Source organism: Siphateles boraxobius, unplaced genomic scaffold (genome assembly GCF_051911475.1).
Source record: "Siphateles boraxobius isolate OS27281-9 unplaced genomic scaffold, OSU_SipBor_1 17, whole genome shotgun sequence".
Taxonomy (NCBI): Eukaryota; Metazoa; Chordata; class Actinopteri; order Cypriniformes; family Leuciscidae; genus Siphateles; species Siphateles boraxobius.
Genome location: NW_027508777.1, coordinates 2,932,074 through 3,004,162, shown reverse-complemented (window position 1 = coordinate 3,004,162; position 72,089 = coordinate 2,932,074). Strand labels below are relative to the sequence as shown.

Genomic DNA, 72,089 nt, shown 5'->3' with positions numbered 1-72,089 from the left:
AGCAGGCAATAAGTTGATAAATTCTGTTAAATTAAAATTTTAATTTACCGAATTATCCATTTTTATGACAGGGAACACATGGAACGAATCACCGCTCAACATTTTGATTGACAACCTACTAGTGACCGTGTTTACTCCTTTCTTTTCAACCCGATATGATTTTAAAAACGGCTGTTGTATTTGTACTTCTGACGAAGCGCTGTTAAATATAGGTGAAAAACTACGGCGCAAAAAGAATAAATAAAATGCTTTCTTGATAAGGCAAAATAACGCATGCACATTTTCTTAATATGATAATTAAAAACAAACAGACAGATAAAAATGCGGGACATTTTCTCAATATGCGAAGTGGGGGACAAGGGGTGAAAATGCTGTGCGGGACAACACAAAGCGTGACGGGTGGTCACCCTAGTCACACAACAGAAAGAATGTTGAATCTCACATACATTCAGCGTTAGGAAGGTTACTTTGGAATTGTAAATTGCTTACTGTTATACGTTACCCATTATAAATGGGGTTTGGATTATTTTATTTGGATTACTTTTTCAATGTAAATCAATTTCCTTTAAATTTGATTAGTAACTAATTAAATTACACATTTTACCTCAGTAATACAACTAAATACAATTACATTCACTTTGTAATTCAATAACATAATTTCATTACAGTTAACTCACTCCTCAACCCTGCATACATTTTGTTCTAATATATATATATATATATATATATATATATATATATATATATATATATATATATATATATTATATAAACAAATGTCTACCTACAATTTTTTTTTCTTCTAAAGATTTACTAAAGTAATTCTGGGAGTCATGTTCTATCATGTTCTGAGTCATGTTCTATCATGTTCCACAAAATTACAATTACAATAAATCAAACTTAATTATTTGTTCTGTGACTAGAGCTTTTAGCATTCATTGCTGGGGGAAAATATTGCCTGTTAATGTAATCTGTACAAGTAGTTCAAACTAATATCATTTATAGAATATGTAATGCAATCATATCTGACATATACTGTAAAGCTTCATTGTTAAACACTTCACTTAAAATATCTATATGAATTTCTTAAAATTTGTTTTGAATTGCAATTCTGCTTCCTTTAATTCAAATTTGAATTGTAATTCTAGATCCTGTTTTTGACATCAATTCAAATTCAAGAACTGATTTGGAATTTAGGAGTCATTCTCAATTCAATTCTGAATTGTGCACAAGCCTGCTCGATAGGCTGCTGCTGTTGCCGCAGGGCAGCCAATAGGCGCGCGAGCCGTCTTGCATATGTCTGCATGCTGCCGCACAGCGTTTTACATTAATTCAAAATTAAGGATGATTTTTGGCTTCAATATCTTGTGGAAAAGAGGTTTTCCCCATAGCGTAAGATATTATGCAGTACTCGTTCCCTCTCTAGAGAGAACCGAGGATACATTAGTAACCGAGTACGTTTTCCCGTAGCGTAAGCTAGCTTACGCAACACGAGAGTACTCGCGTAAGAGAACTAGATATTTTAAGCTTTCAAATGATATATAGTTTGTCAATATTACTTTAGGTTTTTACTAAGATATTATTGTTTTAAACATATAGTGGCAAACGTCCGACCTGTGGGACGGTGACACTCAAGGGGTTAAGTCATAAAATCAAACTTTTATGTAATTTATATATATATACAATGCTCATATTCATACACAGCATATATGTATATCTATGCATATTTTGATCACTGATGCCTGTTGAACACACACACACATAATATATATATATATGTGTTGAGCAGGACGAGGCCGAGGGCCGTGAGAGAACGGCCTTTGCGCAGGTGTCGCTCATCAGCAATCCCGCAACCGGCCACGCGCTGTTCTCTCACGGCCCTCGGCCTCGTCCTGCTCGCCACACATATATATATATATATATATATATATATATATATATATATATTATGTGTGTGTGTGTTCAACAGGCATCAGTGATCAAAATGAAAATTATTGGCCGAAGCCGAATAATAATGAAACGCCTGGCCGAAGGCCGAATACCGAACGCGGTGTTTCACATTTTTTCCATTTATTTTGCCATTTTTTTCACCATTGCATTTAATTAAATAGTAAAAATATGCTTTTTTACTATTTTTTGTCTTGCTTTTCAGAGAAAAAAATAAAATTGCAAAAATACAATTTATTTAACACTGAAATTTTGTTTAACATTCCAGCAGATATTATTTAAACAAAGCACAATATAGCTTAAAATAAATAAAATAGTAAAATAAATACTTATTATATATAAAATATTTTTATTTGGCCATCTTTGAAGCCCTCCTTCTTGAATAGCCTATGTTAGGCCTATGACTGCTGAAAGAATGTAACTAAAAAAGTGCATTGAAAAGTGCAAAAAAAAAAATGTGGATGAACCCACAACAAATGAATAACTGTCCTAGACATAAGCCTACTTTTGCGGTTTACATACACTTTATCGTGGGCGTTGACAGGTTTGCATGGATTGCCTTGGATCATTTGGTTTTCAATATAGCGTGCGCTCTCCGTGGCGATTAGCAGTTAAGGAGTTGCCATCAGAATGACTGAAATCTTTTCATACAGATTACATAAACAGAGAATATTTGTTTTCGTTTTGAATTAGATCATTTAAAAGTAGACAATTAAAGGATTATAAAGATATATTGCCTTTGCCTGTGTGACTAGTATTATCTGAGTTTTGTTTAAGTTTAGAGACGTGCTCCAGAAAAGAAGTTAACGGAGACAGAGGCAGAAAGCACACCCTGTTTATTTTCTTTATTTTACAAAAGCACAGTTTTGTTTCGATTGTAAGACACACGTAGACATTTAACAGTTTATTTTTCCATATTTCTTAAGTCTGCATTTAAGTGACCATAAATGACAGAGTATTTAAAGGATAGCTGGTATTTAACACCTTGAGTCTGTTTTGTAGTTTGTTTTGGATGAACTAGAGTGGTGAACACAGAAATTTTGAAAATGGGTCCTGTCTCGACTTTTTGATTATTTTAGAATCGCCTTTGACCGCTTCAGAGTGGCTGTCTATGGGCATGCACAAACATGTCCTTAAAACAATCCTTAACGTTCGTTTTCAAAACTGTGCAAATCACCGAGTGGTTAGTGGTGTTCGTTGATGTTCCAAAACAAGTAGCGTTTTATTTGGCTTTTTGTAAAATCGCATTGATTTCTTTTGGAGGAGTCATTGCTCGTTGATATTACTGCGCTAACGGAAAGTGAAAAGGGCTGTTTACATTTGGTTGTAGTCTTTTCGCTCGGTTCTACTACTCTAGACACTGTCTTCTCTACAGCGTCCTTGTACGGCAACCCAGCTAACTGAAGTCAATATTATCTGTCTGCAGTCCCGGAGGCTGCATTTTCAGGACCCCACTTCTAGGACCGCATTTCTAGGACCCTAGTTTTTTGTGACAGCGCCACCTACCGAGTCGGAGAACCGCAGTCCCAGGAACGCATTTCCAGGACCCTAGTTTTGGAGGACCGAAAAAAGTGCCACCAAGGCAGTATTTCCACCCAGTTTTAACTACATTCGAGTTTTTTTTCTCCAAGTTTTATTACACCCAAATGCTACTTTCTTTATTGCAATTAAACCAGGTTCCTAGGAATGTTGAGAAATTATTGGGTCTAAGTAGCATACTATAATAACTCAAGTAAAATAAACAAGGAATCATGTTATAGTCTTTTCAGTCACTAGATGGACCACATTTTCAAGTACAGAGGGAAGACAAGGATGACTCTGGGGGAAGATTTAAGATTGTGTATTTTACAAAATAATATATAACACCTGAACTTGAACACACAAAATATTTTACAAAATAATATATAACACCTGAACTTGAACACACAACATATTTTACAAAATAATATATAACAACTGAAATTGAACACACAAAATATTTTACAAAATAATATATAACAACTGAACTTGAGAACACACACAAAAACAAATTTGATCATTACGTGAACCACATAGACAAACTACAATGGATGGACAAACACATGGACAACATCATCACTGACTCCTAAGAGAGAGAAAGAGAAGTGAATTAAATAAGGAACGTTTAGTTGAACATGTTCTACTCTCTAATTTTAAATTTCATATTTAAAAGATCTTAGTTACCACAGAGTAATGATAATGATAAAAATAATGATATCAATCTTCATACCAATTAATGTTCATAATACAATTATTGCATACTGTTAAAAGAATTGGGAAAAAAAAATGATTTTGATGTTGTGGGAACAAAGGTTCTAGAAACACTCATGTCAATAAAGCCCCTCTGAACTGAGAATAAAAAATAATAGAGAGAGAGAAAATGGAAAAACAATGAGTAATTAACAAGCTTTCAGAACGAACATGCTACAGTTTATTGTGCTGTAAATAAGTCAACACAGGCTTATCATGCAACAGTTCCGTTAAATGAACGTGCTAACAATTCATTTTCCAGCATTAGAGGCTAATATATGATGGCTATGCATTCAAGACTGTTTAGCAAATCAGCAGCACATTAGCAACGTTACCTTTCCAATGAAATGCATCACAATTGTTTTTAAAGTTAAACAAATAAAAGTTGATTCGCATTTGATACTCACACTCTGAATGTCATCCATCTTCGCTGGTCCTCTAATTCGGTAGGTGGCGTTGTCACTAAAAACCTAGGGTCCTAGAAATGCGGTCCTAGAAGTGGGGTCCTGAAAATGCAGCCTCCGTTTTTGCAGGCAGATGTTACTCACTGAAGTCGTCAGTTAGTCGCCATTTGGTCAGCGCACCATTACTTTATGACAACGTTGTGAGGACGTCGTGGTAAGTTCCATTTTTTATAATCTTGGCTAACGTTCCAGAAACATCGTGGGCACGTCCTCAAAAGATGTTGCTAGTTTATCCCATGGAGAACTTTGTGAGGACGTCGTGGTAGTTCCATTTTCTTATAATCTTGGCTAACGTTCTAGAAACGTTGTGGGCACGTCCTCAAAAGACGTCGCTAGTTTATCCCATGGAAACGTTGTTAAGACGTGGTCAACTGGTCACCAGATAACTTAATAAAATCTTTGATGAATTAAGTACATTTCCCATAAATGGCATATCACTAGGATAATACTTGTAATGCAATTTTCTGGAAAGTTATCTGGAGACCAGGGGCCTCATGTATCAACACTGCGTACGCACAAAAACACGGCGTACGTCAGCTTTCACGTTCACGGCCAGATGTACTAACAGTGAAATTAACGCGAGAATGTGCGTTCCTCCACGCCGATCTCATGTCTGGCGTACGTACATTTCTCATAGTTTTTGTCCGTTGGCGACTCATAGAGGCAATAAAGTGAAGTGGCAAACATTACACTACGAATTGTTCTATCTCACCACCAGCTGTCAGATATTGCTTATAATTTGTAATTGATCAATTATTTGACATATTATTGTCACACAAGTCTTATTAAAATATTCTATTAATTATGCAATTAAGTAAGAACATATATAAAGCATGTGCAAATTGATACAACCCGTCTAGCAATGGCAGCGTTGGCTTTATTAGAGGACATTGCTATGGCAGAATCCGAAGAGAACGAGTTTTTAGGGACCACAATGATTTTCTGGCCCACGATGATGACTGGCTTATCAGCCGTTTCAGATTTCCACGGCCTATACTCTTGGAACTCTGCGCTGAGTTGGGTCCGAATTTGGAAAGAGAGACAGTGAGGAGCCACGCATTGCCCGTTCCTTTACAGGTGCTTACTACACTTGGTTTCCTGGCAACTGGTTCTTTCCAAAGAGAACTGGCAGACCGCTCAGGAATAAGCCAGTCGTGTTTGAGCCGTGCAATGCCAGCTGTATGGGACGGGATCATCCGCTTGTCTACCAGGTATATAACGTTCCCATACGATGCAGGTGACCAGCCAAACATTAAAGCGCAATTTGCTGCGATAGCCGGTTTTCCTAATGTAATCGGAGCGATCGACTGCACACATATTGCTATAAAGGCGCCATCTGAAGAAGATTTTGTATATGTGAATCGGAAACATTTTCATTCAATAAATGTGCAGATTATATGTGATGCACAAATGCGCCAAACAAATATTGTGGCAAGGTGGCCTGGGGCAACCCATGATTCATATATCCTTACAAATAGCATGGTTGGGATGAGACTCCAAGCTGGCAGGGTGCGCGATGGGTGGCTACTTGGTAAGTTATGCATTTAAATGTATGGTTCTATCTAAAAGTTTAATTTTTGTGTGTTATTATTCAACTGCCCATCAGGAGACAGTGGTTATCCACTAAAGACGTGGCTGTTAACCCCCCTCACCAACCCACAAACTGACCGAGAGCGCAGATACAATGATGCCCATTCTCGCACTCGGTCAGTTGTGGAGCGGGCGATTGGGCAGCTGAAATGTCGGTGGCGTTATACCGCCCTGACAAGGTTTGCCACATCATACTGGCCTGTGGAGTGCTGCACAATGTCGCGCACAGGCATGGCATACCCCTTGGTGAGGTGGCAGCACTGCCACATGACTCTGACCCAGGACCAGTATATGTGCAGCACAATCAACAAGCCATTCAGGCCCGTCAACGTGTAATTGCGACAATATAAATGGTACTCAGACACAAAGTTCATTTTTTCACCAATTCCTTTAATGAATGCCTTATTTCTGTGAGTGCGTCAGTGACATTTTTCAGGTGACTGTTAATTTCTCCAATGGCCCTAACAATTTGCTGTTGTGACTCCAGAACAGCATGCGTCAAGACGCGGCCAGATGGACGGGCTTCAGCACTGGGGGGAGCATTAGAGACACCGGAGACGCTGGACTGAATGGGCTCTGGCTGCTCGGGTGGTGGAGACTCTGGTGGTGCGGACTCTGAGTGCGTGCCAGTGGACGTTCCTGCTGTTGTTCCTGCGGTTCCTAAGTCCAAATAAACACAGCCACATGTTAACAGTAATTTGAATCGGTTCCTTATTAATGGGTACACGCATTTGCAATAAAAGCAGTGGATACGAAAAATCTCTGGTGTACTTTTTGCTACATTGCATGCATTTTAAAATTAAAATGGTGGCTGGTAGGCTATATGTATCAAAGTTAAGGAAATACATTTCACATTAGTTACCTTGCTGGCAGTCCTGCAGTATATCCGAGTCTCCCACATCAACGGATACGATTCCAGAGATTAACGTGTCTCCTACAATAGAGGCAACTCTCTGATCAAAGGGTGAAAGTTCATCGGCCCCTGTACCACCGCCTGTTCTGCCCACACTGTGGCGGTGCGCAGCAGTTCTCCGCTTAACTTCCACCTTTATGTCAGACCATTTCTTCTTCAGTTCATTTACAGTGCGACTCTCAGATCCCACCGCGTTGACGGCATCAGACAAACTCTCCCGCTCTTTTTTCTTTCTTTTGTTATTCATTCCAGAGGACAAAGTTCCAAATAAAATATTTTTTCTTGTTTCTACCTCTAATAGTAGGACCTCTAATTCATTTTCAGTGAAATTTCGTTTCTTGCTTGCTTTAGCCATGTTCTTGCAGGTTTCTTTTTCCAAATTGGACTAATTACCATATTTAAATGATTTAATGGAGGGAGGAGACTGGGTGGGGCGTTGTGCTCGTGCATGTGCGCTCAATTTTACGTTAATTGGGATGTACAAAGAGAATATGCGTGGGAACCTTCTTACGCAGAGATTCATACATCTGTTTTTTTTTGTGCGTACGCACATTTACAGCTTTGTCCGTACGCAATGTTTTAGTATGAATTCAACGCAAGTCTTTGTACATGAGGCCCCAGTTGAGCACGTCGCTACAACGTTCTCCATGGGATAAAATAGCGACGTCTTTTGAGAACGTGCCCACAACTTTTCTGGAACGTTAGCCAAGACAGAAAAAAAGAAACTTTACCACGATATGTCCTCACAACGTTGTATATGTAGAGAGAGGCGGTTGTTATGGTGCGTTCACACTGGACGCGAATAGAGCGTCTAGCCTGAGTGATTTCAATGTTTAAAGGTATTGTAGGTAGAAATCCCCAAAAATACTTTTTCCAATTTTTTTCAAACTGTCTTTATATATCAATGCATAATTAAAATGTAAGTACTCTGGAAAATAAATTATAAAAATCGAGTGTCTGTAGTTCTCTCAGGACTGTAATAAACACAGCTCATTATTCCATTCGGGACGAAAGAAATGATTGGCTGGGGGGACTGTCACTCTCCCTCGCTACCATGGATACCACCTCTGCTGATACAGGAGGAGCCCAAATGCGCGCACCCGTTTGAAGAGGCACGGAAGCTAGTAATAACAATTATGGCAGAGAAAGAACAGTCAAAATTCTCAGTAACGTTACCTGCATATACTGTAGAGGCAGCGAAGTCAGACAAGTTAAAAAAAGGAAGACAGTATTTGAAAAGGCTATGAACAAAAAGTCTTTGGATAAATAAAGAAATCATACGAGAGTCAATATCGGCGTGGCTTTCCAGCGTCGGCGACTACTGAGGGATCTCAAGGGGCTGAAAAGTGACTCCATGATGGCTTTATTTCTGCTGGACAGGTAATCTTGCTGTTTTCATTTTGAGGGCATTTATTTTTTCATGAAGCATGTATCATTAGCACACGTAGCTACCTAATATAGCTACGTAGCATAACTAACGGTACTGGCTTAGCTATGACAGTGTAACTTTGGTGTCGACTGGTATAACGTTACTGTTAGTGAGCCAGGGTTGAGACGTTAAATAAGCAATAGGCCTATCTGCAGTTGAAAGCTGTTTTGTTTAATTTCGCCAAATCTAACTTTAGGTTAAAAAGTTTAGGGGATCTATTTTTATACCTAGCTTTACCCTCTGCCTAAACTTTGTTCCTATTTTCACCGTGAACTGTACCTGCTCCGTTTTTTCACGTTTGGTTTGTTGTTATATGCTCTACATATGTTTACCTATGTCTTTATGTTGTATCTGTATGTGCTATACAATATATGTTGTGTGTGTGTGTTATATTATCTTGGGTCTGCAATGCATTTGTGAGAAGGTGTTTGAGTGTATGTTACTCAGTTTATCTGTAAACAATCTTATGTTATGAATCTTAAAAATTCACCTTCATCGCAGTTTAACTGATAGTAATGGCAAACGTGTATCAATGAAGCTATTTATAGCTTCGCCTTATATTGAGTTTGATTCCGTTACGAGCTAGTCAAAAATTTTAAACTTTACCAGTATCGATATGCGAGCTGGATAGTGAGTACTTACAGCCATGTTAATTGTTTATATTCATACTGATAAAGTTAGTTATTTTATTACTTGTGATTCTGACATGATGTCACTACATCTGGTACAGCGGGTAAACGCGTCCGACTCTTCCAGCTGAGCGAACGGCCGGGATCGCGCGTTCATTTGTTTTGGGGGCGTGGCTTTGGAAGGAGCCGAGAAGGGAGGGGGTGGGAGTTAATGAAATAATGAGCTGTGTTTATTGCAGTCCTGAGAGGACTACAGACACTCGATTTTTATAATTTCTTTTCCAGAGTACTTACATTTTAATTATGCATTGATATATAAAGACAGTTTAAACAAATTTGGACAAAAAGTATTTTTGTGGATTTCTACCTACAATACCTTTAAGTCAATACAAAGACGCGTTACGCACATAAAAAATTCCTGCGGCGCGAATGAGGCGTAGAGCGCGACGCGGTAGACGCGAATTTGTATGGCAAGCCAAAGTGTTCACAAACACCTGGCCAGGCGTTCGATTGCACATTGACACGTCAAAAGCGTGCGTTCGACAGCCAAACGCGCGTCAAAAGCGTGCGTTTTTATGGAACGCCAAAAGGGTCAAATTTCGCCACTAACCAAACGCCTTTCATTCTTAAAACGCCGCTTTTTACGGCGTTTAAGACGAAAAGACGCCGCAAAGTACGGCGTTCTGTGATAAAAAAACGCCGCAAATTACGCCGTTTACAAAGCAAAAGCGCCGTCATTTTCGGCGTTTTTTATATCCAGCCAATGGCGCTGTTTCTGACGACACAGGCCATCCATAGTGCGCTGTCATTTGCGGCGTTTCTGTCTGACAAAGACGGCGTAAAAAGCGGCGTTTTGTATAATATTATAATCAGCCCCACCCTTTTCTTCAAACTTCAGCCCATCTAATGAAGTAGATGGAAAGACATATGTAGTAGATTGTCGATCTGAATGGCGATCCTCTTAAGGCTTCTGTTTTTCTAATGTTGTTAGGACTGATGTTTGGACTGTTATCATGTCATATTTTTATTTCTTCATTGGGCACGTGCAGGCCTATCCCCCTTTTCCTTTATCATATGTGGGTATATACAGAATGATTGTAGACTCTCTTTACATTCATGTCTGTGAAATAATTTAGATTACCAAGCAAATTTTATATCTTCAGTAGGGGATTGGTATGCGTGCATGGAGAGCTGTGTCGTTTTGCTCTTAGTGACAGGGGTTCGACTCCAAGGTCCGACCGTATTTTTATCTCCGCTTCGTTTCTTTTGTGTTGTTCTGTTGGTGTATGTCTTTTAAATTTCGGAAGACTACCCGATAGCTGACAACATTGAGTAGCAGGCTGTAGGCTACTTATTAAGGAAATGACAGCAGCAACTGTTTTAAGTCCGTGTACAGTGGCTGCTGTGGGTCCCTTTATTGCTGATTATAATGATTTAGATGGGCCAAGGTATATGCTTCACGATATAGTCCATTTCGCTTTTTAAGATAATAAGACTATTTTAGCAGTTCACAGGATACACAGGTAGAGCCTTCCTAAACAATTGAACTATTAAAACAAGAGATGCTCTTGGCCATCGTACAAGACTGTAATATATTTCAAATATAAATAATTTATTATCACGCTGCAATTGCCTTCATATAAACATTAATATTGTTAACAGTGAATAATATATTTTGTACTACCTTGTTCATTCTGATGTCATATAATAAAACGATTTTTTGACTTTTTTTTGTAACACTAAATTATTTATTTTCTGTAGAATCAGAATCAGAATTTCTGGCGTTAATTTTAGGAGACAATTGTGGAAAAAGGGGGCTAAAGATGGAAAATGTAATGTGTCCCTGAGCAAGACACTTAACCCCTAGTTGCTCCAGAGGCGTGCGACCTCTGAAATATAGCAATTGTAAGTCGCTTTGGATAAAAGCGTCAGCTAAATGAATAAATGTAAATGTAAATGTAATGGTCATTTTTTTTGCCAAGACTTTATTCAGTAATTTTACGGAATTTTCCATTAACTCTAAATATGGAAATACAGGCAAATTATGGAAATACAGGCATCTCACAACTTATTATTTACAGTCCATAAAAATAGGGCATGTATTATACTATTATAATACATGCCCTATTTTTATGGACTGTAAATAATAAGTTGTGAGATGCCTGTATTTCCATAATGGCTAATGCTACATATTTTATTAGGTTTTCTTTTAAATGTGTATTTTTAAAAATAATTATATTGTATTTTTCTAAAATAAAATCTTGTAAAAGTTTTTTTTTATTATTTTTTTTTATAAATATATCTTGAAGCAGCGGGATCTGCGGACCAAGCCATAAAAAAATAAAATATATTTATTAATAGACGGGGACCATTCATTGGTCTGGTTATAGGCAGACTAGTAAAATAGCCTAAAAAATCCATAACGGTTTTCTAACAGTCGGTTTTGTCCATTTTTGATTCATTATTTTAAACATTACAAATTAAAACGTTTTTAGGCTATGTGTTTCAGACCATGAGAGCGAAAAGCCCGTTTCTGAAGATTCCACACACCGCTGGCTCAGGGCTGTCGCCAGAACATATAGAGGGTAGGCTATATGTAGCTACTCATTTCGTTTTCATATGGGGGGGGGGGCATATTTTATTGCTTTTTATCAGCAATAAAATATGAAGCATACATCTGTAGATGGGCTGCACAATATATCATAATTATCGAAATATCGCAAATGTATTTTGCAATATGCAAATCGCAACGGCTTGCAATAACGTACTCGGTTACTAACGTAACCTCGGTTCTCTCTAGAGAGGGAACGAGTACTGCGTAATATCTTACGCTATGGGGAAACCTCTTTTCCACGAGATATTGAAGCCAAAAATTATCCTTTAATTTTGATTAATGTAAAACGCTGTGCGGCAGCGTGCAGACATAGGCAAGACGGCTCGCGCGCCTATTGGCTGCCCTGCGGCCACAGCAGCAAGCCTATCGAGAGAGGCCCTGCGTGACGTGACATCCAATGGGGGTGCTTCGCGCCCATTTCGTCGCGTCCCGCCAGAATAGGCGTGGCCTTGGCCTATAAATACGCTCGACAGGCTGATACAAACTGGTTTTCAACGCTGAAGCGAACCAGTGCTGTTGTATGCACGGCAAGATACGCAGTACTCGTTCCCTCTCTAGAGAGAACCGAGGTTACGTTAGTAACCGAGTACTTTCTCTTACGAGAGTATCTCTCGTACTGCGTAATATCTTACGCTATGGGGAACACAATGTAAGACGCCGTGCGTACTGGGATCCGACACCAAAGTCCCAAGGGCAGTAGCCCGGGGCTCATATAGTGCATAATCACCGTAGACTCACAGAGAGTCGGAGAAGAGAGGCTACCAGCATCATTCCCCACGTAATAGCATCCCATAGGAGCTAGTTATGTCAACAGTATATCCCGCAGACAGGGTGAACGGGTTCAGCCTGAACTGGGCAAAAATACGGGCTATTCAACACCCATGGAGCTGTTCCATCGATCAGTGAGCGATACTCAATCAAAACTCAGCATTCTGCGCCGGCGCAGCGGGACAGATAGTACTGAATTCTAGACCGACAGCAGCTTGGCCTGTAAGGCGGGAACTTCTAGGTTATAGAACCTTATAAATGTAGACGGCGAGGCCCAGCCCGCCGCCATACAGATATCATGCAAGGAAATCCCACTAGACCACGCCCACGAAGAGGCCACGCCTCTCGTGGAGTGCGCTCTGACACCCAAAGGACACTGCAGGCCCTTAGAAGTGTAAGCCAGCGCTATGGCATCGACTATCCATCTGGATAGGCTCTGTTTTGATGCGGCCAGTCCCTTGGAGCGTCCGCCAAACAAAACAAAGAGCTGCTCGGTCTGCCTGAAGACAGACGAGCGGGACACATAAGCTCTCAGCACCCTGACGGGGCAAAGGAGATTAGCATCCGCTTCCTCATTGTTCACCGGGAGGGCGCACAGGGAAATAACCTGGGCCCTGAACGGTGTGTTGAGGGATTTTGGCACGTACCCGTGCCTTGGTTTGAGTATGACTTTTGAGTCATTAGGCCCAAACTCAATACAGCACTCGCTTACTGAAAGCGCTTGCAAGTCCCCCACGCGCTTCATTGAAGCAAGAGCCACAAGAAATACCGTTTTGAAAGACAGGTGCTTCATGTCTGACAAATGGATTGGCTCGAATGGGGCACCTTTCAGGGCTTCCAGAACCGTAGAAAGGTCCCACATAGGGACTGAGGGAGGTCTGGAAGGATTCAGCCTCCGCGCTCCCCTGAGGAATCGCACGACGAGGTTGTTCTTCCCCAGTGACTGGCCAGACGTTGGTTTTGCAAACGCCGCTATGGCCGCCACGTATACTTTGAGCGTGGACGGGGTTCTACCCTTATCCAGCAGCTCCTGAAGGAAGGAGAGCACTTCCGTAACCCCGCAGTCTACGGGTGAAAAGCCCTGAGCTTGACACCAGGTAGAGAACACTGACCATTTCGAGGAGTAGAGCCGTCTAGTAGACGGGGCCCTAGCCTGCGTGATCGTGTTTAACACTCCCTCCGGGAGGTTAGCGGGTACCCGTTGATGGCCCACACATGTAGGGACCATAACTCCGGGCGAGGATGCCAAATCGAGCCCTTTGCCTGAGAGAGGAGGTCTCTCGTCACCGGTATCGGCCACGGGGCAGTGCTGGCCAGCTGCATCAGGACTGGGAACCAGGTTTGGTTCGTCCATAGCGGAGCCACGAGCAGCACTGGGCATCCATTTTCCCTGATTCGTTCCAGCACTTGAGGCAGGAGCGAGACGGGGGTAAAAGCATAGAGGGGGCGTCGGGGCCATACGTGGGCCAGCGCGTCCCTGCTCTTGGAGAAAAAGTTCGGACAGTGAGCGTTTTCCTGGGACGCGAACAGGTCCACCTGCGCTCTGCCGAATGTCTCCCACAGCAGTTGGATCGTCTGCGGGTGCAGCGACCATTCCCCTGCTGGGACATTGTTTCTGGACAGTCTGTCTGGTCCCAGATTCAGGTGACCAGGCACATGCACTGCTTTCAGTGAAAGCAGGTTGTGCTGAGCCCAGCCCAGGAGGCGTTTCGTCAGCCTGTAAAGGCTTCGGGACCTGGTGCCGCCCTGGTGATTTATGTACGCCACCACTGACATGTTGTCCGACCGGACTAAGAAGTGGCGGCCTTTTATCTGGGGACAAAAACGCCTTAGCGCGTTGTCTACTGCCAGCATTTCTAGACAGTTTATGTGTAGGAGCTTCTCCCGTTCTGACCACTGGCCAAAGAACGGTCTGCCCTGGAGCAGCGCTCCCCACCCCGAGGTGGAGGCGTCCGTGGACACCACCATCACACTCGAGGCAGTCCCCAGACTCACGCCTGACTGGTACCAGTCGGCTTTTTTCCAAGGTTTCAGAGCCGAGACGCATTTCCTGTCGACCCTGAGGCGAAACAGACCAGCGGCCCAAGCCCCGGGCGGAACTCGTGCTTTCAGCCATAACTGCAGTGGGCGCATGCGAAGCAGGCCCAGCTGAAGTACTGAAGATGCTGAGGCCATGAGGCCCACCATTTTCTGAAACCGTTTGAGCTGGACTATAGAGCCGCGGCGGAAGGATTTCACGGCGCGCTGAATGTTCAGTCCTCGCTCCGGCGACAGACGTGCTGTCATAGACAGGGAGTCCATCACTGTTCCCAGGAAGGAGATTTTCTGGCTGGGAGACAGCGAACTCTTCGCCCAATTGACTGTGAGACCCAAATTCTCGAGATGCTCGAGTAATGCGGTCTTGTGTTCTATGAGCTCTGATCGTGATCGAGCTAGAATCAACCAGTCGTCCAAGTAGTTCAAAATTCGCATGCCCTGAAGTCTCAGGGGTGCAAGAGCCGCGTCCATGCACTTCGTGAATATACGGGGTGCTGGAGACAGGCCGAACGGTAGGACTGTGTATTGATATGCCTGGCCCTCGAAGGCGAATCTCAAGAATCGCCTGTGACGTGACGCAATCTGTATTTGGAAATAGGCGTCTTTCAGATCTATTGACATGAACCAGTCTCCCTGGCGCACGTGCGCGAGGATTTTGCTGGTTGTCAGCATTTTGAACTTGCGTTTCAGAAGCGCTTTGTTCAATTGTCGCAGATCTAGAATGGGTCTGAGACCCCCGTCTTTTTTCGGTACCAGAAAATATCTGCTGTATACACCCCCTTCGCTCTGAGCCTGAGATAAAGGTTCTATGGCCCCTTTGCTCAGTAGTTTCGCTATTTCGGTTCGAAGTAGATGAGATACTTCGTTGTCCACCGTGGTTTCGACACGCGCCGTGCAACGGCGGGGACGTCGAGCGAACTGTAGCGAATAGCCTCTCTTTATAGTGTTCAACACCCATTCTGATACCCCGGGAAGCATTGCCCATGCATTCGCGTGGATAGCTAGAGGCAGAATGATATCCGGGCTCTGGCCGCGGCACAGCGGCGGCTGCAGAGCTTCGGTGTGCTGAGACATGAACACTGTGTTTAAAGTGCGCGAGGCGGGGGGCGCGCCGATCACGGCGGGCAGGCTGTTCGCACTCGCTTTCTCTATGACAAATTGTGGAGAGAGAACGAGCGGGACAAGCCCCGTAGGGTTCAGCGTGTCTGTGAGTGAATATGGGCGCGGGACAGCGGGCACATTTACTGCACTGAAAACACCGTCGGCTTGCGCTGACTGAATATGTGTTGGTTTTGTTTTTACAGAAACCGTGGGACACGCACTGTGTAGTGTTTGTGGGCACTGTGTCGTGGGCACATTCACTACGTTTGCACAATTGACATGAGTCGATTTTATTTGTGCTAGCCCTGAACTGTGGCGGGCTGTGTCTGTGTGTGGGAATGGGCACTGTGACGTGGGCATTCTTACAACACTCATAACACCATCGGCTATGGCCGGGACACCAGAAAATACACTCTTTATAGGATTTATCTGGGTAGCCGTAAAAACGGCTGTTGTGTGCAGGCAAGCGGGCAAATGAACCGACTTGTTGACTGCTAAATACACTGGAACAGTCACATCGCATGGAACTGGACGAGCGAAATGTTTCGGTGAAAATCCGGCCGCAGCGAGATTTGAACACCGTCGCTTTCCTAGGATGGCTAGGAAGGCTTTGAGACCTCGGGCTTGATCTCAATCCTCGGCCGGGGCCCGCGCTGAGGGGGGCGGCGTCCAGCAGAGCGAGAGCGCGGTCTCTGTTCTCGGGCCTGGCGGCGCTGAGAAGCGGCGGCGGGTGGTCCAGGCTGTGGCTGTGAGCTACGGGCAGACGGCTGTTTCGAGCGACCTGCTGCGGAGCTAGAGTGCTTCGGGAGGAAGTGCTTCATAGCCGCGAAATCTTTGACGGCAGATCCGAAGAGGCCCACTGGCGAAATGGGCGCGTCGAGAAACACAGAGCGCTCCGAATCCGTCATTTCAGACAGCGTTAGCCATAGGTGTCTCTCAGCCACGGTGAGAGAGGCCATGTTCCGCCCAACGGCCTGTGCAGCAGATTTAGCGGCGCGAAGAGCCAGGTCTGTAGCGCTCCTTAAATCCGCAACGCTGATCGATCCCACGCCTTCCTCGTCCATTTTTCGGAGAAGGTCGGCCTGGAAGATTTGCAGGATGGCCATTGTGTGTAGCGCCGACACAGCTTGCCCGGCGGCGGTGTAAGCGCGACCGTGCATGGCTGACGTCACTCGGCAGGCTTTAGATGGCAACACCGTCTGTGCTCGCCGTCCAGCAGAGGGCGGGCAGAGATGTGATGCTACCGCTGCTTCCACAGGAGGAAGAGAAAGGTACCCTCCACAGTGGAGAATGCAGCAGAGACAGATGTACGCATTCTGGCCGAGAAGGGGGCGTTCCAAGACCTCGCGACTTCTTCGTGAAGCTCAGGAAGAAAAGGCGCGGGTCTGGACTGTGATGGGGCGTGGTCCTTCTTGAGGAAACATCCATCCAGTCGGTTGCGCGGGGGTTGCGCGGGCGCCTCCCAGTCGAGGCCGAGGTTGTCGACGGCTTGAGAGAGCAGACGCATCAACTCAGACTCAATGCCCGCTCTTTTCCCGGAAGGCTCGCGAACAGCGGAGGGGAGGTCCACAGAGCTCGCCCAATCTTCGCTGTCCGACGCCAGGATAGAACAAGCCTCGGCTGTTTCGTCGATCTCAATGGCGGAAGCGGTGGCAGACGGCGGCCGCTGTCCATCGGTGAGTGAGTCGAGCGATGCCGGCGAAGCTAGCGGGCGAACCGGCGAGCTTAGGCGGGCAGGAGAGGGCTCGGGAACGCGCTGAGCGCGGCGCTTTTTACGGCGCGGCGTCGCAGCGGGTTGAAGTGCAGGGTCTGAGAAGGATGCCAGGCGAGTCCTCAGAGTCACCATAGGCATTAGCTCGCAATGAGGGCATCCGCCTTCGACGAGAGCGAGAGCCGCATGATCCTCACCCAGGCAGGAAGCGCAGATGACATGACGGTCCCCGTCGCTGAGTGTGGCTCGGCACGAGCCGCAGGATCTTTGCATCTTGAAAAAGACGCTTGCTCTTTTAGAACAGATAGAAAACAGAGATAGAGTGTGAGTCGCAGCGGCGAACACACACTCAGCAGTGAAAAGGATATGAACGCCGGAAAGCGTAGCAGGTACGGCGGCTGAAGGCGGCGAGGTGCAGGCCAGCGACTTCAGGCTCGAAGGCTCGTCCCGCAGAAGGCTTACAATCAGACGGCGCGGCTTCTCACTCCGGATCCAGCGATGCAGTAGTGCTTCGCTGAAGAGTTGAAAATCAGTTTGTATCAGCCTGTCGAGCGTATTTATAGGCCAAGGCCACGCCTATTCTGGCGGGACGCGACGAAATGGGCGCGAAGCACCCCCATTGGATGTCACGTCACGCAGGGCCTCTCTCGATAGGCTTGCTGCTGTGGCCGCAGGGCAGCCAATAGGCGCGCGAGCCGTCTTGCCTATGTCTGCACGCTGCCGCACAGCGTTTTACATTAATCAAAATTAAAGGATAATTTTTGGCTTCAATATCTCGTGGAAAAGAGGTTTCCCCATAGCGTAAGATATTACGCAGTACGAGAGATACTCTCGTAAGAGAACTGGGGTCGACGAAGAGAAAATCACTCACTGCTCTTGGCTGAATAACTTTTGTAGCTTTAATAAGAATCAGTATAGGCCTATATTAACAGTGAAAACTAATGTGTGTTTTTTTTAATTTTTTTTTACATTTGATTGTTCAGTTTCTGTTGTTAAATAACCCGAATGTAGGATAACCTAAACCCCCTGGTTTGATGTTAAAATAGCACTACTTATAAAACACTGATGTTCACTTTATAGAAGTTGTGTTGTAGTGATGTTTTCTTGTCAGAAAAATAACGTGAAACATATGCATGGGTAGTATAATTTTAAATATAGTTTAATGATAACATATTGCATTTTTCTTCAATATCGTGCAGCCCCAATCTGTAGCATATTGATGTGTAACAAAAACAGTCACTGTACTACTCACCATTGAAGGTGTCACAAGATCAGGCGGAAGCAAGTGCAAGTTAACTCTTTTATTTTAGTCAGAAGACACAAAGACAATCTCAAGAATCTCAGCAGATGGTGGCGCAGGGACTCGGTGGTCAGCGTGCAGATGATGGTGAATCCAGAGAGGGTGAAGGTGAATCCAGTGCGGGTGAAGGTGAATCCAGTGCAGGGAAATTCCAGACGAGACAGGACACGAAGACACCGAACAGGAACTCAAACTGGAACAGACTGCAACAAGGACACGAAGCACGACACGGAGGACACCAAACCAACGATCTGACAAAGAGAGGAGATTGTGATGAGTCTTTATAGAGAGGTGAATTGGCAGCAGCTGGCGCTGATAATGAGATCAGCCGGTGATCAGATGAACGAGCGGTCACGCCCACTCACACGCGCTCATACTCACAAAACAACAATAACACGAGACATGAAGAAAACAGCGAACTCATGAATCGTGACAGTACCCCCTCTCCTAGGAACGCCTCCTGGCGTCCCCAGACTCCCTTACCTGTCGATTGTAATCATCAATAAGGGAGTGATCCAGAATGTCTCTAGCAGGCACCCAACTTCTCTCCTCCGGACCGTAACCTTCCCAGTCCACCAAGTACTGGAACCCGCGTCCCCTCCTCCTTGAGTCCAGAATACGATAAACCGAATATGTGGTCTCCCCGTCTACGAGTCGCGGCGGTGGGGGAACCGGGACAGGCGGATTAATACGAGAACGAAAAACTGGCTTAATTTTTGATACATGAAAAACGGGATGAATTCTCCTGTACACTGGAGGAAGATTGAGGCGGACTGCCACCGGACTAATAATCTTGGTGACAGTAAACGGGCCAATGAATTTGGGAGCAAGCTTATTCGAAACGGAACGGAGAGGAATGTTCTTGGTAGAAAGCCACACTTTGGAACCGACGACGTATACGGGAGGCCTCCGCCGGTGGCGGTCGGCCTTGGCCTTGGTGCGCGCTCCCACTTGGAGTAGAGTCTCCCGGGCTCTAGTCCAAGTGCGGTGACACCTCTGGACAAAGGCGTGGGCGGAGGGAACCGCGACTTCGGGTTCCAGACTAGGAAAAATTGGTGGCTGGTACCCTATACTACACTCAAACGGAGATAGGCCCGTGGATGATACTGGTCATGAATTGTGGGCGTACTCCACCATTGAAAGTTGTTGACTCCATGAGGAAGGATTCTTGGAAACCATACATCGCAACGTTCTCTCCAAATCCTGGTTGGCTCTCTCAGTTTGGCCATTGCTCTGGGGATGAAACCCTGAGGACAGGCTAACAGTCGCACCCAGTAATCTACAAAACTCTTGCCAAAATTTGGACACAAATTGGGGACCTCTGTCGGAAACCACGTCTGTCGGGAGGCCATGTAACCGAAAGACGTGGTTAACGACTGTTACCGCTGTCTCCTTGGCTGAGGGCAATTTGGGCAAGGGAATAAAGTGGGCCGCCTTCGAGAACCGGTCCACCACGGTTAAAACTACCGTGTTACCCTGAGAGGGTGGGAGGGCGGTGACAAAATCTAGAGCGATGTGGGACCAGGGTCTCGAAGGGACCGGCAGCGGTTGAAGGAGCCCATCTGGGGGTCGATTGGAAGTCTTACCAGTGGCACAAACTGAGCAAGCCAAAACAAAACTGTGAACGTCGCGAGCCATACGTGGCCACCAAAATCGTTGCTTGACTAAAGATGTAGTGCGGTTAACTCCTGGATGACAAGCCACATTGGAACAATGCCCCCACCGAACAACGTCGGACCGTAATTCCTCTGGCACAAATAAGCGGTTCGGTGGGCAACCGACCGGAGGCGTTACCCCTTGTAAGGCCGTCTTGACCTTCGATTCGACCTCCCATTCGAGTGTAGAGATAATTAGAGTCTCTGGAAAAATGCACTCGGGAGTAGACGGGCGATCGGAACGGTCAAAAATGCGTGATAAAGAATCGGGCTTGATGTTTTTGGAGCCCGGGCGGTACGAGAGAGAAAAGTCAAAACGTCCGAAAAAAAGTGCCCACCGAGCCTGCCTAGAGTTCAATCTTTTAGCAGTTCTGATATATTCCAAATTCTTATGGTCTGTCCAGACGACAAAAGGTACCCCCGACCCTTCTAACCAGTGGCGCCATTCCTCCAATGCCAACTTGACTGCCAACAACTCTCTATTACCAATATCATAGTTACGTTCGGCAGGGGATAATCGATGAGACAAAAACGCGCATGGGTGCATCTTGTCGTCTGTGAGAGAGCGTTGGGATAGCACTGCACCTACCCCCACCTCTGACGCATCGACCTCCACCACGAACTGACGTGATGGATCAGGGGTAACCAAGATGGGGGCTGAAACAAAGCGGCCCTTTAGTTTGGCAAACGCAGCTTCCGCTGCATCTGACCACCTGAACGCCGTTCTGGGGGAGGTCAAGGCGGTCAGAGGCGAGGCTAGTTGGCTGAAATTGCGAATAAACCGCCGGTAAAAATTGGCGAACCCCAGAAACCTCTGTAGGGCCTTACGGGAATCTGGACTTGGCCAATCCACCACAGCCTTAACCTTCTCAGGATCCATACGCATTCCCTCAGACGACACAATGTACCCAAGGAAAGGAACAGACTGTGCATGAAAAGCGCATTTCTCCGCCTTGACAAAAAGCCCATTCTCTAGCAGTCTCTGAAGCACTCGTCGAACGTGCTGCACGTGTTCCTGGAGAGAAGAAGAAAAAATCAATATATCATCCAGGTAGACGTATATGAATTGGTCGACCATATCTCGCAGCACGTCATTGACGAGTGCCTGGAAGACCGCTGGGGAGTTGGACAAGCCGAAAGGCATGACCAAGTATTCAAAGTGCCCCCTGGGGGTATTAAAAGCAGTCTTCCATTCATCCCCCCTCCTGATGCGGACCAAATGATAAGCATTACGTAAATCCAATTTTGTGAAGATAGATGCTCCTTGCAACCTCTCGAAGGCTGAAGACATCAATGGCAAAGGATAAGTATTCTTTACCGTGATGTTGTTCAGCCCCCGGTAGTCAATACAAGGTCGCAAAGACCCATCCTTCTTCCCCACAAAAAAGAACCCCGCCCCTGCTGGAGAAGAGGAGGGACGGATGAACCCCGCTGCTAGAGAATCAGAAATATATTTCTCCATAGCCTCTCTCTCTGGGACAGAAAGTGAATATAACTTGCCCTTAGGCGGAGACGTACCTGGCAGTAACTCTATAGCACAGTCATAGGGACGATGCGGAGGGAGAGAAGCAGCACGAGACTTACTGAACACCTCCTTCAGGTCTAGGTACTCCGTGGGCACGTTTGACAAGTCCGCTGCTTCCTCCTGAAACGTACAAACAGAAACAGACGGACAAGCAGACACAAGACAGGACTCATGACATTTACTGCTCCATTCAGACACTGATCTCTGCTGCCAGTCTATTTTGGGGTTGTGTTTGATGAGCCAGGGATGACCTAAAACAATGGGTGCCAGGGGGGAGTCCAGGATATAGAAAGAGATGGTTTCAGAATGGTTGCCGGATACGCTGAGTGTGAGGGGTCCAGAGGTATAAGAGATAGTGGGGAGTGTTTGTCCGTTGAGCGCGTGCACTGCGATGGTGTGACTGAGGGGTAGAAGGGGAACCTGAATCCTGAGTGCAAAAGTGTAGTCCATGAAGTTACCTTCAGCCCCGGAGTCCAGTAGTGCTTGACAGTCGTGAGTGTGAGCTGACCACCTGAGCCTTACCGGGAGGAGCGTTGATGTTGATGAGGTCTTCTCAGCGGAGATCCCACCCGACAGTAGCCTCAGTTTTACTGCCGGGCTTGCCCTTTTACCGGGCAGTTGAAAGCAAAATGTCCTGCAGAGCCACAGTAAAGGCAAAGGCCCTGGGACCTCCGCCTTTCCTTCTCCTCCCGGGAAAGCCGAGCTCGACCGACCTGCATGGGCTCATGATCGTAGATAGGGCTGACCGCGTCCACCACCCCGAAACCCCGAGCAGGTCCCTTCCGACCCTCGACTCGGGAGAGTCGAGAGTCAACACGAAGTGCCAGATCGATCAACTCGTTAAGGGTGGGGGGTAAGTCCAGTGCATAAATCTCCTTTTGGACGCGGTCAGCCAGCCCATGCAGGAACATGTCCCACTGCGCCTCCTCGTTCCACTGACACTCCGCCGCCAAAGTCCGAAAATCTATAGAGTAGTCCGATACTGATCTCTCGTTTTGCTTGAGATCCGCTAGCATCCTTGCTGCCTCCTTTCCAGCGACTGAGCGGTCAAAGACTCCCTTCATGGCGGCGGCGAGTGTCTGGAACGAGGCACAGCATGGATCTTGGTTCTCCCACACCGCCGTCCCCCACAGAGCTGCCCTTCCAGTCAAGAGTGTGAGCACAAACGCCACTTTGCTTCGTTCTGTGGAAAAGGTCCTGGGTTGCAAGGAGAAGTGCATAGAACAGCGTGTTAGAAATGCCCTGCAAAAGTTTGGCTCACCATTATAGGCCTCCGGAACTGGTAGTCTGGGCTCTGACTGGAAGGCGCTCTCTGGTGGTATAGGGGGAGCGGCCGGCGTGGGTGGCGCAGTGGGAACCCGCAAAAGTTGGACTTGCTGGGTGAGCTCGGACACCTGCGCCACAAGAGCTTGAATAGCCCGGCCCGAATCATTCATATTTCTCTCCTGGGTATCCATCCGTGAGATGCTGACTTTCACGAAATCCTCCCATGAGGTTGAAGTTTCGCCTGCTGCTTCCATGTTTGGTCAGATCGTTCTGTCACAAGATCAGGCGGAAGCAAGTGCAAGTTAACTCTTTTATTTTAGTCAGAAGACACAAAGACAATCTCAAGAATCTCAGCAGATGGTGGCGCAGGGACTCGGTGGTCAGCGTGCAGATGATGGTGAATCCAGAGAGGGTGAAGGTGAATCCAGTGCGGGTGAAGGTGAATCCAGTGCAGGGAAATTCCAGACGAGACAGGACACGAAGACACCGAACAGGAACTCAAACTGGAACAGACTGCAACAAGGACACGAAGCACGACACGGAGGACACCAAACCAACGATCTGACAAAGAGAGGAGATTGTGATGAGTCTTTATAGAGAGGTGAATTGGCAGCAGCTGGCGCTGATAATGAGATCAGCCGGTGATCAGATGAACGAGCGGTCACGCCCACTCACACGCGCTCATACTCACAAAACAACAATAACACGAGACATGAAGAAAACAGCGAACTCATGAATCGTGACAGAAGGAGGCTATTCTCCAAGTGATAGTCATTTATAAATATAATAATGTTTCAAAGTTTCGTTTTGTGTAATAAAGCATATTAATTTTCTGACAGGCAGAGGGTGAACCAAGACGCGCTTTAAAAACAAGTTTCAAGTTACTTTTCACTGTGACTCTCCGCTCAATATCCGCTAGGGCTGGGCGATTTTCCCCCCCAAAAAAATCTGCGATTTTTTTATAAAAAAATCGATTTACGATTTTTGATTCGATTTTTTCCCCCCCTTCCATTTAAAACAAAATAACTGCAAACTGTAAATATATTTTGAAAATATATATTTATTGTATTTAATTAGTGCATCAACATAAACAAAATTGCACTGTCACTGTGCAACAAAGATTGTGCAAGATCCAAATTATTTGTGGTGTATTTGGATTGAGCTAATAAAACAACAAAAAATCATAATGATTTATTGTATTTAATTAAAGTGCATCAACATGAACAAAATTGCACTGTCACTGTTCAGTGTGCAACAAAGATTGTGCAACATCCAAATTATTTGTAATGTATTTGGATTGAGCTAATAAAACAACAAAAAATCATGAGGTAACTCTTAATGGAATTGAACATGTACAGTTGAACAGTAACACCACTCTCCATAAAAAATGCATTTTAAACATGCATTTTAAACAACATAAAATGCATTTTAATTGCATTTTAAACATTCTTTGCGAGGAAAATTAGCCTATCAACTACAGCAGGCTTGAGGCAAGCTCGGTTACAGGTGACAATACCCCCACCCACACTAAAGACCCTCTCCGATGGGGCGCTAGTTGCTGGAATGGCCAGGTATTTTTTTGCCAGATGACTGAGTCTTGTGAAGTTGGGCTGATGCTGCTTCCACCACTCAATTGGGTTAGTGTCAGGATCCACCTCAGGACCCAGTAAGTAGGAGGTGAGCTCTGCTTCAATTTTCTCCTTTGTTGACTGGTGGGACAGTGATGCAGCAGGTGCTGCTTTCTTGAAGAAGGCAGCTAAAGTTTTCTTCTTAGGTGGGCTCTCTTCTTGACACATTTGTACAGTAGGACCTTCTTCCTCTGAGCAGAGGGCAGAAAGCTCAGTGACCGCTCTTTTCTTAACAATGTCCAACTTGTCCAGGGTAATGTAGGTGGTACGGAACCGTGGATCCATTAGAGAAGCCATGTCCAGGAGCTCGTCATTCTCAGGGTCACTGTATTTCTGTTCAAGGTAGCACATAATGTTTCTTTTTATTGTAGCGGTGAGATCTACATCTTTCTCTTCTCGCTGAAGGAGACTTGTTTTGAACAGATGCAGCACAGGTTTAATGTATGAAACGCTTACATAAGATTCTCCGGACAACGCGTCAGTAAAGTCCTGAGGGGTTTGATCGCTTTATTTGTGGCATCTAAAACCTCCAGATCTTGCCATGTAGGAACAAGATGGCGGGTCTTTTTATCAGCACCCAGAACACGGACGATGGCTCTCTCTTGTTCGAGAAGACGATCAATCATTTTTTGGCGCGAACCCCATCTTGTCAGTGACTCGGTTACCAGTTGATGAGGAGGAAGACCCAGCTCTGCCTGAACCTCTGCCATGTCCCGTCTTTTTTTCCAACTGTATGAAAAAGCAGAAACTGCCTTTTTACACACTCCAATGGCACGGTCAATCCGTTCATCTTTCACACCATTCACTATAATAAAAAAAGAACAAAAAAACAAAAACAATATTTAGTTTTAGTAAGTGTACATTTTTTAAACATTCCCTACACACACAGCTAAGGTACAAAATACAAATTATTTTTATCTTTATTTTAGAAATGTATTTTTCCCATATTTATTGTAACACCATACTTATACCATATATTCTTAAATGGTAATAGATAAATCAGTGTAGTACTAGTAGTATTGACCAAAAAACTACCTTTTAAAATAGTCAGGGGAAATGCATATAACAATGTTGAGTTGAAAAAATATAAACTTATTTTCACACAAACTTACCGACAGCATTGTGCAGTCGATGTCCAAAGCACTTGAGGTTTGGCCAATTATTGTCCTTCATAGCCCTGATTACATTGGAGCCACTGTCGGTCGTCATACAGGAAAGGCGCTCCTCTGAAAGGCCCCAGGAGTTCAGAGCATCCTTTAACTCTTGTGCAATAGTTTGGCCCGTATGGTCCTGAGGGAAATATGACGTTTGGAGACAGACGCTTCGCATCTCCCAGCTCTCGCTGACATAATGAACCGTAAGACACATGTAAGGCTGCATGGTTCGGCTCGACCACAGGTCAGTAGTGGCAGCGTAAAAGTCAATTCCCTTCAACTCGCTTATTATCTTTTGCCGAGTGTTGTTATACAGCTGAGGAAGAGCAACATCAGAGAAATACTTGCGGCTGGGTACTGTATATCGAGCGTCCAAAACTTTCAGCAAGTTGTTAAACCCTCTCTTCTCAACAGAGTAAACTGGCAGCATATCCGTAGCTATGTAGAGGGTAATTGCCTCCGTTATGGCTTTCCACCTTGCCCCACTCTTCTCATACGGTACACTGCTTGAAAAGCCTTGTTGAAGAGTTGTTTGCTTTGCTAACGGGGTGCTAGCGCTAACGCCACTAGAGTCGTTTTCTGATCGAAGGCGGCGACACTTCTCCCACTCAGCCGCATGTTTTCGCTTTAAATGCTGAAACAGATTTGTCGTACTGCTACCAGCAACAACAACAGCCTTTAGACAAAGTTTGCATCGAGGTATTTTCTGTTCCTCATCAGATTCTGTAAATCCATACCAAGCATTTCTTCGGAAGGAGCTGCTCTCTTTCTGCCATGTTGTTGTTTGTATATGAATACGCTGCCGTCGGGGGAGTGGCAGAGGGTTGCGCCGTAGGGAGCGTGCTACGGAAACTCTGAAGGAAGATTTGGCGAATGCAAAATGTATATGCTATACTGATGAGGGAGAGAAAAAAAATCTAAAAAATCGATTTTTTGAAAATGTGAATCGATTTGACCTACCAACTCGATTTTTATTTCAAATCGATTTTTTCCCAGCCCTAATATCCGCTCTTTGCCAGTTTCACATTTATGTTTAAATAATAGGCTATTGTTATTTTATTTCATTTATGTTGATTATGAATAGTGAACAGCAAGAGTAAGAGCTACATCGGATGCGCAATATGACGGGAGACATCAAGTGGGTCAGACATGATTTTGACCACTTCATTAAGTTTTGTTTTGTCGAAAGACTTTCTTTAAAGGGAATTTCGTTTTGTATAATTTGTATCTTAATTCAAATCAATATTTAATCAACGAATGTACTGGATTTAATAAATAAGAAGCAAACCAAGAACATCGGGTTTGGATTAAAGTGAGTAACAAACGAACCATGTTTCCGCGGTGCATGTCTCAATTACAGTAAGCCTCTAGGAAGTTATGATATTTGTGGCTTTAAAGCAATATGCTGTATTGTATAAAGTGGTATAAATTAGGAGTGCTGAAATGCAGAAACATCCAAATCAGCTTTTTAACTATTTTTTTATGGCTTGAACGAGACGTTCGCAGATCCCGCTGCTTCAAGATATATATAGCCTATTAAAACAAAAACAAACAAAAAAACACTTTTATGTGTCCAAGTTTGACTGAAACAATTCAATTCAAGATTTTATTTTAGAAAAATACAAAAAAAAAACATTTAAAAGAAAACCTAATAAAATATGTAGCATTAGCCATTATGGATATACAGGCATCACACAATTCTTTATTATTTACAGTCCATTAAAATAGGGCATGTATTATACGATACATGTATTATCAAGTCATCCTCATTTATATAGCGCTTTTAACAATGTAGATTGTTTCAAAGCAGCTTTACAGAGATAAACATATAATTTAAGGTAACAGAGATTGGTTTGGTTTTATTGTGGCTCTTGAAAAATGTTTTTTCCAGCTGAAGTTAGTTTTGATTGATTCACTTCCGTCTAAATGATCATTTGTTATTAAATTAGGGGCCGCTAAGACGACACCGTTCTCTCTAAACAGACTTTAAACGTGAACCTGTGATAGACGCTGATGGCGTTCACATGCGCATTAAGAATTGATTCTATAGTTATGTGCGTTTGAATATATGTGCGCAGGTTTGTAATTCCTTACAAACCATGCCTAAACAAACTACTTGTCTATAAATTTTGATGCAGAATTTTTATTTTATCTTATCACTTTGGGTAGGTATGCGAACCGAAAAATTCCACAACGCTTTATCTGTAGAGTGGTATAGGGATCCTCCATAGGGAGAGGCTAGTTGGCACTTCAGCACTGCATTGTCATCAGGTCCAGGCGAAAGTCCTTCGTCAAATCTGGAAACGGCCTGGATCCAGCAGGCTGCGGGAAAACCTCGGGATAAACAAAGACACTAAAATTAGCGTAGATGCCATTCTTCTTATGATGTAACGAGTACATCAGGATATGAGGGAAGTGTTCCCAGTTCCTGCTGACCTAATCTAAGCAGCCTAATATTGAATTATACAAGGCTATAGAGTGTTATGTGAATGCTAGGTCAAAGAGATGTGTTTTTAGTCTAGCTTTGAACTGACAGACTGTGTCTGCTTCCCGGACAATGTTAAGAAGATTGTTCCAAAGTTTTGGTGCTAAATAGGAAAAGGATCTACCGCCAGCAGTCGATTTATATATTCTAGGTATTATCAACTGGCCGGAGTTTTGAGATCGCAATAGACGTGAAGGACTATAATGCGTTAAGAGCTCGCTCAAGTACTGGGGAGCTAAACCATTTAGTGCTTTGTAAGTAATCAGCAATATTTTAAAATTTATACAATGTTTAATAGGGAGCCAATGCAGTGTTGACATAATACGAGAATATATTTACAGTTTTCCTGTGTATTTTTACTGAGGCATTGTATTGTGTTGTGTTTTAGGGTTAACGTAAAATTCCGTAAAATTACTGAATAAAGTCTTGGCAAAAAAATGACCATTACATTTTCCATCTTTAGCCCCCTTTTTCCACAATGGTCTCCTAAAATTAACGCCAGAAATTCTGATTACAATTCTACAGAAAATAAATAATTTAGTGTTACAAAAAAAAAAACCGTCATAAAATCGTTATATTATATGACATCAGAATGAACAAGGTAGTACAAAATATATTATTCACTGTTAACAATATTAATGTCTATTTGAAGGCAATGGCAGCGTGATAATAAATAATTTATATGTGAAATATATTACAGTCTTGTATGATGGCTAAGAGCAGCGGTGGTCCTCGCTTGGGCTGACGTCATCTCTTGTTTTAATAGTTCGATTGTTTAGGAAGGCTCTACCTGTGTATCCTGTGAACTGCTAAAACAGACCCGTCGCTATGGGCGGGCCATAGGGGGCCGGGCCCGCCCCAAAAAATGCTTGTGCCCCCCCACTTTAGGCACAGATAATTTAATTTTAATATTATCATAGTTGCTAATTTTTGTTGCATTCTTTATCATTAAAACGTTAAAAATATAAAGAAACAATGGTGTGATTTTATTTGATTGATGGGAATCTACACTGCAACTGCCTATCACGGCCTTACTAAAAATAACGTTAGGCTACGTACAACCAAGCCGCTCAACAGTTACCGCGCATTTTGGAAAGCTGTTTCAAAACGAGGTTTCCCCGGCATACTCGCTTCAGTTCCTTCCGAGTGGAAGAATATTTCGACGAGGAGGTTCTGCTCGGAGAAACGCCGTGTCATGATCCTGGTATTCTCCTTCCTTTCTCTGTCTCCCTCTTCTGGTCACACACGCTATTATCTTTCATTCATTCATTCACTCTCTCACACACACACACACACACACACACTCTGTGTAGACACACCCATTTACTATTACTCTCTTCATTCTCCGCCAGCCCTCTCTTCAATTATCGCTATTGCATTCATTCCTTTCTCACCTGCTACCTCTTTACCTCTGATTAGTCTTCCTTCTTCTTGTTCCTTCTTCCACCTCTCCTTTGCCAGATTATTATCTATGATTGCGTACGAGTCTGACTGTTCACCTGATTATCTTGTCCTGTCCTGTCTTGTTTGGTGAGTCCTGTTCTGCAGGCTTCTCTGATTGTTCGCTCGCTAAAGCTATTATCTGCCCAGTTACCCTGCTACTGAAGACAAGAGACGGGTTCCTTACCTGAGTTCCATACCGCTGCTGTAGTGGCTCTTCTTTTCTCCTTCGTTGTCACCCCGGGACCTGCCAGCCCAGCCCAGGGTTACTTCTCTATTGTTTGCAGCATTTAATTAGAGACTTTCTGTTGCTAGCCCTACGAGGCACATTCCTTTGTTATATTAAAGACATTGTTAATCTGCTATCGCTCTTGGGTCCTTCCTTCAGATATAATAATTCCTAATAATAATTGTGCCCCCCCATGCATTTCACATGCCCCCCTTAAGACTGAGGTCTGGCGACGGGTCTGTGCTAAAATAGTCTTATTATCTTAAAAAGCGAAATGGACTATATCGTGAAGCATATACCTTGGCCCATCTAAACCATTATAATCAGCAATAAAGGGACCCACAGCAGCCACTGTACACGGACTTAAAACAGTTGCTGCTGTCATTTCCTTAATAAGTAGACTAGCCTACAGCCTGCTACTCAATGTTGTCAGCTATCGGGTAGTCTTCCGAAATTTAAAAGACATACACCAACAGACCAATACAAAAGAAACGAAGCGGAGATAAAAATACGGTCGGACCTTGGAGTCGAACCCCTGTCAATAAGAGCAAAACGACACTGCTATCCATGCACGCAGACCAATGCCCTACTGAAGATATAAAATTTGCTTGGTAATCTAATGTATTTCACAGACATGAATGTAAAGAGAGTCTACAATCATACTGTATATACCCACATATGATAAAGGAAAAAGGGGGATAGGCCTGCACGTGCCCAATGAAGAAATAAAAATATGACATGATAACAGTCCAAACATCAGTCCTAACAACATTAGAAAAACAGAAGCCTTAAGAGGATCGCCATTCAGATCGACAATCTACTACATGTCTTTCCATCTACTTCATTAGATGGGCTGAAGTTTGAAGAAAAGGGTGGGGCTGATTATAATATTATACAAAACGCCGCTTTTTACGCCGTATTTGTCAGACTGAAGCGCCGCAAATGACGGCGCATTATGGATGGCCTGCGGCGTCAGAAACGGCGTCATTGGCTGGATATAAAAACGCCGATAATGACGGCGCTTTTGCTTTGTAAACGCCGTAATTTGCGGCGTTTGTATCACAGAACGCCGTACTTTGCGTCGTATTTTCGTCTTAAACGCCGTAAAAAGAGGCGTTTTGAGAATGAAACGCGTTTGGTTAGTGGCGAAATTTGACCCTTTTGGCGTTCCATAAGTGCCAGCGTGTGTGAAGTGTTCATACAGGCGAAAAGAACGTGCTCGTTCATTTAGTGTTCTCGGAATCGCACGTCGAAAGCGTGTGAGGTCTTATGTCCCAGTTTCTTGTATTTTCATTAAACCCAAGGCTAAACAGCATTGCATTATCGATGGCAAATTTGACAGAGGAGAGGATTATAATTGGTGAGTTATTATAATCCAGTATAGTTATCATTTAGGTAAAAAAGAAAACTGCACTTCTACAACATTCATTGATTTTTGCTAATGTTAATTTCAACGTTTACTAATGATTATTAAAATAAAAAGTTGTATTTGTTAACATTACTTACGCACTGCGAACTATCAGGGTACTAAAAGGGTACACGTCTCAGATTATTAAATAAGTAAAACAGAGTTGTAAAAGTAAAGATTAAAAAGGTTATAGAAGTCTATGAAAATTGTAAAAAAATATATAAAATACATATTGCTGTATTATATATAATATATATATATATATATTATATATAATACAGCAATATGTATTTTATATCTTTTTTTACAATTTTCATAGACTTCTATAACCTTTTTAAACTTTACAAACTGATGAGACTTTACAACTATTAAACTTTACAAACTTTACTTAAACTAATGAAGTAGATGGAAAGACATGTAGTAGATTGTCGATCTGAATGGCGATCCTCTTAAGGCTTCTGTTTTTCTAATGTTGTTAGGACTGGTGGTTGGACTGTTATCATGTCATATTTTTATTTCTTCATTGGGCACGTGCAGGCCTATCCCCCGTTTTGCTATATATAAATATTTACAATACATTTTCAACTCTAAAACTTCAAGAAAACCAATGCTAAATATCTGAACAAGTTCTGGGCCAGATTTTAGGCTGATGTCCGAATAAATGAACTTTAGGGAAAAAATATTTGTGTGTGCAGTACCAATCTTTTCCACTAGATGACATCCAGACTCCACCCATAACTCTTCGTGATCTGAACCTTATATTTCCATACTATTCCAAATATTTATGAAGTAGATATCCTAATAGTTAGGTGAGTAATGTTAATATTTGATTTCAATTAAACCTCTAAAACCCCCAAATGTACGGAATGAATCAAAGCGCGTGTTATAGTTATGTTATAATGTAGAATGGCAAGTTTCCCACGGGTATATATATATATAAGCTTCAATTTTATTAAATTGAACAAGCACAACATTCAGCATTCAATCAAATATTCTTAAATATTTATTATTATTAATAATAATGTTATTTCAACATAATGTCTCGTTATTTCGACATAATATGTGTGCGTGCATCAAGCAAGATGCCTTTGTAAATCCGGTGACATGAGTGCATTGATTTTTATTAATAAACTAGTAGCGGCTGCAAAGGTGAAGTTGACAAGTTGTCTCCGTAGGAGAGAAATGCACATAATGGATTACATAGAGTGCCGGTAGTCTATTTTTTTTTTCGATTTGAAGGGGTTCGTTTAAAGACATTTCAGGCTTTCTATATATATTTCTGATGTCTGTGACATATACCCTGAATTTCGGTTAATTTATGATGAGATGCGCACTCAGACAGTTCATGTGCAATGCAAGTGACGCGCCGGCGCCTCCATGTCATAGGCCTATTGTTATTTATTTATTGTTACTTCTTATTTATTAAATCCAGGTAATTGGTTGATGAAAATTTGATTAAAATTAAGATACAATTTAAACACAACAAAATTCACTTTAAATAAAGGCTTTCTACAAAACAAACTTAATGAAGTGATCTGACAACTTCATCACTCCCGATATATTGCGCATCCTATCTCACTCTCGTTGTTAACTTTTCATAATCAACATGGAGAAAAAAAATAACATTTAACAATTTACTCCATTTTTTTTCCACCTCGCCAACGATAATTTCTACTTCACATTGAGTGTAGTTATGTGTCTTGGTTTTCCTCTCTGTGTTTGCCATGATTTCGCAATCGATGAATATTAACTTGTGGGCGTTTCACGGACTATTTATGGGCAACTATGGGCGTGACATGAAGTCGCAAAAGCTGCGCTACATTTAGAATTGATTGTGATTTATTAAGGGAAAACTACGTAGGATGTGCGTGCGCACGGTTTTATAAATCCGAATATGAATGTGCGTACGCACGTCCTATGTTTAATCCGTACGCCATTTCTGAAGCAAATTTATAAATGATGCCCCTGAAACTTATATTTCCATACTATTCCAAATATTTATGAAGTAGACATCCTATTCAGAAATAGTTAGGCAGTGATGTTAATATTTGATTTATTTGAATTCAATCTTTAAAACACATAAAAATGAACGGAAAGAATCAAAGCGCGTGTTATAGTTTGACTGCACATCACAAATGAAGAATCTATTGTTATTTATCTTTTGCTGTCATTTCTTTTGATAATTAGTCTTCAAATATGAATAACAGAGTCTGATATCTAGTCAAGATTACTTTGGTTTTGACTAAGATATAATTGTTATAAATGTAGAATGACAAGTGTCCCACGGGGACAATTCTTTGAATTGTGTGAAAAGTATTGCTATTAAAAGTTAATTATTTTTTACATTTTATGTTTAATTTTAATTTTTTTAATACAGTGTGATTTTTGGGGAATTGTATTGAATCCAATTAGGACTGCACACACAAAATGCAAAATGACTCACATCTCCTTCAAAATGTAACACTGCATTCAAAATGCCATAAACACAAGTCAGAATGAAGCATTTGCATCAATTGACAAACACTTCTTTCATAATAGTACATTTTTTGGATATATCATGTAAACACTGTTGCTCTAAATCTAAAGCTCTTTGGTATTTCATAGACTTATATCTACATTTCAATACAATGTTCTACAGTGAAAGTACAGTACTCTGCTGAGAGGTAGTGTTACAAGTACACTGTTGTTGTAATGTTGTAAACAAACATTACTGTTGTTGTACAGTAGCATACAACAAAACCATAAACACATATAAACCAAAAGTATATTCTTTAGAAAACAGTAAAGAACACAATTGTGTTTGTGTGTGGGGTCCCGGGGGGTCCCAGGAATCCATTGTTCAAAACTGGTAATCTGACCTTTGACCTATTTATTGGCCTATATTACAGTAAAGCAGTGATTGGTTAGTGATCAGTGAAGCAATTAGTGTTTGCACATGTGAGGAGTGTGTGTGTGACCTGATGAATAAGTGTAGCATTTTGATTGGTTGTGTTTGTAAAAGGAAAGCAAGTCACTTCCTGTTAGATGTTTGTGTTTTAGGTAGATAAAATTGTGTGTAGTGTTTTGAAAAAAGTGTTTTATGCAATTGAAAACTGAGTCAAAGGCTGACAAATAGCTGATGGTTTTGGAGATTTGGTATGTAGTTTTGCACTTTGAGTGAGAGTTTTAAATAATCGTGTGACATGAAAAGATTTTGATGTGTAAGCAGTTGGAAAAAAGTTGTAATTGACATCAGTTTCTTCCACACACAGTGGAGTGATCAGGTCAGCACGGCAGAGGTAGTCACAGATGATGAAGCAGGAGATGTGTAAAATACAAAGCTTCATATTGTTAGCATTCTAACTGAGTTTTAAATTTTTATCCTCTGTAAGATTTTTATTATTATTATTGCAAATGTTAACAAACAGAATATACAAAAACGGATTTTCACACAATAAACAAGTTATTGGTCAATAGTGTGTGTGTGTGTGTGTGTGTGTGTGTGTGTGTGTGTGTGTGTGTGTGTGTGTGTGTGTGTGTGTGTGTGTGTGTGTGTGTGTGTGTGTGTGTGTGTGTGTGTGTGTGATATTTGAGATAGAAAAACTCAAATATCAAAAAAAAAAAGTTTTGCTGCATCTAATGGGGAAAATGCGTCCAAACTAAATCTTATTGAAAGCTTGTTTTTGGAGATATCAACCTCAAATTTGGAACTTATTATGCAACTTATTTAGATTTATGGCTTTGATTTTCAGTTTTTTGAGTTTAACATATTTCATAAAATATATGATTTATATACAATATTGTTCATAAATAATTGTCATAAACTTAAACCTATTTAGCTTTTTTTATTTCACTTGCCAATCGTCTTCTTTAAAATGAGACCAAAATTAAGTCTGCACTCCCATGCTTCAAATTTTTGACAGTGTCTGCACTATGGACCTATGTGTCCCTTATATGTATGTGTGTGTATATATATATATATATATATATATATATATATATATATATATATACATATGTGTGTGTGTGTGTACAATTTAGGATGGGTAAGTAGTTTGCTTCTGTTCATCTTAACTCAGAACTTCAAAATGTAGTTTTGTTGTTTCAGATTTCGTGAAACTCAACTTGTATATTTTGGCCTTATACCTAAAGCATAATTGCACTGATTACTGGCAATATTGTCCATTTGTATTGTATCAATTCTACAGCAAACCAGAAATTATAAAATAATAAAACAATTAGACAAAGTGGATAACATGTTATAATCTTACAGTGGATACAAATAATCAATACTTTTCACACAATTCAAAGAAAAAATATCTGAATTTTTGATTTACAAACATGTCTTTAACCTCTATTTTTAAGACCGCCCCTCCCCGACATCCATGGGACACTTGCCATTCTACATTATAACATATCTATAACACACGCTTTGATTCATTCCGTACATTTGGGGGTTTTAGAGGTTTAATTGAAATCAAATACTAACATTACTGCCCTAACTATTAGGATATCTACTTAATAAATATTTGGAATAGTATGGAAATATAAGGTTCAGATCACGAAGAGTTATGGGTGGAGTCTGGATGTCATCTAGTGGAAAAGATTGGTACTGCACACACAAATATTTTTCCCTAAAGTTCATTTATTGAGACATCAGCCTAAAATCTGGCCCAGAACTTGTTCAGATATTTAGCATTGGTTTTCTTGAAGTTTTAGAGTTGAAAATGTATTGTAAATATATATATATATATTTTTACGCGTATTTCACGCGTATTTCACGCGTATTTTTCAGAGTTCAGCTTCATTTAATTTTTTCTAAATGTAATAAATTTTCAGTGAAATCAATTCTGATTTAAAATAGTAATGCATATGTTAACAAACTGACCCACTGTACCTTTTATCATGAAGATGATTTGTATGAATTTATGATCACAAGCTTGGATGTTTTCTGTCAGTGCTTGAGGAAGGTAAAGTAAGTGGGGAACTGAAAAAAAAACGAGTTGGCTTTATAGCACAGTCTCATTTCATGTGAAATACGCGTTAATTATGTCACGCATATTTCACACGTATTTCACGTGTATTTTACACGTAAAATACGTGTGAAATAAGCGTTAAAAATCAGTATGAACGGGTCGGTGTCATTGGCTGATGAAGACTTGGGTCTAACCATTTCTGTGAGCTTAGAGGGGTGTACCTTTCATAGACTAGGCTACCACCAGTTTACATTCTATAGATCAGCTTATTCAGGTTTTTGTATAAGCTATATGAATAATATATTTAAATAGCAGTTTTATGACAATTTAGATAAAAATAAAATTAACTTGTTTTTCTTCACTCATGCCTTTTTGTAAATAAACACATTAGTGGACATTCTAGCTTTAACATCAAAGCATGAAGGTGTGTGGGGAAATCAGTTACAGTGGAGGTAACCAATGCAGGTTTATGATCACTGCAGGTTTAAGATACAGACCACTGTAATCAATATCTGTCTTTGGAAAACAACGTGAGCTTTTGTTGTGCTTACATTTACAGCTATAGCAAGCAGGGGGCGCTTTTTCAAAACTTTTTGTTCTGAAATTGGGCACTCAGACAAACTGTAATTATATGTATACAGGTGATATTATCAATTTAAAGGAATTTAATGACTTAAAGTATTTAAATATGTTAATTAAGGCTTTCAGGATTAGAATGGGAGCTTGTGCTCAGGTCAGGACAGGTATAAGAACTTGATTTGGCTTTCCTGACAGCAGAAGTATTTTACTGCTACCAAAATTAAATATCCTCCTATTTCTTTTTTTTCTTTTTCTTCGTTTTCTTGTGTAGCCCAAAGAAAATAGATAGATTGCATTTTGATGAACAATTATTTTTACCAAGATTGCCCCCTTTTGCATATTAGTACATTTACATATTATTATTATTATTATTATTATTATTATAACAGGGACAATGGACAGTAAAGAACTGTCCCAGAATTAGCTACAGAGCTCAATTTCATCTGCAGTCCCTGGCATTTGACAGATGCTTTTATCCAAAGTGCCTTACATTACATTTCCATGTACACATTTACATTCTTATCAGTACTTGCTTACCCTGGGAATCGAACCCATGACCTTAATTTTGCAAGCGCCAACATTCCACTGTTTGAGCTACAGGAAAAGTAGGAATTTATCTGTAAAACCAATCAACCCAACTCAAGATTTCTAATATTAAAAGTTAACATTTGATTGTGGAAAAGTTTACAGATGTGGTTCTTGATCAATGCAATTGTAATGAATATCTGTTAAAACAACATAACCTTGCTTCACAGGGACCAAATTACAGAAACGTCCTATCTTAAAGGTATTGTTCACTCAATTTAAAATTCTGTCTTCATTTAACTCACCCTCATGTTGTTTCAAACATGCATGAGCCTCTTTCAATGTTTGGTTACTAATATTTGAAGATTATTGGTAACCAAACATTGCTGGTCCCCATTGACTTCCATAATATTGTTTTCCATAGTATGAAAGTTCCACACAAGAAAGAAACTTTGGAACAACATAAGGGTGAGTAAATGGGTGAACTATCCCTTTAAGCCCCAAGTTATAATCTGACAAGTTCAGTGTTTTAAATTGGTTCCAAAATGAAATCACAGTGGTTACTTAAGACAAGATATTACTCTGACTGCAGTTGTTTCTGCAATACAGCCTCAGGAAACCATTCCTCATGTATGCAGCCATATATCAAGGTGGACCTCACACAGCAGGGGCACACTCACAGTGTCATTACATGGACATTTATCAACTATATCAGTGCTATAAAGCCAACTCGTTTTTTTTCAGTTCCCCACTTACTTTACCTTCCTCAAGCACTGACAGAACACATCCAAGCTTGTGATCATAAATTCATACAAATCATCTTCATGATAAAAGGTACAGTGTCAGTTTGTTAACATATGCATTACTATTTTAAATCAGAATTGATTTCACTGAAAATTTATTACATTTAGAAAAAATTAAATGAAGCTGAACTCTGCAGGGCAGAGGGCATTGACCCTTGTGGACCGTGTTTGCCCATTGCATTCGGAGCATTCCAAGTGAACCCTGCTGATGTAAAAAGAAAAAAAAAAGAAAAAAGAGTGTAAAGGGTTAAATTAGCAATTTAAAAGGGTAGTCATTGCAGTGTCACCTGTCAATCTATCTTTGTTATCATGGGCGTCAGTTTGGACGCATTCGGAAGTGCATTTTCAGAAGTGCTGGGTACAATGACGTATTAATTTTTTTTCTCTCTTTCGCGCAGGTTATGTTTTCAAAGACGATGTCCTGTAGCTCAGGCACTGCCCCACTTTTCAACAGGCCCACCCAAAACTTTCACAAAAAAAACCCAACCTTTTACTATATTCTAATTTTGTCAATAATTATTAAAAAAATTTGCCAAAAGCTCATAATTTGTGCTCAAGCGCACGACCGCACGCATAAAGCTTGCCACAAAGAACCGATAAAAGTAATGATTATAAATGCATCTAAATGTGTCTAAATACACTGTGAATGTGAATGTGCATTATACGCCGAGTTTCGGTTAATTTATGAGACGAACTCCAATTCATTCGCCGGCGCCTCCATGTAGTGATTCTGCTATATTTACTTCTTATTTATTAAATAAATCCAGACAATTGGTTCATGAAACTTTGATTAAAATTAAGATATAATTAATACAAAACGAAAATAAATGTAAAGAAAGGCAGCTGTTCTGTTTGAGGTCACTGTTAAAGTTTTAAAGAAGTCTTTTAGTGCCGCTTTCAGAACGCTCACGTCCGTAAACGAGAACTGACACGTTGTTTTTTCCCTCATAAATGCGAACAGAAAAATCAATAAAAAATATATTATAGTGTTTTTTTTTTTGCTGTGTCAGACAATGATTGCCAAATTTCTCTCTCATATTGCTCCTCATAACCACTGAAAACGGTCAAAAAAAATCGAACCAAAAGTCAAATTAATATGGACGGAAGTTAAAAGTGGTGGGTACAAAATGACTCATGACGAAATCTGGTGGTACGAAATCACCGCATCCCCGAAATCGACGCCTATGTCTGTTAGCTTTAATTTATTAAAGCCTTCTATGATATAGTTGATAAATGTCCATGTAATGACACTGTGAGTGTGCCCCTGCTGTGTGAGGTCCACCTTGATATATGGCTGCATACATGAGGAATGGTTTCCTGAGGCTGTATTGCAGACACAACTTCAGTCAGAGTAATATCCTGTCGTAAGTAACCACTGTGATTTCATTTTGGAACCAATTTAAAACACTGAACTTGTCAGATTATAACTTAGGGCTTAAAGGGATAGTTCACCCATTTACTCACCCTTATGTTGTTCCAAAGTTTCTTTCTTGTGTGGAACTTCCATACTATGGAAAACAATATTATGGAAGTCAATGGGGACCAGCAATGTTTGGTTACCAATAATCTTCAAATATTAGTAACCAAACATTGAAAGAGGCTCATTCATGTTTGAAACAACATGAGGGTGAGTTAATGAAGACAGAATTTTAAATTGAGTGAACAATACCTTTAAGATAGGACGTTTCTGTAATTTGGTCCCTGTGAAGCAAGGTTATGTTGTTTTAACAGATATTCATTACAATTGCATTGATCAAGAACCACATCTGTAAACTTTTCCACAATCAAATGTTAACTTTTAATATTAGAAATCTTGAGTTGGGTTGATTGGTTTTACAGATAAATTCCTACTTTTCCTGTAGCTCAAACAGTGGAATGTTGGCGCTTGCAAAATTAAGGTCATGGGTTCGATTCCCAGGGAAAGCAAGACCTGATAAGAATGTAAATGTGTACATTGAAATGCAATGTAAGGCACTTTGGATAAAAGCATCTGTCAAATGCCAGGGACTGCAGATGAAATTGAGCTCTGTAGCTAATTCTGGGACAGTTCTTTACTGTCCATTGTCCCTGTTATAATAATAATAATAATATGTAAATGTACTAATATGCAAAAGGGGGCAATCTTGGTAAAAATATTTGTTCATAAAAATGCAATCTATCTATTTTCTTTGGGCTACACAAGAAAACGAAGAAAAATAAAAAAAAGAAATAGGAGGATATTTAATTTTGGTAGCAGTAAAATACTTCTGCTGTCAGGAAAGCCAAATCAAGTGCTTATACCTGTCCTGACCTGAGCACAAGCTCCCATTATAATCCTGAAAGCCTTAAATAACATATTTAAATACTTTAAGTCATTAAATTCCTTTAAATTGATAATATCACATGTATACATATAATTACAGTTTGTCTGAGTGCCAAATTTCAGAACAAAAAGGTTTGAAAAAGCGCCCCCTGCTTGCTATAGCTGTAAATGTAAGCACAACAAAAGCTCACGTTGTTTTCCATAGACAGATATTGATTACAGTGGTCTGTATCTTAAAGCTGCAGTGATCATAAACCTGCAGGGCCGGCGCTTCGCACACGCACATCACGCACTGCGCGTAGGGCACCAAGTGCTTGGGGGGGCACCAAAAAATCTGGGTCGTGAAAAATCATCACAATAGGCTACTAGTATAAATAATAAATACAATGTCTAAGGCATGTTAATATACAAAAGCAATACAAAAGTAATATAGGCCTAGACCAAATTAGTCGAGAAAAAGGTGAATCTCCTGTGCCAGTCTCCCTCTGGTGCCCCTATGGAATAAAATCACTGTCAAAAATAATCGTACGTAATTCAAAACATCTGTGTGTAATTTTAATATACTCGTGCGTAATTTAAAACTATTGTATGTAATTCTGTTTTTTGTCAGAGTTGGATTCCAAAATCTACGGCCACGACAGTTTACAGATCGCGATTTTGTGAGTTTTTTAGAGTACAACTCTAAAATGTACGACTGTGACAGTTTACAGACACAGCACTTGTTTTCACAACAGCTGTTACACACACACGACATGCGAATTACGACCACGAAGTGCGGCGTGCGAAACGACTGTCAAAAATACGTCATCAAGGTCACAGGCATTACTATCCGAGGGAAGATGAATCGATTCAACGAAGTGCGCATGCGCCCCACCAACTTTTTAAATCACTGGCGCCGAGATGGGGGATCAACAGCCGAGCGCTCACTCCTCGTCTCAGGTAAATTAATTTTTTGTGTGTTTAAGGGTTAGTTATCACTAATAACAGAGAGGCGCAATATTACAGAGATATTATAGTAGGTAAGAAAAACTCTCAGAGTACATGTAACGTTAGGTGCTTAAAGAAGACAGTTGTTTAGGAGGTAATCACTGCAGCCTGTAGCGCGATGAGATAGGGCTACATAAAAGAATGAGCAATTTTAAGTGTTGACTTCATAACAGCCGTGTTACTACATGCACTGTAATACACAGGTTAATAATAATATAATGTAATATAAGTGTTCTCTGTTTAAGTATTGAAGTCATATTTCATTGTTCACTAATAAAATATATAATTTTGTCTAAGTATAATATTAATGTCAGAGTAATTTGACTTACAGGGACCGCTGATGACGCAGCTACTAGAACGCCTCAGGTCACGAATAAGTGCAGTTTTAGATGGTCATCAGCTGGACTTGGACTATTTTCAGTATGTTGTCAATCAAGAAGTGTTTATTTTGTCATCAGCCTCCACTATCTTTGATGTGCCAAATGATATTTTGGAGACCCTCTTGGGTTTACAACAAAAAATTCATGCAGCTCTTTCCCAAGAGGTGGCCCCAGTTCTTACGAGGGAATGTGGTGGTGGACGAGGTCGACCTACGTTTATTGTTTCCGAGGAAATGCTGTCCCGTCTCATAGAGATGTCTTTACCAGTTTCTTGTATTGCGAACATTTTAGGAGTAAGCCAGTCAACAATCTTCCGCCGAATGCGTGACTTTGGTTTTTCTGTAAAAGCTACGTATAGCACCATATCGGACAATGAATTGGATGATGCCATTTTGGCTATCAAAAGAAGACTACCAAATGCTGGATATAGGATGATAAAAGGCTGCCTGCAAGCAGACGGACATAGAGTGCAATGGAACCGCATAAAATAATCCATGCACAGAGTGGATGCCCCTGGGATATTGGAAAGGATGACACAGCTGGGGTGTATTGTCAGGAGGTCATATTTTGTTCAAAATCCACTGTCATTAGTCCATATTGACACGAATCACAAGCTCATAAGGTATGGTCTCATATTTTACCTACGAAAGTGTAATGTTATGCAATATTACGTTTAACATGGTTTTACTTTGAAGGTACAACATCATCATATTTGGTGGGATAGATGGGTTCTCACGAAAGGTAAACACATTTATTTTCAACCCAGTGGAATCTATCTATCAATCAATAATATTACTTCTCTATCTATAATCTGACTATCTACCTGTGTTTGAATGTATTGAATGATTTAATGTATTACATTTATTCTTTTTTGGAATAGATCATGTACCTGGAACCAGCAACAAACAACCGTTCAAGCACTGCCTTATCATTCTTTCTCCAGTCTGTGCAAAAACATGGCTGGCCTTCAAGGTAGGAGAAAATTGTTTTTCTGCTCCTCACTTCATTGCGTTTAGTTAAACCCTCATCCCTCCCTCAGGTCATTTTGACCCAAAACTGATTTTCCAAAAATTATAAAAATCGTGTGTTGATCGTACCGGTCCAAGATTTCTTTACTTTTGTCATACTTGCACCAGAACACACACACACACACAAAAACTGAGTGGATTTGAGGAGTTTAAATGGGTGCAATAAAAAAAGTAACAAAAGGGTCCCTCGTGGGTCATTTTGACCCACATAGGAATGAAGCGAATTTATGAGAAAACTGCATTTTTTTATTACTTTTTTGTTTTTTTGATATACAAAATCTGAGGCAATAAAGATTTATACCCAAATGAAGGGCATACAGAATATCCCCAATGCAGAAAACACACACACACTCCAATAGAACATATTATGTTTCATGTTTCTTTTTTTGACTTAACAGTTACATTTGAGAGATCAGAGTTATATTTTTTTAAATATATTTATGAAATTGTATGAATGTACACATGTTTAGGTTTTAATTCAGCTAGATTTATTTACTTTTTACAAAATATGGATTTTTTTTTATAAAAAAAACCTTAAATATTCAGAATAAAAGGTAAATATAATAAAAACCACCCAAAAATAATAGAAAAACCTACATAAATATTTAGAAATAAATTATAAAAATGGAATCTTAAGATTTCTGGCCCTCGGGTCATTTTGACCCAGGAAGTACACTTCTGTTGTAGGTTTGGGAGAGACGGATGAGTAAACATGTTTATTTGTATTTTCTTAACATTATGGCAGTCAAGCAGATTTAACCTCTCCCTTAACCCCCCGTATTTCAGGGTCCGGGCTGATGAAGGTGTGGAAAATGTGGCAATTGCAGAAACCATGTTTCGTGTGAAAGGGACTGGAAGAGGAAGCTTCATTTCTGGGAAAAGCGTACATAATCAGAGGTAATAAACAAGTTAGGATTAGGATGTCACACTATCGTGTAATTTACCATTTTTAATCGATACATTTTGTATTCTCTAGAATTGAACGCCTGTGGCGAGACGTCTGGGTCAGCGTAACACAGCTGTATTACGAAATACTTCACAGCCTTGAGGAAGATGGCTTGTTGGACTTATCAGATTCCCTTCATGTGTTTTGTGTACATTATGTCTCCCTCCCACGACTGAAGTGTAACCTCCACAGTTTTTCTGAAGGCTGGGACAATCATCCATTACGGTCTGAAAATGGGCTCACCCCAAACCAGATGTGGATAATGGGACACATGCACAACTCATCTGGAGACAATGAAGAGAGTTTTCAGGTTTGTTTTTTTAATTGATTTTCTATGCCTTCAAGTTATACTGTCAAATTAAAGTAATTTTTTTTAAAATTTCATTTAAGAATTTGGAACTGTTTGGAACAGACTGGGAGACGTTTGATAGTGTGACAGAAGATAATGTTGGAGTTCATGTTCCAGAAATTGAGTGCCCACTCACTCCTGCTCTGATGGAAACAGTAAAATCCATTTTTAATCCTCTTGCAACATCTGACTGTTATGGCAGAGATATTTATACATCTTTGGTTCAATATTTTGAAAGTCTTTAAAATACACAAACAACTGTGTGAGACCATTGTAAACATTTTATTTAGCAAATTGTGTATATATTTTGACAACTGTAACAAAGCAGCACAGTGAATGAATTATGAAAACTAATCTGTAAATAAACTCAGAACAGTTAATGATTTTGAGTTGTTTCTTTAACATGAAAATTCTTTCAACAAATATTGTCAAAGGAACAGTTTTACTTATGCCAATAAACAGTGATTCAAAGAGAAGCTGAACGTTGCTGTTTCAACATGCTTTCCCCACCAAATACATTTAAACATTGTCAAATGACTCCCCATATTTCATAGCTATTTCCATTATGTTTTTAAATTCATTCAGTGTTTTCAGGTGAGCTGTAGGAAACGTAATTGTGCGAGTACATGCGCTTACAGTTGGAAAACACACAGTGTGTTTTGTGTCAAATTGTGTTGAACTTTTAAGGGGAGGCTTAAAGTTCTGTTCATCTTGTTTTTATTCCAGTAAGTATGTTGTGCTATTATGATAATACATACCACGATCCTCAACTTCCTGTAGGAAATCCTGGAAAAAGTTCATTACATTTACTTCTTTGGTGTATTTCACAGAACCTTTGTCACTAAAGACAGGGTGGCAATTCTCCAGAATGAAGCCTGCATCCACCTTAAATAAAAGAGATAGTGTTAGCATTTCTATATGCCTGTCACATTTAACATGTCCTCATTATGAAAAAACCATAAGAACCACAATGGTTTACCCTGTCATCTTTTTCCCTTGGGACAAACAATGGTAGACACAAGTCTGGATGCATTTCCATGACTTTCTGGAGATCGTAGAGCTGCAGGCCTTTTCTCAGCTGATTAAGCATTGGAACAACTCTCATAGAGGAGTGTAAAACAATGGCTCTAGAGGCAATGTAATGGTTTCATCAAATGTTTAAAACACTAAACAATATATATTTTTTAAATACAGAAACTCAATGTTGATGTACTATATGATAAATGTGATACTTTATTTACTATAATACATTTCATAAGATTACAAATGCAGGTAAAATTAAGCTTTTTGTACTCAAGGAGAATAAAAAGTATAGTGCACCTGATTATGTTGCTTTTCATGTCGGCAGACAGTTTTCCAGTGTATCCACAGCTTAAAATCTCATCTGTAAGCTCACTCATGTCATCTGTTGAGTTAACCTAAATACAGAGAAATAGAATACAGTCTTATTGACATCCCTTATTTACTTTTAAGAGTTGAACATTACTATATATAACTTACATTTCAGGTTACTATTTTACCTTCTCAATGAGCAGGGAGAATTCCAAATCTGTGACATCACTGGTAGTTACCTGTATACTGTCATAATCTCCAGAGCAAAGATATTGGAAACACCACTCGCGCAAAAAAAACGGCGGTGGTCCTCCTTGTGCTAGACTGACAGCCATAATTTCTCCTGCACTTCTAATACCATACCACAGTGGATAAAACAAAACCTTGAATCAACCAAAAAGGTTTATTGAAACATGTTGAAAAATGTTAACTGATCAAATCTTGCATACCTGAAGTAGTTACGATCCAAGCTGTTGAGACAATAGACTGGATTTTTCCCTTTTTTATCTACACCAGCGATAAAAAGTCTTGTTTCAATCTCTGCAATCATTTCTAGACAACAAATACAACCGGTTTAAAATCTGATCTGACAAGATGTCTGCTTTAAAATATAAAACATACATTTTATAATAAACTAAATTAATTATACCTGTTAAGAACTCCTTGCTAAGAGCACCAGTGTCAACCCCAGCTTCGCCAAAAAAGGTAACCTTTAGTCTGCCTTTTGGTGACGATTTCTTTTGGCGCTGCCACTGCTGCATTCCTCGGTTGTAGATGTCATTCCGAGAAATGCAGATGGAAAAGGGGTTGGTTTGGTCAACTTTACTGCCGATCCAATTCAGAATCTCCCCAGAACTTTGTAATAGAAATTAACAGAAACGAAACATGAAATGTACCAGCAAAGCAAACCAAACACTTTCTTAATATACCCTTTTTACCTTTGAAGTGTATTTATTCGGTCACTGAAGTTATCATCATATTCTGCAGTTCTGCACACAAACAAAAACAAAAATTAAATGCTTTAATATTTCAAATGGCTGGATAGGAAACATTTAAATGATTAATATTAGATAAGTGACACTAAACTATTTAGTAATTTACCGTAATCCACAGTTGGCTGCATGTATCTCTATAACATCACTGTCAAAGGTTTTCTTCCACAGTGGTCACTCAGCATTCTGATGTGACATTAAAATACTGAGTTAAATTACACACAAACAATTGTTTAGGAACCATGCATAAACTGAAAATTCATGTATTTTTTTAAACACATAAATAAATATCCTTTTCACCTTCTCTGCCCGGACTTCATTTATATTTGAAGCACAGCTTTCAATATCTGGTGATTTTTTCAATTCCTGAAAACGTAAAAATCACATAAAAATTGTGTTTTCAGAGCTTATGAAATATAAACAAAAGATCTTTTTTTTTTTTTTTTTAAACACGCCTCTTTCCAAGTGTCAATAGAAGTTGAATTATCTTCTTGTGGGGAGTCTGGGGACTTCTCCATCGACTGGAAATAAAACAGAAACTCATCAACCTTGTTTTTAGAGCTCACTGATGACTAAAATAAACACCTTAGACTTACATCATCACTTGAGATACACAGATCCACATGTTCCATCTTACAGTGTTGTATGTGTACTGGAAGGCACTGAAGGGGAACCATTTTGCTGCAGAGTGTACACTGGGCTTTGGGCATTTTTTCAAATTCCCTTGCATCGGGTGGTAATGGAGTTGTGTCAATTTGCTCTTGCAGAGGAACTACATACATTGTGCTCTTTCCATTGCTGCTCACGGTTTTTAATTGCTGTCCATTATACCCATCAGGGTCAGGAGGGATGACAGTCAATTTCCGTTGACCACCTCCACCTATGATTCAAAGTATTTAACAGAATATAGAAATAGACAATACACACAAAATATTTAACAGATAAAATCCATCTGATATCTATAAACGCGTATGATTTCAATTCACAGACGTTTTAAGAGGTTAGGAAAATAAAATCCAAAACGATCCTACATACCTGAGCACTTGTGCAGCAACCATCCTCCGTTGATTTTTGCCAGTTTTGGATATGCATTAACAAGCACCTCTGATAGCTTAATTATCAAAGGCAGAGTAAAACAGAGTAAGGAAATTCACCCAACACAAAAAAACAAAAAAAATTACATTATTGATCTTACCTCTGAATGAGTCATGTTTTCGTTAATAGTTAATGATCTTCTCCCAAGTCCTGCAAGTGTAAGTTGTAATTCTGTCTCTCCTTTGGGCGTTTTCTCATATTGTTGGTCAAGGAGAAAAACAACCATCAAAAAGCTTTTTTGTGGCCGTTTATATGGTCCAAAACGTTTTTTACCCCTTACTTCCTTTCTGAAGAATCCAGGAAATGACCTAAAAAGGACTTCATTTTTATTTTGAGCCAGTTGAGAACACTCACATGCACACTAATATATGTGATGTAATGTTAATGTGTGATGAAACTTATATACAGTATGTAATAAAAAATATTATACTGTACAAACTGTATATTCCACCAGTACAGACATACACACAGTTTATTAAAACAACAATTACATTGAATCTCACTACTAGCCATTTCCTGCTGAACTGACTGCACATTTGACTTGGACCTTCTTTCTTCTCCTGACTGTACACTGATATTGGACTGGTTCCCCACTTTCGGTTGTCCAACACTTAAGGTGTTGGTCAACATCGACACCAGATTCTGGGCTGTATGCAAGATGTCACCTAATGGAACCTGATGAACAATGAAATATGACTTCAATACTTAAACAGTGAACACTAATATTACATTATATTATTATTAACCTGTGTATTACAGTGCATGTAAGTAACACGGCTGTTATGAAGTCAACACTTAAAATTGCTCATTCTTTTATGTAGCCCTATCTCATCGCGCTACAGGCTGCAGTGATTACCTCCTAAACAACTGTCTTCTTTAAGCACCTAACGTTACATGTACTCTGAGAGTTTTTCTTACCTACTATAATATCTCTGTAATATTGCGCCTCTCTGTTATTAGTGATAACTAACCCTTAAACACACAAAAAATTAATTTACCTGAGACGAGGAGTGAGCGCTCGGTTGTTGATCCCCCATCTCTTCTTCTTCTTCTTCTTTTGTTTTTTATGGCGGTTGGCAAACCAACTTAACGGTGCATTACCGCCACCGACTGGGCTGGAGTGTGAATCAAGAGATATTGGAACTTAGAGAAAAAAAAAAAAAAAAATTAAATCCTCTTGGCTAAGTCTATGTCTCTCAGATACTTAATAACAAAGTGATAAGTGTTACTAGATGTTTTCCCTAATAAACCTTGCATTGTGAAATTATTCTGATTGATCATTCTGAGAGACTGAAAAAGCTGGTTTCTTTCTTGACTGTATTTTGTGCACTGAAATAAAATATGCTCCACAGTTTCTAAATGAGTACAATGTTGGCATTTCCCTGTTGGATGTTTCCCTATTAATTTCAATGAAGAATTGAGCCCTGTGTGTCCTATTCTTAACCGTGTAATTATACTTTCCTCTCTTCTACTCCTACACTCTATCCTTCCTATACCCACTTCTGGTTGTATATTATATAAATGTCTCCCTTTATCCTGATCCACCCAATACTCCTGCCATTTTGATCTTGCATATGCTTTAATTAATATTTTAGCTTCAGTTTTGCTATATGGAACTTGTAATATTCTATTATGTTTTAGTGTTTGTTTTGCAAGTTTATCAACCTCCTCATTCCCTTTCACTCCAACATGTGCAGGTACCCAAAGAAACCTGATTTTTAAATCCTTTACATTTAACTTATGTAAAACCATACATATTTTATGAATTATATCATTTCTTATAGATTTCCCAGATTTCATGCTTTCTAAAGCTGAATAACTATCAGATATAATCACGGAGTTATTTAAATCATTTCCCTCTACCCATTCCAGGGCCAACAAAATTGCAACCAGCTCTGTTGTGTATACTGATAAATTATCTGTTATTCTTTCCTGACATATTACCCCATTCTTTGGAATATATACTGCTGACCCAGCATGTCCTGTCTTTGGATCCTTGGAACCATCTGTAAATATAAATGTATATTCAGAAAAATGCATATCCAGATAACAATTAACAATATCCTTCACTGCTACTTCCTTTGATTTATTTTTGATTTCCTTATGAATGCCTAAATCTACATCTGGTATAGGGAAAAACCATGGAGGAATAGGAGGGACTGAAACCGTTGAACAGTACTGTAACTTATGTAACCCTATATTCTCAGCTTTCACATCACCAATCCACCCAAAACTTCTGTAATTGGACTTACTGTGTTCCCAGCAGTCTTTTAAGATAGCTTTAGCTGGGTGGCTATCAACTTGTCCCCTCACATTAACCCAGTATGCCAACATCAATTGCATCCTTCTGATCCTCAAAGGCATCTCACCCATTTCCACTTGCATAGAAGACACTGGGGATGTTTTAAAAGATCCACTACATATCCTTAAAGCCTGAGCTTGCATGACATCCAATGCTTTGACATTAGACTCTGCTGATGACATATACGCTATACACCCATAATCAAAGACAGACCTCATTAGTGCCCAATATATATTTTGTAATGATGTCCTGCTTGCTCCCCATGCTTGTCCTGATAGACATCGTAGGATATTAACAATCTTTTTACATTTATTAACCATTTTTTCCAAATGAATCTTCCATGTCAACTTTTCATCAAACCACATCCCAAGAAATCTAATAACCTTCACTTGCTCAAGAGGCTGAGTGTACAACTTTAAGGATACAGGTGTGATCTTATGCTTTTTTGAAAAACATATGACTTGTGTTTTAGACACTGATAATCTAAATCCCCATTTATTTGTCCATTTTTCCACTTCCTTAATTGCATCTTGCATTTTTGATTTAACATACAATTCATTACGACCTCTAAACCATAATGCTCCATCATCAGCATACAAGGATTTCCCAATTTTCTGGTCAATATTTGAGAATATATCATTAATCATAATATTGAATAATAATGGGCTACATACACTACCTTGTGGAGTTCCATTCTCAACTATATATACCTCAGATAATTCTGCACCTATACTTACCTGTATATTCCTATTAAACAAAAAATCCAAAATCCAATTGTATACTTTACCACCAATTCCTAATTGTTGTAATTTAATTAATAACCCTTCTTTCCAAAGCATATCATATGCCTTCTCAACATCAAAAAATACTGCTATTACCACCTCCCTATTAGTCTGTGCTTTCCTAATATCTGATTCTAAACATATTAATGAATCCATTGTACTTCGTCCCTTACGAAACCCACTCTGATACGGGGAAAGAAGGTCATTGCTTTCTAAATAATGAGTCATTCTATCTGTAATTATTCTTTCCATTATTTTACACAACTGCGATGTTAATGCAATTGGTCTATAACTAGATGGGTCAGATGGGTTTTTCCCTGGCTTTAAAATAGGCACTATAATTGCATGTTTCCACACTGATGGAAGCTGACCAATTTCCCAAATTTTATTAAAAAAATTTAGTACTATTTCTAATGTTTCTTCTGTCATATTTGCTACCATTTTATAACATACCATGTCTTTTCCTGGAGTAGTTTGTTTTGCATTAAGGACTGCTTTTTTCAATTCAAACATATTTAAAGGTACATCTAATGGATTTCCTGAATGTCCTTTCTTTTCTAAAACATCAGGGAAACTTTCTAACACTTCCCTTCTATTCACTTGTGCTTCCTTAGTGAGGTTCTCACAACTATGCACTTTCTTAAATGTTTGAGCTAAAACTTCAGCCTTTTCTAAATTAGTAACTGCCACTTTATCACCACTATTTAATACAGGTAATTCATAATTCCTTCTAACTCCTCCCATCCTCCTTATCATTCCCCATATATCAGATAACTTCACATCCCTTCCTATACTATTACAAAATTTCCTCCAAAAGTTGTGCTTTTGTTTCTTAATTGTTTTTCTAACTTCTGCCTGCTTTCTTTTGTACTCTATCAGAGCATCCTGAGAATGATATTTTTTAACATATTTAAAAGCTTTGTTTCTTGCTTTAACTACTTTACTGCACTCATCATTCCACCATGGTACATTCTTACATTTCCTATTTCCTTTACTTTTTGGTATTGATTCCTCAGCTGACAATATTATTTCATTTACTAATACATTATTAAACTCATTTATTTCTATTTCTTTAATCTCATTAAGTTTAAGACATTTAACTGCACAAATGATCTGAAAAAGTTCCCAATTCGCATTCTTTATTTTCCACCTTGGAATATTTTTAATCCTATCTTGACACGTCCCTGATCCAACTTTAATTATAATAGGGAAATGATCACTACCTATTGTAGTTTCCTTATCTACATTCCATGTACTAATACCTGCTATTATACTGGACACAAAAGTTAAATCAAGTACTGATTCAGTATTATTTATACAGTTAAACCGCGTTCCCTCTCCATTGTTAAGACATACCAACCATTTGTCATCGATATACTCTTCTAAAACTAAACCATTTGCATCTGTACTGTTGCTACCCCATAACGTATTGTGTGCATTAAAATCCCCACACCATATTACCTCACCAAGTGGTGATCCCAAAATATTTTCCAAATTACTACCCTCTATTTTCCCACAAGGGTTATAATAATTTATTACATCAATAGAACCTTTACTAGTCCATATCCTTATTGTAATTGATTCCTTCTTATCATTTATTTTAATAATTTCATAGCTTAAACCATTTTGAATGAACGTTGCTAATCCTCCCCCTCTACCATTCTCTCTATCTCTTCTAACTGCTGAATATCCCTTAATAATAAAATCTAACTCTGATTTCAACCATGTTTCTTGCACACATATTATATTTGGTTTCTCTCTTAACTCATCTACATATTTCTTAAATTCTTGGCCGTTTGCTATCAAACTTCTAGCATTCCATTGTAGTATGCCAACATTTACCACCATTTAATCTACACCAGCACTGTGCTGGGAACACTGAGTATCTGTACTTAAGTTATCCCTAACTGTTTCCCAAACCATTCCTTTTATCCCCAAATATTTTTCAGCTGCTTTCACAATAATTTTAATCCTTTCGGTACGACTCGTTGTCTGTGCAGAACAATTGATAATTTCAACCATAAAAATCACAAAATCATGTTTGCTGACAACTAAATTGTCTTTCCTTGTCTTTCCATCATCTTCATTTATTATGTCATTTCCAATGCCCTCCCTTTGTTGTGGTATTACATTCACTCTGGGGACTAGCTTTACTGCTTCAGAGTAGCTAATGCCTTCAGTTACCTTGATCCTTTGTACCTCTTTGTCTCTCTTACTAAATTCACAGCCCTGATATGCTGCACTGTGCTCCCCTCCACAATTGCAGCATTGATTGCGAACTTTGTCACATTCATCATAATCATGTTCTCCTCCACACTTACTACACCTCTTCTTTCCTTTACATACAGCCGCGATATGCCCAAACCGTTGACATTTATAACATCGAAGTGGTGGAGGGATGTACAACTTAACCACATAACTCATAACACCAACAAAAACCTTATCTGGTAACGTTTCCCCTTCAAACGTAAGCATAACTGATAAGCTGTCGCAAATGTCTCCAAATCTCTTAGTTTTGAGTCTTTTGGCTTCACATACTTTAACATGCTTAATGTTTGCCATTATATCATCTGTTTGTACATTTACCGGAATGCCGGTAATGACTCCTCTAACTAACTTTTTATCATTAGCCTTTGAACATTGCACTAGTTTGCCATGAATTTTACTCATCTTAACTGCTCTATTGAGTTGTTCTTCGCTTTTACAAAATACCAGTAGTTGTCCATCTCTTAATATTTTTGCACTCCTTACCTCTCCAATTTCTTTACTTAGACCTTTTGTAAGTTGTATCGGATTCCACTCTCTGAACGTGGTACCTTCTTGCCCCAACTTAACAAATACCTTAAATTGTTCCCCATCATCCTTTAAAGAAGCCCTTTCACCACATTCTGTTGTATTATTCTTTTTCTTTTTTTTCTTTTGATTAACTTTCCACTCTTTGTTACCCTCGTTGTCTTCCAATTCTCCAGTGTTCCCCAACTCTCCTGTCTCACTACCTACTCCGTCACTTCCTTCCTCCATCTCCTGACCATTCCCAGCCCAGCTGTTGCCATGATCCACCTGACACGGAGTCAGTTTCCGTTTGTGCTGACGTTCACCCGTCATCGTTCCGCCCGGGCGTGAAACGATTCCGTTCGCGTCATTTCGACTCTTCTTCCTTGATCCCCCATCTCGGCGCCAGTGATTTAAAAAGTTGGTGGGGCGCATGCGCACTTCGTTGAATCGATTCATCTTCCCTCGGATAGTAATGCCTGTGACCTTGATGACGTATTTTTGACAGTCGTTTCGCACGCCGCACTTCGTGGTCGTAATTCGCATGTCGTGTGTGTAACAGAGCTGTTGTGAAAACAAGTGCTGTGTCTGTAAACTGTCACAGTCGTACATTTTAGAGTTGTACTCTAAAAAACTCACAAAATCGCGATCTGTAAACTGTCGTGGCCGTAGATTTTGGAATCCAACTCTGACAAAAAACAGAATTACATACAATAGTTTTAAATTACGCACGAGTATATTAAAATTACACACAGATGTTTTGAATTACGTACGATTATTTTTGACAGTGATTTTATTCCATATGCCCCCCCTTCCCCACCTCCCAGTGGTCTGTTCAATCAATGTCAAATTTGGCAGACACCGACCTCAGACATGGCCTCGAAAAGGCACCAAGAGTCGGGGGCGGAAAAAGGAAAAAGCAGAGACAGCGGGATGATACTCGCGCGCCGCTTGCAGGTAAGACAATGTTTTAAATAAAAATGTTAGTTTTGTAGCGCGGGCGCCCTTGTATGCATGTCCAGGGGGGCGTCGCTAGTAGTGCAAATGATCCGGGGAAGGCTTTTTTAGCCCTGCATGTTGAATCTTATATTTTAATGGGGGTCCGGATTTTCTACCCCGGGAAATTTTGAAACTTGGGCTGTTTAAGATGCAGTTAGTTTGTTTGAGAAGAAAAGGAAGACCGCTTAGATACGCTTTTTCGTTGTTGTTCTATGCGAATAATGCGGTCATTTTCAAGAGGTTCATTGGCCAAGGCCCAAGGGCGACATCTGTTGGTGAAACTGCAATTAGGAAAAAAAAAAACTACATGTCTACATGATATGTGTGTGTACGGTGTATAATTATTTTGTATATATAAATACACACACATATGCACGTATATATTTAAGAAATATTTGCATGTATATACTTTATATATTTATTTATAATTTATATTATATATACATTTAAATATTTTCTATATAAATAACAAATATTTCATAAATACATACATGCAAATGTGTATTTATATATATACAAAATAATTATACACAGTACACACACATAAATCATTCATGTAGACACAAACTTTTATTTTGGATGCGATTAATCGCGATCAATCTTTTACCAGCCCTACAAATTATGTACAGAATTATTATATTCTGTTATATATTCTATTATATTATATTTTTTAATTGAATAGAGTGGTGATGGCGCAGTGGTTAAGACACATGCCTTTGGTGTGAGAGACCCGGGTTCGAATCCACTGCGAGACACCAATGTGTCCCTCAGCAAGACACTTAACCCCTAGTTGCTCCAGAGGCGTGCGACCTCTGTAATATAACAATTGTAAGTCGCTTTGGATAAAAGCGTCAGCTAAATGAATAAATGTAAAATAAATGTTAATGTAAAGAGAACCAACATACTTTAGTGCAAGAACATAGTTCGTGTCTGGACAGTTGTGTGAGGGGAAAAAAACACAGGACAGTTTAATCACTTTTGTAGGAGCCTAGGCTGGCTCCATTTATCATCAAAACAAAAATAAATTACAGATTAGGTGGGTGAGGGCGAGGGTGATCCTCGCTCCGATGCGGGACAGCAGGTCATTGAACTGGGCGCGGGAGAGGCGGAAGTACCGCTGAAAGCGGCCATCATCCAGGCGCAGCTCCTGGAGCAAATGGTGAAACTCGCCGAACTGGGTTCGCCTCCGAAGGGACTGGTGGACCCAAATACGGCGATGATGATCCCTACGCCGCTGTTCTGCTCTCCAGAGCAAATACAAAGCGCCCAGTTAACACAGTTTCGTTGTGAAGATGTAACAGGACCGGCCCATATTCGTCTTAGCGACGTACCACATAACGTTCCAGCAACGTAACTTTGTGATTCCCATAATCGGCGTGGCGACGTTATAGTGTACGTCGCAAGAACGTGATTAGTACGTCTTAATGACCAAACTGGCATGTTGCGAGGACGTAACATCAAAGGACCATATTAGTCGTAGTGACGCGTGCCAAATAACGTTCCAGCAACTCAACTTTGTGATTCCTGTATGCGTCGTGGCGACGTTGTTGTGGTACGTCGCAAGAACGTGATGAGTACGTCTCAATTACCTAACTGGTATGTTGTGAGGACGTAACATCAAATGACCGTTTTAGTCGTAACAAAGACCAAAATACCACGTAAAAACAACAACAAAAAACACTGCATACATTTAATTAGCATTTATTCAGTGTTACCTGTACTATTATATATATATATATATTTTTAAAGTTAACAAGTTATTGAGAAGTGAAAATTTGGCATATACATTCATTTTAATAAATTTGATCTTACTTTAAGGAAAAAAAATATATAAAAATTTCAACAACAAAAAAATCAAAAAGTCTTATTCGTCTTCAAAAAGAAGGAGTGTTTCATCATCTTCATCATGCTGCTGCACACCTTTTCTCTGGTCCTGCTGCTGGACACCTTTTCTCTGGTATTGCTGCTGCAAAATGAAAAGTATTTCAGTTTTATACAATTAATTGCACATAGTTTTTTTCATTTGACTTTTACATTAGTTGAAATTAAATGTTAGATTCAGCTGGTCAATATAATTTATTTAAAATATGATGGTTTCATTATAGTAATCATGTAAGATAACTATAAATATACTCTAAATCCAGTAATTGTATTTACTAAATGCAATAGTTAAAATGCAGGAAACAAATAAATGCAATAGTGAGTTTATTAGGATTAGTGGATTACAAAATAGGATGTAGGGATTACGTGAGAACCAGTTCTCTTCACACTTCATGACAGTAGGTGGCGACATGCACTTATTGATGTTGGTTCGCAACCCGCCATTAAACCAAATGAAGAAGGACGTTCGGCAGTTGTTGAACGATATAAGAAAAAACTCCAGCTGCGCTCTATGTGAGTAACCATGAATCATATCTTTCATTTTAATATTTTATTTGTTGTTAGGATTGTCAGATGTCAACTATATGTAAATTATGACGAGGTGAGATGCGCTAATCATGTTAGCTTATAGCACGAGAGATCCAAACTTTTGTTTTACCTAACTTAGCGTTAATTAGGTTCGACTGAGCGGAATTGGAATAATTAAAATTGAAACCTACCCCAAGCCTAACTGACCTAAACGACAGACTGTGAAATGTTCCACTCACATGTACAGTCAGATGTTCTTTGTTTGTGTAACTTTAAGTAAATCAAATCAGTGACTAAACGGTCAACTTCACATTGTTTCTACTTTTAGTAAAAGAAAAGTACTAAGTGAACTGAACATGTCATCTCCCTTTTTTTAAATTATGTAATTAGAATATAATGATAATAACTATTTTACAGAAAACTGCACCAAAGGAGCTTACATTCTGACACCTTGCTGGTGCATGCTTAAGTGTGTCTGCCACAATGTCCTCCACTGTTGCTTGCTGGATTCTAGGATTGGACATCATCACTGCCTCTGTAATATTAAATTCCTTAACTATGCAGCAATGGTTGAAAAAGTACTGGTAATACAGTTTTTTTGTGTCACTAACATATAGGACTTACTTTTTATGACCTTCATAATGTTCAAGTTTTGCAGTGGTCTCTTCCCTTTCTTCCCCTTCAGACTAAACTCCTTCCACACACTGTAGGATGCCAGTGCCCGCATCACCCGCCGGGTGGTTTCCCCAGGGTTTGGACCTCCAACAAGACTTAAATGGTGTGTCTACAAGATGGAATACATTTTCAAAATGGTAATAACTTTTGTTATTTAACTTAATTCTAACACTTTTTTGGCGTTTCACGGATAGTTCACTATTAACATACTACTCTATTCCGAAATGTCTCCTCTTCCATTTTTTCTTCGAGAGAGAGGAGTTCCTCCATAGTGCCATACACATCAAGGCTCATCTCCTCCACTCGCTGACTAGTCCCATCACCCAGGGCACGAGCATAGAGTTCATACAGGGCTGCTGTGGAGCTCCTCATCGCCTTCATCTCACTCTCTATGCTGATGATTCTCTGAGTGAGTAGGCTCAGGAGGTGATCTGGGAGAATCAAGATTGATTCATTCAAATAAAGGTAAAAACTAAGTTTCAAATTATGTTTTACATTTACCATTCTTCTGGATGTCTCTAGGAGGCGCTGGTCTTAATGATGCATCAAGAATGGTATAATCTTCAGGTCTTGCTGGCGTTAATGTGGTTTGTTTGTTGGGTTTAAATGCTGGGGGAAATGGCAGCTGAGGTTCCACTGTACATTAGAAGGTAATTACTAAAAAATAGGAACAAACGAAAAACGATGAAATGTACTGGTATTGGTATCAATCAACTAATGAAATTTTGGTATTCTGAAAACCCCCAAACACTTTTTAATATGAAATTGTGCACAAGTGGTAAAGTAAAATAATTAAAACTAAGAAAGGCCTACCAGTTGATGTACAGTTCACCCGGCTCTTCTTTTTGGGGTGAGGTACTGAAGAAGTATCTTTAAAAAAAAAATGAATAAAAATGATTTTAGAATTACTTTAATTGTTTACTTGTAAACTTATTTCACGCTCAGGTTCATACCTTCATCAGAGCTGCTGAGACACACTGGTCGTTTTTTTCTCTTGGGAACGTCATCAGAGCTCTCCACAGAAGACTGCACAGCTGCTCTTTTGGACCACTTTTTTGCAGTTTCATAGTTACCTGAAGTGAACATACAGTGAGTATAATTTAGCATTCCTTAACAGAGTTGCACTAACATTTAGTTTGAATGATCCTTTAAAGTAAAATGAAATACCTGTTTTTGCAAACACTCTGACCCTGTGCCTGGTCCAATTTTTTTTATCAGGTTGTTCAAGCCTTTAAATTTTTTTGGTCACATTAATTGGTGGCAAGTAACAGTATTGTACCTGCATTAAAATAATACAATTAAATTATTAAATAAATATTGTAGAAAATGAATTCAAACTATAATATGAAAGCAAGAGTAACTATAAATATAAATCAAGTAAAACGTTAGATGTAAATGTTAATAATCGAGAACTAACATTCATTGGGAGAAAAAATGTGTTAAATTTGAAAAGAGAAAGATGAGAGAAAAAAAGAGAAGAGTTGTCCTTACAAGGAGGGCATGTAAATAATTTTGTAAAAAAAAAAAAAAGAATAAAAAGGCTTTACAAAAAAAGTGCATGAATAATTTTAAAGATGCACTGTTATATTCCATAAAAGAAAGAATTGTCCATTTTGATTTTCATGGTGACTGTAAAGATATTTTTTAATGTATGTTGTTGATACAAGTGAGATTTAATACCTCATCTTCTTCAAAAAGCCAGGTCTGTAGTACCAAATTACAAGTCCCCTCCTCCAAAAATTCAACCATTGCATACATTCTGCAAGAAGCAAGAAAAATTATTATAAAAAGGAAAAGAAGCTGATTATATTTACCAATCGCCTCATATCACATCATATGGCAACCTATTACCTTTGATTATAACTTGTGGAGCAATGACAGAAAAATCACAGTCCTGTCTTCTGCATTCATCTTTATTGCATGTTTTGTGAGTTCTGATGTTGGAATCCATTTAATAGTGCTATTTTTTTGGTTGTACGTGTAGGCACCAATCAAAAATGATGTGCATGGGCTGTGGAACAGAGGGTACGGTTTACTGTACACGCGGTAAAACACTCTTTCTTCCTTGTCTGCCACTTGAAGAATCTCACAGCATTGGCCCCCACTGAGGATGTATGCACAGTCTCGGGCCTTTGTAGAGATTTTCTGTACATTTGTATTGTTTGGAGTTTTTTTTCTGTTTGCTCATCTCTTCCAGTCTCTTAGAAACCTGAATCAGTGGGTGTCTGCCAGAACGCACCATCTTCTTCAGTGACTGCAGGTAGTTTTCAAACATGAAGGCACTACAATTTTCCAGACAACCAAAGTTTTCTGCATCACTTGCTATGTGCAGCATGGTATGGGTGTTGTACACGAGGAACTCCTGTCCATAGAGTGTTCCTGCACAAGACTTGGACATACTAGGATTGCCATGGCCACACTGAAAGAAAGGAAGTGTAAGTACACGTCATCTGGCAGTATTCCCTTTAACATGATCTTCCCTGTGTATAAAAGGAACTGACAAAACTCGGTTGCTTTCCATCTGTCCAGATCCTCAAGACCCCTAGACTTTCGCACAAATGCAGATGGTATGCAGTTCCGGAGAGACAGCAGTCTTTCACTAATCTCTTTGGTTTGGCTGGCCGAAACCCTCACAGCTATGTCTCCTCTGGTCCAGATGAGCAGGAGCCTTTTGACAGGGTTCGTACAAGGTGCTTAAAGTGCTTAAAGTACTTGAATTTATCTTTTTGAAATTTAAGTCCTGGAAAACCCTTGAAAACAGACATATTTTTGAAGAGGTACTTGAAAGGTGCTTGAATTATTAAAAATAGGGATGCACCGATACCGAGCTCATGTACTCGTAAAAATGCTCCGATACCAACAACCGATAGGCCTACCAGGCAGCGTGTGTATAGTAACCGCTGTGGTGCGCGAGCTGATCAGAGAAAACCGCGCAGTGGATTGAGCGCGCAGCGGCACACATGCAGTGTATCTCAGAGTGAATCAAATGCTCTTGATTGCTGATCGTTCATTCAGCAAAACATTCAGTAAGTTAAGTAAAACATGAACTATTACCTGATTTATGTATAACGAGTGTCAGTATAACGAGTGTAAAGTAACATTATTACTGGACGTTTGCAGATAAGAAGTTCCATGATCGCAAACATCCAAAGCGCGCCCCGCAAACCAGCGTCTCCACACGCGAATACTGAATTAAATTGTCTTTCACGTCTTGCGCTTGTACGGACGAATTCACATAAAATTTTGTAAAAACACCCATCTTGGCGAGTATCCTATAGTAAACAAAGTCAGTTATATCTCAAATGAATGTAGACAGTGTTCAAATGGGGTCCGTGCGTTCGGTCTGATTCGACGCAGAAGTATAAATTGGGCTTTAAAGGGGCAGCAGTTTAACAAAACCACTGCTGTTTTAATGTTAATCAAACAATGGACAAATAAATTACTCACTGCTCTTGACTAAATAGTCTACCCTTTTCAACTTTACAAAAATATCCATCTATATTTAATTTATCCAGTTATGAATATGCAATTTTTTCACATTTGATTACTTTATTCAAATTTCTGTACCCGTTAGATCTACCCGAAAAACTCTAAAAACACTGTTTATTTCATTTGTAAGTTGATTATTCATTTTTATCTTGTTGCTGACTGCTTACCTTTAATAATGTTTAAAATTCACATTAGTTAGGCTGGCAGTTTTTGTTGTAGTATCGAAATTGGAATTTTACTGGTGTCTAAACATTTGTACCACTGACCCAATCTTCAGCACTGAGCCCTGCTGGAGCTGCTCTAAATATGTGCTGTGCTATTCAATGAAAGATAAAATATGATAGAGCAATAGAATGTACAGTAACAGAAGCTCATACAATGCATTTTAGCAGGCTAAATTAACCATGAAAATAATTGAAAGAAATATATATTTGATGAACAAATTAAGCCAACTAATATGATTTATATTCTTTTGGTTTATCTACTAATACATCTAAAAATTACAAATGCAGTGAAAATTCAGGGATCGGTTACGGTATCGGTATATTGTTCTGCAAAAAGATGTATCGTGCAACACTAATTCAAAATATTGTGTTTTTTTTTATTGAAAAAATACAATTGTTTCACGCTAAATCAAAACTGCAGCCCATCTGAGATATAGAGTTTTTTTCTCATGGCTATGAGCATGATATTAAGTATATGATAAGTATATAATACAAGTTTCATTCTTCAGGTCAATCATAATGGGGAAAAAAATCAGTTTCAATATCCTTTCAATGGTTAAGGGGATTTCCCATGCCTGACAGCGCTGGTCAATGGACTGACCTCTATGAAGTGAAACATAAGATACCATATATATTTAATTTGAGTAAAAAAATAAAATGAAATAAATAAAAATAATAATAAAGATATTGTTTGATGTTGTGCTGATAGAAGTCCTTGAAATCCAACAAAGTAGTGCTTGAAAAGTCCTTGAAAGTCCTGGAATATCATTTGACAGAGTGTGTACGAACCCTGTTTTGATTACACCGAGACAAGCCTGGTGCATGTAATCAATTGGAAAGCACCTCACCATGTCTATGGGGAGGTGAGACACAGGTGTGTTCCCATGGTGATGCTGAAATTGTGTTTGGTTTCTGAATGCTTCATCTATCCGGAGTATGAGGTCAGCAGTCTCTTGGTATGTGACTCTGTTTAACCACACACCTTTTTGCTCACATCGGTCACAGCCAAAGTACCCGGAATACAGTTTAATATTTTTCACTAATGCACGAGCTGGAGCATCACACACAAAACACCTCAGATTGACATTTATTTTTCTTCCCATGAAGGTAATCCCGTCATTCATCAGATGACCCAGGTCCCTTACTGTGTCTTCCAAAAAGCCAAGATCTGTTGGTCGACTTGCACCACATGTCAGAGCCGTGGGGAAAATGAAACAGGATCTAGCATGACTGCGCAAGGGACTGGCCACATATGTGTTTTGGAGCTTTTGTACAGTGGTAATCCATCAACGTTTAGGGATAAATCAATACAGTGGAGTTTAACTACTTCATCAAGTGGGTAACTTTCTAACGTTTCTTGTAATTTCTGTTTTAGTGGAAAGTAAACGTATTCCATTCCAGATGATTGCTGTGTGTCAAGTTGCCGGGGAGTGTGCAAAAGGGTCCGGGCAGTTGAGGGTAATTCACTATGTCCATGCCTTTTTAACAATTTAAGAAGGTTGTCAAGTGCATTGTGTTTTATCTGGTTTTCAATAGCCCAAGCTCTTCTGCCAGTGACGTGTCCTTACTGTCGTCGTCTTCAAAGTGAAAGGCCAAGGATTCATTCAAGCTGTTAATTACTTCCCATGTTGTTGCTATTGGCTGTTCTCTTGCATTTTCAGAGTGCAAATGGTGTTCAGTGTCAGATGAATATTCCCCACAATTCTGCTCCATATCAACTGACATTACTACTCCGTCAGCACCTTCTGATTGTTCTTCAACTGGAAGATCAAGTGATTGTACTTCAATGGCTGGATTAGTCTCCAGGTGAGATGGCGATCTGGGGCCGTATTCACAAAGAATTTTAAGGCTAAAAGTAGCTCCTAACTGGCGAATTTAGTAGCAACTCCTAAAAATAATGGGCGTGTCACTCCTAACTTTAGGACTCCTAATTTTTTTCACTAAAAGTAATTCACGAAGCATTTTAGCCCTAAAAGTAGCACCTAAGTCTGGGACAGCTTAAAAGAAGTCGAGAGGACTCCTAACTCACTAAGACCTATTCACAAAGGATTGTAGCGCATATCACCGCCTCGCAGTCGTCCGGGGTCCGCCACACAAGCGGGAATGCTGCATAGATCTGCAAACAAATCTTCTCCTATGTCTCACGCTTAGTTTTACTTGATATCCCAGTGTCGAATTTCCCTTTTATTTTTATTTTTTTATTTTTTCAGCACCAACTGGGCCAGCAGCAGTAACTGATCCTGCGTCCAGTTGGGCTTTCTTTTTCGTTTTGGCGAGTTCATAATCCACCGTCATTCAACTATTACATTACTTCAATAGGAGCAACATTTACTTGCTTTAAGTAGTCTATTTAGGCTATGGAAGCTTGTTTCCGCCACAGAATGAAAAATAAAAAAGCTAATTGCGACTTTTTATCTCACAACTGCGACTTTATTTCTCACAATTCTGACTTCATATCTCGCAATGAGATAAAAAAGTCGCAATTATTTTAATTTATTTTTATTCAGTGGCGGAAACAAGCTTCTATACTAATAGGATGTCAATTAACCAAGCAAGTGTTAATGCAAGTGTCGTTTTTCATTATTAGGCAAGTGGCGGTTTCATTAGGGTATTAGGCTACCTTAATTTAATTGAATTGAATTCACCACTTTTCTCTCTCTTTCTGCCTTTTTAGAATTACACTTCACTGGGGCCTGCACAAACATGTCATTATATATGCATTTCGATGACATTACTATTATTATTTTGTGTAGGACACAGACATATTTAGATGTCGTAATTCCATGATTTGTTGCGTCTGTGTTATGTTCCGCATGATGGCCCTGTCATCTAACAACCAATCACAGTGATCATTGCGAGGAAACTCGTGCATGAGAATTGATGTCATCCATAGCAACGAAGACTCACTCTTAGTTTAGGAGTTGTCATTTTTCCTTACTAAGAGTAGGTCTGAAAGGCGTTGTGAATAACTTATAAGAGAAAACTCCTAGCTAAAATATTTTAATGGGATTTAGGAGTACTCCTAGTGGTAAAATAAAATTCTTTGTGAATACGGCCCCTGGACAATGCCTGCCTTTTGGTTCTCCAAGCATGCACATATTTCCTGTGCATCTCTCTCTTTTCAGAGCTCATTCTAGGAGAGTAGCATTTATTTAAATTATATTTTATTTGTACACCCTTTTTTATATACCCAATCTGAGCTTTCAAGTTAGTTAAATTGTCTTATTTTTATTAAATATTTAGGGATCACTGATTATCAGATTTTATTTTTAAATATTGTATTTTTGTAATGTTTGGTCCTTTTGTGATCTTTCAGCACTAAAACCAAATCCTACTAGAAAGAACATGTTACTGTAAATTTGTAAATATCTTATCTTGTAGTGTTGAAGGCAAAATGAAAGAACTTATGGACAAAAACTGCAACACATCAATGTGAATGGCTTGTTATTTTTAGGCACTTGCAATAGATATTAATTGGTAAAATGTTACTTTGCTATATATTGAACAATTCACATGAAATTAAACTACAAATATATAAAAAAAAAATCTATTTATCAAGTTGGAAGTTTTGCCGTGTTCTCCTAATTTCTGAATCTACATAAATAGCCTATGGATAGTTGTCCCATCGCAAAAAAAATGACCAAATATAAATATCCAATGTAAGTTTAAAAATAAAATATACAACATATATTACTGACAACACATTTAGGAGCAGCTAAGTAATATTACTTACCTTGAAATTAAAACTGAGGTGACAGAGGAAGACAATCCAAAATCTATTAAAACAAAAGTAGTTAAAAAATGTATTTCATTAATCAAACCTGGTAACAGTCCTAAAGTTTCATGTTACATGTATGCTGCATTATGCCAATAAATACTGAAAACTTGTCTGATAGTTAGTCAAAATGTACTTACGAAACCAAAGCTCTTAAAAGTCTTAGCTCTTAAAAGAACGTTTGAAGTCTACAGTATCGGGCTGCTGTGGACACGTGCAAAAGAAAAAGAGAAAAGCAATAAACAAGGCTGAATATGAGTGTGATGGGCCTCTATACGAGTTAAAATGTTTCATTACAGACTAATCAGAACGTACTGAACATGGCAAATCTGAGATGTAGGATGACTGGTATGTATGACTTACAACAAGCATATGGTAACTGAAGAAGCTGAAAAAGAGAAGAGAATAATTATTTTATAAATCATAAAAAGGTTTAAATGTGTAAATTGTATGATAACATCGAAAAATAAGCTATAAGAGTTCATATGTGTGAACTATCCCTCTCAGTCAGAGCGCATTAGAGCAAATGACATCATACATCTAATTAAGTATTAATTTGTAAATTGTCCCTAGTTAGATTTCTTTAAGCCCTGAAGCCATTTCTAGAGTTGTTTTGTCTGAGAGACACACATAAAAGTAAAGACTCATAACTCAAAAACTATAACAAGGAGAGTCAAAAGGTAGGTATCGTTTGATAGAACACTTTTCAAATTTTTTGAAAATATAAATTACATTACATTTGGACATTCTGCTGCTGAGAACATGCTGATAAAAGACAAAAAAATATATTTTATTTTTATTATGATTTTGCATATCTTTCTTGTTTGACATGTAATAACTCTGGAAGGAAATACGGTAGCTAAAAAAATCTTTTTTTGAGAAATCCCCCTACATGTGAGCTGCATCTGGATTCTGTGGTGATTGCATAAAGTACTCAAAAGTTATATAAGTTATAAAAGTTGTTAAAAAATAACAAATTGTTGTTTTTTGTGTGACACACAAAACTAAAGACTCATAACTCCAAAACTCTTGCAAGGAGACTCAAAACTTAGGTATCGTTTGATAGAACACTATTCAGTTTTTTTGAAAATATAAATTACATTACATTTGGATATTCTACTGCTGATAAAAGACAAAAAATAAATATATATTTTTTATGATTTTGCATATCTTTCTTATTTGACATAGAATAACTCAGGAAGGAAATAAGTTAGGAGGACAATTCTTTTTTGGTGAAGTCCCGCTACATGTGAGCTGCATCTGGATCAAATTTTGTGGTGATTGGATAAAGGAATCAAAATTTACAGCATTTGGAACCAATGTAGCCTGTTTGTTCAGTCATTTACGGCCCCTGATGGGCATTTTTTATATTGTTCCTCCGTGGACAATATCTTGTCATAAACGCAGTTCATTTTGGGCTCAATTTAATTGTAATAATATGCTGTAAAAAATGATGTGCCATTTTCAACGATCTGTGAATGTTTCATGAGCTCTATGATGTTTTTGACACATTGCAGTAGATAGTACAAAAAAGTATTTTATAGATTATGAAAAAAATAAATTCTATTTATCAGCAAATAACTCAGCACTAATTAGGAGTTTTTCAAATTGGCTACATTCACTGTAAAGTACAGACTCTAAGCTTTCAAATGACACCTATTTTGTGTTAATCAAGGTAATATTTTTTGAAAAATATGATAATTAGTTTTTTCGCAGCTTGGTGGCGCCCGCGGGCAGTACACTCCAGTTTAGAGGGACTAGTCAGCTCTCGTTCAGAGTTGATCGAAGTGGTTAGATGCATTATAAATGTGAGATTCTAAAGCCCCGTTCACACCGCCAGCGACTTTGTCGCTGTATGTCGCTAGGCTCTGTACTGTGAAGTCGCTTGTGGGCGTTCGTAGTGCTGTCGCTCTGATGTTATTGGTAGACTGCACGTCTGGCCATATCTATACAAAATACCATCACAAGTGTTATATACAACGATACAATTTTAATTTGACTATGAATTAGGCTCAAAAGAAACAGTATATGCTGTTATATGCTGGGATAGTTTTTTTATATTACCACAACAGTGTTCAGTAGATTAAATAATTTACTAGATTAACGATCGATCAATCAACAAATTAAACTCACTCATACTGTCATAAATTACTAAAACGTCATTCGAATTTGACACATAATCGATTTTCTTGTCCCTAATAGACATAATGCAGGGGAAACTGTAAAATGAACAGCAGCAGTGCTAAACTTGCATCATAAAACTACACTACTCGAACTATAAATGTATGAATTAAACTCACTGAGACTGTCGACAGCTATTTTTCCATGCATCATTTTATTATATACATATATGTGGTTACAGTCAAATAATATAAAACACTGAAATCGTCCTCGAACTCTTCTGTCTTGCCTGCACTCGAGACGGTGATGTGAGCTCCACTGAAAGACTTCTTTCCTATTGGTTGTCGCTCGCGAAAATCGCTTTACATTTGCATAAAGTTAAAATTTCTCAACTTTTGTCGCTTGTCTCTTTTCCCTTGACACGCCCACATTCTGTCGCCAACGGTCAATGTCGCTCGTGTTGCCGGAAGTCGCCAGCGATCCATTGAAATGAATGGGATCATGTCGCTTTGTCGCTGCGTGTCGCTGGCGGTGTGAACGGGGCCTAAACTTTAAAATGATACCTATTTTGTGTTATTACATTCAGTGGTTGCTTAGTAATTTGATTATGATTTTTTTTCATGGGGTGGTGTCGGTCGTTGCCCCCGGTACCAGGGGCGTCGGTTTTTAACAGGTTACATGTATAATTTGAATATAAATTGAATTAATTTAAATGTTAATGTAATGTAAAGGTTTGAAGATGATTCCAAAAAGATATGTATTTATACAAATTCAGGCTGAATCAATGGTCTGCACAGTCTACACCCAACTGTGACCTTAGTAATAAGTTCATGAAGTGAACCACATCTTTCTACAAACAAAGGTGTATTATTGTGACTTGGCCAAAAAGCTACTTGCACTGGGGCGCCTATTGTTTTTATGGTCCGCTTAAATAAATACTTTTCAGTATGTTTGCACAGTATTCAACCATAGACCTCATTTTAAACTCCAGTACAATAGGTGGCGGTATGCATATAGTCTGCTGTCCGCCAGTAAACCCACAGGTGAACAGGAACTTGGGCCATATCCACTTATACACAGCTGGTAACGTAAGATGTATCGCTGGAAGACTGCGGATACAGAAACACTTTAAAAAAGGTAAGACGTTTTATAATTTAAACGTTTATTATGTATTTAATTATAACTACATCAAATGTTAGTTTGTATTTTATTCAAGAATCAATTATTTCGACAGATTGTGCTTCGCGAGCTCTGCATTGCATGATCTCGCGCATCGCTCGCCCAAGAAATATAATTTGTCTTGCGCACTTCACCCTGACTTCACCATCAGCCTGTCGGATCGCTCTACATTATACCTTACACATTTAACATAACTTTACTTACCACAAATGTCACTGTATGTTTTAGCGGGGACAGTGGTCTAATGGACCTGAATTAAAAAAAAACTAAAAATACGTGAACAACAATCTTTATATGAAAAAAAAAATCAACTCGAGCTCATCTATATCAGTCTATATCCACCACCGTCTTCAACCAACAAACGTTAATTCCGTTATGGCAGTTATTTAGTATGACTGACGAGGAGCATTCTATGCATTTTTAAATGTCTTATTTCCGCACTCACTCTGGACATAATTATATAATAGGCAACTTGGTTGGAATTTGGTGAAGGCCATATGTAGCATACCAGTAGTGCACTTAGTGTGCCCCTCAGTTTAATTGTGTGTGTATACTGTGATATATCATTATACCGGTATACCTTTACAACCCTAACTGGGTCAGGGGATTATGACATGCAGGTAAGTTAGGCTATAGCTTGTTAAGAATGTCTGGATTGGAAGAAAATGACGACATACATTAGAGGGGATCCAGTGTCCAGCAAGATGGATGCTGCCTTACCACCAGGAGATGTTCTGGCTGGGATTAATGTATTAACATCTTGGATGATGATGATGACTCTGCAGCTAATGTTGAGGCTGTTGCTCTGTGTATACATGGATAGTTCATTCATGGGGAAATTGTTTAGAGAGTGCATTCACGCAACCTAACAATTGATGCTCATTACTGTGCCCTCTGTTTCTGTGTTCAAGTGCCTGGTGTCATAGTTTACTTCCTGGCTTAAAGGATGAAGCTGTAGGTAAGCAAATTAAAATGCCACACAACTACCTGACACCTTATCACTATTTTATATGTATGTGTATATATATATATATATATATATATATATATATATATATATATATATATATATATATATATATGTGTATATATATATATATATATATATATATATATACATATGTGCATTTTAAGTAATATCAATCAAACTGAAGCTTTGCAACTGTTTAAAATTAATTTTTATTGTGAGAACAGAACAGTTGCAACTTTGAACTTTGCAACTGTTCTCCTCACGAAACAAAATAAATTTAAACAAATCTGATAGCAACACTATAACAGAAAAGTTAATGTTTTATGTTAGTTTAAGAAATGTCGAACAAATTTCGCCTACATAGGTGATTGTAGCCCGTATAGGTATCTGTATGCATGAGACTATCTGAATACAGGCAGAATTCACATTTTTGTTGTAAAAAGAGACACATTATGCAGATGTATAATTTCCTGTTATGTGTGTTCGTCAGAGCCTGCAGAGTCACCTTTTGCAGCCTGACTTTTTGACAGTTTGTCAGTTTAAATTAACAAATTATGGTTGTAGAATGTGATATAGCCCAAGAATACACGAGAATGTATGTCTTACCTGTATCTTTTTTGTGTTTTTGTTTTCCAGTAATTCAGCAATTGGACTCGTTTCCATCCTTTTTGGCCTCTTCTGCACTTGGAGTCATTGTTTTCATCCGATTCAGCGACTTTCGATCTGCATTTCTGTTTGCATGACTCTGCTTAAATTTTAAACCCTTAGCAACAATAAAAGGGTTTTCCATTTTGGCTGTAGTTGTAGTTAAATTTGTTTTACCTTGATTTATTGTGCTTGTGTGGAGATTTGCTATGTGACAATTATTTATTTCACAGCACTTCATCTCTGGGAGGATGCAAAGATATATATATATATAGTGGCATGAAAAATAACCACTTATAAGCATTGTCATACATTAATTCAAATGTTGAATCGGTTTAAAAAATATCTTTCCACTAGTATCTTTATCTAATATCTTTCCACTAGTGGGATTCTTTCACTAGTGCATGAATATGTGCACTGTGATTTACATTATGAAGAACACATTAAATTGACTGTATTTAAAAGTCATGGTAATGGTAGGTTAATGTCAGCATTACAGGAAAGGCACAGATTGGTGAAAGATTAATGACACAAGAGTGTTTTGCTCCAAAATAGTTTATTCTTTCCCCCTCCCTCCCCCTTCCTTTATTGGTCCTGCTTTTAATACTATTAGTATTTGTGCAGTTATTTATTTTTTTAATGCTGTAAAAATTGTGAGGACGCCGTGGTAAAGTTCCATTTTTTTATAATCTTGGCTAACGTTCCAGAAACGTTGTGGGCACGTCCTCAAAAGACGTCGCTAGTTTATCCCATCTCTCGATAAATGACTCCTCGGTGAGGTGCGCAGTCTGACCGATCGAGTCCAACTCCATACCAAGATAAGATCCTCTGCGTGGGGCAGAGTTTGCTCTTGTCCCAGTTGACCAGAAGCCCCAATCGGCTGAGGTGCTGGAGAACCAAGTCCCTGTGTTCGCACAACAGATCTCGCGAGGGAGCTATTGGGAGCTATACACCATGTTCTCTCATGGGAACAATGGCCGCCTCCATGACTTTCGTGAAGACACGGGGCGACAGGGCCAAGCCGAAGGGTAGGACCTTGTACTGATATGCTCGACCCTCGAATGTAAACCGAATAAATGGTCTCGGACGAGGAAGAATCGAGACATGAAAGTACGTGTCCTTCAGGCCGATCGCTACAAACCAATCCTGGGGACGGATGCATTCGGAGAGATGCATTTCTGCGTAAGCATTTTGAACGGGAGTTTGTGTAGGGCCCGATTCAAAATTCGCAGGTCCAGGATCGGCCGTAACCCACTGCCTTTCTTGGGTACAATGAAGTAAGGGCTGTAGAACCCAGACCTCATCTCGGCTGGAGGGACCGGCTCGATCGCGTCTTTCGCCAGCAGGACGTCGATCTCCTTCCTCAAGACAGGGGCATCGACACTTCGCACGTGAAGCGGATGGTACGAATGAGCCAGCGGGATGCCCTCGGAAGCACTAGCCAGGCTTTGGGAGACCGTACCAACGAGCCCACGCGAACCATCGGTGTACCCGCGGAGGGGCAGCGAGGTTGAAGGCAGGGACCGGACTCTGGAGGCATTACTGCGGCCGAAAGAGGGGTCTGGGTGTGCGGGGCAACACCTACCTGCTTCCACGGGGGGACAGGCAACAGGGAAGGCCCGGAGGCGTTCAGCTGCTGGCTGTCCCGAGGCGAAGGAAGGAGGGGAAATGAGGAGGGTGGCCCGGAGGCGTCGAGTCCTGATTTCCGCACCTCCTTGCCCAGCGGGAGACGAGAGCGTCGAGGCCGTAGTTATCTGGCGTCTGATCACTGGGGTGAGGGGAATGAGAGTGGCAAGGCAACCTGGCGGCGCACACTGTCATTCTGACCCTCTTGGACGGGGAGACTGGGAGAGGCGAGGCACTTGGGCGACCTCGGCTGCCAGTCTCGACCGTGAGTGACCCAGAGGAAGTAG

General features: G+C 39.7%; 2 protein-coding genes and 2 long non-coding RNA genes across 7 annotated transcripts; 2 read left to right on the top strand and 2 right to left on the bottom strand.

Annotated features, from left to right (window-relative positions):
• Nucleotides 1–43,345: 43,345 nt before the first annotated feature.
• Nucleotides 43,346–48,893, bottom strand: LOC143740133 (G2/M phase-specific E3 ubiquitin-protein ligase-like). Of its 4 annotated transcripts, none has more exons than XM_077232198.1 (15): nucleotides 48,833–48,893; nucleotides 47,935–48,142; nucleotides 47,775–47,850; nucleotides 47,336–47,619; nucleotides 47,193–47,260; nucleotides 47,040–47,105; nucleotides 46,849–46,925; nucleotides 46,686–46,736; nucleotides 46,397–46,602; nucleotides 46,197–46,299; nucleotides 45,936–46,098; nucleotides 45,736–45,833; nucleotides 45,395–45,542; nucleotides 45,174–45,300; nucleotides 43,346–44,558 (listed from the first exon to the last, which is right to left on the bottom strand). In XM_077232198.1, exons 9-15 carry the CDS (start codon nucleotides 46,506–46,508, stop codon nucleotides 44,548–44,550), a joined length of 762 nt encoding a protein of 253 aa, XP_077088313.1. In that variant the 5' UTR covers nucleotides 46,509–46,602; nucleotides 46,686–46,736; nucleotides 46,849–46,925; nucleotides 47,040–47,105; nucleotides 47,193–47,260; nucleotides 47,336–47,619; nucleotides 47,775–47,850; nucleotides 47,935–48,142; nucleotides 48,833–48,893; the 3' UTR covers nucleotides 43,346–44,547. The 4 variants fall into 4 exon arrangements, with proteins under 4 accessions (XP_077088313.1, XP_077088312.1, XP_077088310.1 ...); XM_077232197.1 differs by lacking the exon at nucleotides 43,346–44,558 and adding an exon at nucleotides 48,326–48,509 and having other exon boundaries at nucleotides 44,679–45,300; nucleotides 48,833–48,883; XM_077232195.1 differs by lacking the exon at nucleotides 43,346–44,558 and having other exon boundaries at nucleotides 44,679–45,300.
• A 7,564-nt stretch (nucleotides 48,894–56,457) lies between these two features.
• Nucleotides 56,458–58,154, bottom strand: LOC143740221 (uncharacterized). Its single transcript, XM_077232285.1, has 4 exons — nucleotides 57,984–58,154; nucleotides 57,723–57,882; nucleotides 57,539–57,633; nucleotides 56,458–56,655 (listed from the first exon to the last, which is right to left on the bottom strand). Exons 1-4 carry the CDS (start codon nucleotides 58,152–58,154, stop codon nucleotides 56,554–56,556), a joined length of 528 nt encoding a protein of 175 aa, XP_077088400.1. The 3' UTR covers nucleotides 56,458–56,553.
• Nucleotides 56,998–64,913, top strand: LOC143740222 (uncharacterized). Its single transcript, XR_013204800.1, has 9 exons — nucleotides 56,998–57,083; nucleotides 57,516–57,682; nucleotides 57,784–57,910; nucleotides 58,026–58,238; nucleotides 58,719–58,862; nucleotides 59,758–60,208; nucleotides 60,303–60,452; nucleotides 62,594–62,764; nucleotides 62,862–64,913. It is a non-coding gene; the product is annotated as an uncharacterized LOC143740222 (long non-coding RNA).
• Nucleotides 64,914–68,463: 3,550 nt separating this feature from the next.
• Nucleotides 68,464–70,323, top strand: LOC143740132 (uncharacterized). Its single transcript, XR_013204759.1, has 2 exons — nucleotides 68,464–68,519; nucleotides 70,168–70,323. It is a non-coding gene; the product is annotated as an uncharacterized LOC143740132 (long non-coding RNA).
• The last annotated feature ends 1,766 nt before the right edge of the window (nucleotides 70,324–72,089 follow it).

Coding starts and splice junctions, on each gene's coding strand:
- LOC143740133 (XM_077232196.1), bottom strand. CDS start 46,508: ATGCAGCAGTGGCAGCGCCAAAAGAAATCGTCACCAAAAGGCAGACTA. Junction 46,300..46,396: donor TAGCAAGGAGTTCTTAACAG/GTATAATTAATT, acceptor TTTGTTGTCTAG/AAATGATTGCAGAGATTGAA. Junction 45,834..45,935: donor TCTCCCTGCTCATTGAGAAG/GTAAAATAGTAA, acceptor CTCTGTATTTAG/GTTAACTCAACAGATGACAT.
- LOC143740221 (XM_077232285.1), bottom strand. CDS start 58,154: ATGAAGGCGATGAGGAGCTCCACAGCAGCCCTGTATGAACTCTATGCT. Junction 57,634..57,722: donor CATTATGAAGGTCATAAAAA/GTAAGTCCTATA, acceptor TTAATATTACAG/AGGCAGTGATGATGTCCAAT. Junction 56,656..57,538: donor CACCAGCAAGGTGTCAGAAT/GTAAGCTCCTTT, acceptor TTCATTTTGCAG/CAGCAATACCAGAGAAAAGG.